At 34.4% G+C, this 72,089-nt stretch overlaps 3 protein-coding genes across 3 annotated transcripts in view; 2 read left to right on the plus strand and 1 right to left on the minus strand.

Annotated features, from left to right (window-relative positions):
- The first annotated feature begins 591 nt into the window (after positions 1-591).
- LOC120359862 (DNA-directed RNA polymerase I subunit RPA12-like) lies at positions 592-2,115 on the plus strand. The gene is made up of 3 exons (XM_039459272.1): positions 592-827; positions 1,344-1,569; positions 1,696-2,115. Exons 1-3 carry the CDS (start codon positions 695-697, stop codon positions 1,718-1,720), a joined length of 384 nt encoding a protein of 127 aa, XP_039315206.1. The 5' UTR covers positions 592-694; the 3' UTR covers positions 1,721-2,115.
- Positions 2,116-4,196: 2,081 nt separating this feature from the next.
- LOC105204588 (venom dipeptidyl peptidase 4) lies at positions 4,197-57,868 on the minus strand (the record flags this gene model as incomplete). The annotated part of the gene is made up of 9 exons (XM_039459271.1): positions 4,197-8,401; positions 8,489-8,700; positions 9,847-10,007; positions 18,070-18,264; positions 25,009-25,196; positions 33,821-34,046; positions 50,775-51,010; positions 52,511-52,750; positions 57,629-57,868. Coding segments are annotated over 9 exons (1,797 nt in total), but the record flags the coding sequence as incomplete, so codon positions are not given.
- A 13,197-nt stretch (positions 57,869-71,065) lies between these two features.
- LOC120359863 (transient receptor potential channel pyrexia-like) overlaps positions 71,066-72,089 on the plus strand; it is a 5,997-nt gene continuing 4,973 nt past the window's right edge. Inside the window, exons 1-2 of the mRNA XM_039459273.1 lie at positions 71,066-71,734; positions 71,825-72,077. Of these exons, the coding sequence (XP_039315207.1) occupies positions 71,273-71,734; positions 71,825-72,077 (715 nt within the window). The 5' untranslated portion in view covers positions 71,066-71,272. The remainder of the gene's footprint in view (positions 71,735-71,824; positions 72,078-72,089) is intronic.

Genomic DNA, 72,089 nt, shown 5'->3' on the forward strand with positions numbered 1-72,089 from the left:
AAACTTTTATGTGTATGTAATTAAAAATTAATTAAAAATTAATTTAAATATGTACTTAAAAACGCTCAAAATTATTTAGATTTGCCAAAAATTACATTGGATTATCCAAAATTTCATTTGAATTACTTATAGCCCTTACAAAAATTACCTCCGTGACTAACTCCTTGTCCCCTTCACCAACTCCAGTCACGGCAATTTAATCCCTTTGTTACCTAAACATTGTAAAATTCAAAATTGTTGCCTTAATTAGTTTTGATAGACGACACGTCACTCAAACCAAAACCATTGTAATGAATGTACATACAATTCATTTGAATAATACAATAATTACCTTTTCATTTGATATAAAATTTATTTTAGAATTAAAAAAAAATTAAATACAATAGTGCTTATAAAAGTTTTTCATATTAAACTACATAAATGTTAAGTATTTATTCAAATCGATGCTAAAATCATTTGGTGTAGATTAAAAAATTAGAATCCTTCACATGATTTTAGCATAGACTTGAACCATTTTATCGACAGTGTTGCAAAATAAATGTGCTATGTAGTGCCAATTTCGAAAAAGGATGTGCTGGCGGTAGTGTATGGGTTCGTTAGTGAAAATCAAGAAATTTTATAGGTTATGTTTTCAAGAGGAAGAAGGGCAAGTTATATACGATTCAATTGCATGCGTTTTAATGCATGTTAAACGATGGCAAGTGACAACAAGAGTTGTTTTACTACTGCGCCTGGCTTCTGTCCAGATTGTGGTTCAATTTTGCCGTTGCTAGGCGAACGGGGAGGAATTAAATGTTACACGTGCAAGAGAGAATGGAATTCCGAAGGTATTGTATCTTTTTCAATGAGAGAACGAAATTCTAAAAGTATAATTTAGTTGAGATTTTCGATATAAATTTTTATCGATCGTATACAGCATCTAATATTGTCGCGCTTTTATTACGACTATTTTACAGTATTAACATAATCGTAAGTGGTTATGTATTATATTAAGTACTGTTAGTCATTGTTACATGTCCATTTTTATCAAATTAATTTCAATTTTGGTTTTTCTTATTATAGAAAAAAACTAGATCTAGAAAAAAAAGTTAAAACGAGATTACTTACTATATATATAGTATCATAAACAGTCTTAAAAAATACGAATCTGATAACAATCAAAGTTTATATATATATATAAGAAAAAATATACTTTGTATGATAGTAATTTAACATATTATTGATATTTTAAGAAATATTTTTATGAAACATTTGTGAGATTGTGTTAGCATTCCTTTATGTGTGAATTCAAACAATAATTAAGAATTTACGTTAATATGGAGAATTTCTAACATTGTTTTTAGTTTTTGGTGACATGGGAATGACACATACAATCTTCTTTAACACCAAGCATACTTATGCCAGTAGTGTATCTGTCAAAGAAGGTGAAGATAGTGAGGATGATGCGGAAGGGCCAATAGTAGAGCGACAATGTCCTCAGTGTCAAAATGACAAAATGTCCTACGCAACGTTGCAACTGAGATCTGCTGATGAAGGACAAACTGTGTTTTACACATGTACCAAGTGCAAGTGCGTATCCACATGTAGCAATATTGTTAGCACAGCATTTATCTTGTATTGTCTCTATATTACATCCAATTTTTTTTATGTTGCTTATAGTATTTTGTTAATGAATAGAAATTATTTTATTTGCAGATTCAAGGAAACAGAGAATTCTTAATATACAATTTTGTATTGTACATTCTTATTTTATAAGAAATTTTTATATTGAGCAATGTGATTCTTCTATTTTTTAATAATTATTTAGAATAAGTACTTTAAATAAAAATAAAAATATACTCTTTTGATGCATTTTCACTCAAAATGAAAAAACTAAGAAAAACGTGGCGGTTTTTCCTGTGAAGTGAGTTATTAAGCGTTAAAATTTAGAAGTTTAGAAATTAAGATATCTGTTATATTGGTTAGTAGTAATTTTATTGTTTATTAGACATAAACAAGAATGGAATTAAAACCAATAGTGATTTGAGCACAAATTGGATCGCGGTCCAAATGTATCGATATGAATATGCTCTGTAATTTTATATCTTACAAACATAAATTCTGTTATAAAAATAATTTATTCTCTACTTTAAAACATAAATTATCTACTTTAAAGTACAAATTCTGTGCTTTACAAACAGAAATTCTCTACTTTAAAAACGATTATTTTCGTATAATTTTTGTGTTTTTAAAGCATAGAATTTGTATTTTAAAACAGAAAATTTGCATTTGTAAAGCAAAATTGTATTTTTATAACAGAAAACTTTTATTGTAAGAATTACAGCACATATTTATGTCGACATATTTGCTGTTTAATTGCAGATTCAAGGAAACATTTCTTAATGTAAAATTTTACATTATATATTGTATTTTATAAGAAATATTGTTACATAAAATAATATTTCTCTAATTCACTTTTTTTTTAATGGAAAATATACATTTTTTTTATCCTATACAAAACAACTAAAAAAATAAAAAAAATCCAATATTTTATATTTTGCATTCTATAGGTTTTTATTAGTATGTGCGATTTATTAATTTATTAATTTATTATTTATAGAATTTTTAATAAATAATCCATATTGGAACCCCATTCCACGATCGCTACTGATCGCAGTGATCGCCACCGATTAGGCGCGAACGGGAGCGACGCCAGGCGGAAGTTCGCGCGATTGCACCGACATCTCGAGACTTCGCTCGCAAGCTGAAGCGCGTCGAGCAAACCATATGGTAATTTATACAACATAAAAATCGACGGATAATGGAAAACAATATATTTTACCATCATACAAAAAAGCAAACTGCCACATATTTGTGCTGTAAATTTCAAGATGACGTCTACAAGGATTTTTTACCTATAACGTTATTCTTACATGAATGTTTACTTCAATCAGAGTAATATTTTTGATACTAATCACTGATTAATAATCAGATTAATTAATGACATCTGAAGATAGTACTTGAGACAATTAAATATAAGAATCGGCTATAAATACCGGCCTACGATGTCAATCTTAGATCTCGGAAAGCATGTCACACGGGACTGTGTTGGCGCACCTGACAAAGGGAGCGCCGAAAGAGCGTGTACACAAACTTCAAATTTTTCCTGTTCTAATAAAAGCTTTTGCGCGACTGACTGATTTGTCGCACTGTACCGATGATAATTCAAGCGGAACGCAATGAGAACAAAGCGCGAATACCGAATTGTAGGGACAAATAAATAGTAGTAAATACGAGTACAAATTGACTCACCGTTTGCCGCTGGTCCCTCCGTCCAGCTCCATTCGGCCACACCTCTCGAACATTCGAGATCCCATTAAGATTCTCTTCACGACGATTTTCCTTCTCTTTTACACTTGGCACAAACGCGCGATATTTCGCTTTCGACATTCCTAGTACTCATGCCCGTCAAAAACTCAAAATATAAAATACAAGGGAACGGAGAACGACGCGATTAAACGCGCGACGCGACATCCCAACCCGACTGTAGACCATTTATACAGTCTGGAAATCACAGAGGATCCAAAAGTCTCCTCACGATGATTCGTCTTGATTTACACTTGGCACAAACACGCAACCCTTCGTTTTCGGCACTTTTGGTACTCACGCGCGTCGGAAACTCAAAATACAATGGCAACGGAGAAGATACGAAACACGATTGAATTAACGTGATACAACTTCGCACCATACATCGTATCTGACACAACGGTTGTTGGCCAATGTTGGCACAAACGCCCGACGTTTCACGTTACTCTCGACACTCCACGACACTCTTGAAACACTCGTTCGCGTCAAAAACTCGTACGGACAACAACGAAGACGCGAGTTGAAACGCGCCACGACCTTCTGCCGTGCCCCCTAACCGACCGACTGCTGCTACTGCGTAGCGGCGGCGGTAGTGACGCAACGGCGCGCAGGCGCAGCCACGCGCCAGTCACGTGAATCACGCCACTACGCAGTGTCAGCAGTCGGTCGGTTAGGAACGTTAGGAAGCAAGGCGGAAAGTCGTGGCGTGTCGCGGTGCATTTCAACTCGCATCCTCGTCGTCTCGTACGAGGTTTTGTCATGAACGAAGAGTGCCGTGAAATGTCGAATGTGAAGTGTAAAAATATAAATACTCAAAATATAAATACGTTTCAAAATATAAATACTCTGCCTTAATAAAACATAGAGCTTTATTTTTATAATACACTCAACAAATAGTGGTGAAAGAGAGTACACTTGTCATAATTTCATAACTCTACTGGGTCACAATATCTTCTTTCTAACAATGCTCCGTTACCTTAATTAAGTGTAAGTAAGTAATTTTTGTATATACAATGCGCGTGTGTGTCGGGATAAAAGTTAACAATTATTTTTAATAAATTCACCTTGATCCACTCTCAAAATTGTTACAGTGGTCCTTGCATTAAAAAACTTTAATTGAGGGTTTTGTCGATAGTCCCTTGTACTTATCCTAGGTATGCATTTATACATTGGCACTAATACTTGCCCGTGGTCTAACAATAATAAGAAGTAGATATGCTATCTTACGTTAAGGAAAAAGTGTCTCCATAAACTAATTGTTAAATTTTATATGCCATTCATTACATAAACTATAGATATACAAATATGATATAAATTGATGTAATTGTACTTTCTTAACACTCTGGTATACCCACAGTATAAGCTAGAACAGAAAGACAAAATTTGTAATTATCGATACATGGAACGCATAAATTACTCTTTCTGACAATTAAAATGCACTGAATAGTTTTTTCCTAAAATCTATCTGTTCTTAAAGAAACTTTTGAATTGATTTTTCTTTAAATTTGGAAAATTTTATTATAAGTTTTTAGAAAATTAAAAATTTGAGAATTATATTATTAAAAAGTCGAGAATTATATTATAAAAAATTCTTGCAGTAAGATTCGTGAAAGTTTTTATTTTTGTATTTTAAAGTAAAGTTACTCGCGTGTAATTCTACGCATTTGCACTTAGATTACCTATCCATATAATCTAAGTAATATTATTTTTGTGTTATGGTGAAATCAATTTCAAAAGTTTCGGTTGATAGGATCTTATTATTAACGCACCTCTTTCGTTCGAAAGATTTTACATATTAAAATAATATTAGGATCAATATCTTTTTTAACAATGCAGTTATCAAACGCGATGCTTATACTCCCAAATATTATATTCCATAGCATAAAGTATATGTATGTTTTATACAAAACATATGTTTAACTTGTGCATATCTCATACGCTTTTATTATATATTCTTTTCATGGAAATGTCTTTGTACATATTATTTTCATAGTGAAATGCTTCTCTCTCGAAACGTGCAGCAGTTTGTAGCGATACAAAAAATAATGTATCACCTATCTACAGATCATTACAAAACATTGCTTTCACGTACAATACGTACATTATCATCGATTCTGAAAGTATAATTTAGTTACCATTTCCTACATAATTTCTTGTCAGTCATCATATGTCTTACATTGTCGCACTTCCATAAAAATTACGAACGTTACAACAGTTCATCAAAAAACAGTTGTGAAAATATGTTACGTTTCAAGAACATTCCTAAATATATCTCAAAAATTGATTGGCTTAATTTCACATTTTTCTGCCGCAAAATTTTGATTTTTATGTATTAAAATTGGTTACATCGTCCGCAAATATTGCAAAGTTATTGAGAAAACTGTGCTCGTATCCAATATTCTTATTTCAAGATTCGTTCAATTAACATAATGTATAATTACTAACAGTCATTAATATCCCATATCGGAGTAAACAACATATTAATTTGTTTCTTTTTACACATAAGAGTTTTATATTTTTATGGAGTATTCCAGAGCTTTAAGATAACATATATGAGTTCAGAAAATTCATTTTTGTATTAAAATCAAAATTATTTAGCACATTTTACATATTGAGTATAAATCCGTTATCGAGATTTTAAATGTTGTAATGTATTATTGACCAATAATTTCTTTAACTGCATATTAATTATAAGGAATAATAAAAGAACGAAATAATTATTACTATTATTAGTTTTCTGTTCTTAATAAAGATTTAAGTAACATAGTTATATGAAAATGTATATTGTATAAGTAAATCTTTATTTGAATATAATATAATTTGACTTAGAATTTAATTTTGAATATAATAATTTGTATTCTAGATTTTCTAAGTTATAACTCAAATACACTTAGTGGCAAGAATACTTAGTATATACTCTACAAAGCAAGATATATCAATAGAGATATGAATTACTTTATCGACCTATAACTGGATCTGAATCTTTGAATACTAAAAAAGCTGTTAGGTTTACTTATGTATGCTTTGGGAGACAATTTAATAATTTTGATGTTATTAAATATATCTCCATTAGACGAATGTACGAGGCATTAAATTTGATGAAGATTTGATGGTAATATCAATAATCGTACTGGAAATGCTAAACGTAGTTAAATAATTTTGCAGAATATAATTAAATCTGGATAGATAAAAGATAAGAATAAGATAGATAAGAATTGATAAAAAAAAATGGTGTCACATTACATATTTTACATTCTTGTGATTGATTACAACTGTAATTAATTTAAAATAATTAAAAAAAAACATATTCCCTCGCATTTGGTATTAAAATCACAATAAAATTACCATATTTTTTGTGATATTAATATTAATATAATAACATAAGTTTTGTTGAGAGAACATATACCATTAAAATATCTTTAAAAAAAATTTTGTGTGTAAAATTATTAAACATACAATCTATTATTTTACTTGAAGATATTTTCAAATACAAATTGTAAAAATATATTGAATAGACCATAATAATTGTTACCTTTCAGAATATCATCGATAATATTATTGTCAAAAAGTGCTTGCAGTACACAATAAACGGTGTACTTTCGCTTTTTAATTTTATCGTCGAAAGGTCGACACATATTTTATGTGATGAAAAACGTATTATTCGTGAATAAAAAATTAATTTATTATCAATATAAAATTTAAGAATTTCAAACATCCGTTTTATGTAGTAAGAAACTTTCATGTGTACTCTACATTTTAAATGTTGAAATGTTAAATATATTTTAAGAACTCCAATAACAATTTTATAGTATGGAATATATTTTTTTTACTTTCAAACTACATACAAAAATTATTAAGTCTTGAGCATGTTTCTTTTAATTTATTTTGAAAGTAGGTATATTTATATTTATGTTTTTACATGTGCGCGCGCGTGAATGCGACAGCGCAGATTTATATATATATATATTTTTTTAATGTTAAAATTCTCTTTTATCAAGATTTGATAACTGAACTCATATATGTGAACATTCTTGATACATCAACTTGATATTTTGTCAAAAAAGGTGCAATTACAGTAATCAAAAGATAATCTAACATATATTAAATAAAATATATAAATATATGGAATATCTTTTTCCAGATGGTCAAATTATTGATAGTATACATAATTTAATTTAATTCAGTGATAAGAATACGACTTACAATTAGTATGTATTCTACAAAGACAAAATCGTAATTTTTCTATTTCATAGAAATCCTAAGAAAAATTTCAACACGTATAGATTACTGAGGAATTTATATTAATTGAAGAATTTGCCGATTAATTATTGTTTAATTATTAATATCGATGATATATAGTAGAACTTTGGGATTAATATTTCGTCAAATAATATTGTGGACTTATTAAATAAAAATTGACATTAAATCGTAAAAAATTCCTCGTCCAATTCCATTTCCGCAATTCGAACTTGACGTTGATTGGTTCATTCGACCATCCGGGGAATAACGCTTTGCGTGCTAATATAACGTTAGAACAGTGCTTGTGCGCTGTAAGTACGACGTCTGCAACGATACGGAATACACACTAATGAGGTCTGAACGGCGAGGCAACTGGAGCTCGCGCCGTTATTAGGCCTTCGACACACCATTTGATCGGGTACTTTAAAAAACGTATCAAATATGTTTTTACAGACCTCTGCCCTGCATAGTTTTGTGACAACACTAGTGCCTAATTAATTACTTTATCTTCTTCCATTTTACGCTCACTCTCGCTCTCTCTCTCTCTCTTTCTCTCTATCTCTCCCATCCTTCCTGGGCAATCTCACACCGCTATGTACACTCTTTAAACCTTCATATTACATATCGTACATTAACTATGTACACGTGACAAAGTATTTACAAGTGTGAGGCAGGTGGTGTACAGCATCTAGATTGTCATCACTATCCCGTGCTCCGATCATGATGACGTCTCAAAGCATTCGTCCAGGAAGTTTTCTAACGAGTGGTACAGATGCGCCCGCGATTGGACAATACCGTGGTCCTCATCCGTGTACGTCTGCAGAAACAAAAAATTTGCAATTGTTGCAAATATTATTTTTAATTCTATCTTCTTTTCTCTCTCTCTCTCTATCGGAGAACGTACCTGTTGTCTGAAGAGAATGTCTTTCTGTTCCAACACCTTCGCGAGCATAAGCGACTGTTGATAGTGCACATTATCGTCCAGGGTACCGTGAATCAAATAGTACATCTTATTCTTGATGTTTTCCACCTTATTGAGCAACTGACCCTGCTCGTAGCCTTGCAGATTGTCGGTAATGGTCGGCAGACCCATGAACCGTTCGGTATAAATCGAATCTGCAATTAAGCAATTAACACGCATCTATTAATGATAATAATAAGAAGAATTGTTAGTGCGTGTATAAAAACAAAGACAAAAGGGGAAAAAGGTTTGCGTTGTCACGTGGCGCGTAATATCTTATGCAGAAATTGCACAAGTGTGACGCTGCATAAGTCTTTTTAACGTCATCCTGTAAATCACGTGTATTTTTCTCGCGTGCTCTAACAAAAGGAGGTAAATGCTGACACGAATTTAAAGCAGTTGAAAAAGTAATATTAAAGCTGCAGTGGCGCGTCTCTTCCATGGAACGCGCACTTTTCTTCATTAAAACGACGGTGCGTAAAAAATTCTTAGACGAATCCCGAGGGCAAATGAGCTTAACATAAGTCATTTAAAGTAAGCCGTATTCTCCGCGAGTAAACTCTCTTAACAACGTTCGTTTATAGCAAAGGATATCTAGGTGAAAAAATATTGCTTCGCGCGCACTAACGCATACTAACGATGTTACAGTAATATCGGAGAAGAAGAATAAAAATACTAATGTCGATTAATTACTTTTTCTATCTCCAATATATTTAAATTTTAGCTGTACAAATTTAGTAGATATTTTTTAAATATTTAAATTTTTAAATATGATTTGGATCGGGCGATAAAACAAATTGTTCAATCGAGATTAATTCAGTAAATAAAAGATTTCATTACACGTATTCTATTTTAATTTTTATTTATTGCAATTATTCATTATATTATATTATTTATTACGTCTTAATTATTATAGCTATGTCAGAAAACAAATTAAAGTTTTGACTGAAGATATAATTAAGCTTTTTCTTTCTAGCTTATTTCAAATTTTATAAAAACCTATCCTTATTAACAGAAGACACTTTCCGCTTTTTGTATTAATTATAACACACGGAGTATCTTCCGTTTTATTTTTAGGATCTTTTGTCCTTTCTTTTTACTTTTATTACCGCTAAAACGGAAATTGACTGTTACATTAACCCTGTGTAATTAAACAAATTACAAGGAATTGTTTGTCCTGTCACGAGATAATTCCGGTTTACGGTGCTAAATCATTTCCTTTCTGTTTGAAATAATTGTCAACTAAACACATTTGACGCGTTGCGCCATTAATTCGATTAATTAAGCTATTAATTACGTACCGTAAAGGGCCCAATCCGTAACCGGCGCGACAGACATGCCGCACTTAAAGACACCCTTTAAGTCCATAGCGAGCGTCATGCCGGTCGCGTATCCACCATAACTCCAACCCCATATCGCCGTTCTTGTACGGTCAATGAAGGGCAATTTGTCCTGCAGATGCCTGCAAGAAGCAGAGAAAAGTCTCGAATCAATATCACTGAAAATATCACGAAAATAAGAGACGTTGAAGCACATGTAGCTAAAATATATTATTCGCACAGTTACACGAAACTGATTAAACGTTTTAAAAATTTCATAAAGATATGTGTCCCAGATAAAACGCAAAATCATAATAAGATCAAGATGACATCAAGTGGAAGTTATTTTAAGAAAAATCTTAATGTCACTCAATACACACACACACACACTTTTAATTTTATAATACATTCTTGTTATGGCAATAATTTTAAAATGTAATTTTTTTTAATTTTGATTTTTATCGATTATCGATTTTTTTAAATATTACCCTGGTCGAGGTAATATTGTCCGCAATAATTTCTTTACAGTTTTTCGAGGTTAGAGGGGATAGTAGAGATGCATACAAACATTAAATAAATAAATAAATTGATTAGCAATTTAATTTTGTAATATTACATTCGAATTTTTCTTTAAAGCTATGTTTTAAGTCCGGCAAATATGCGGCGAATAGTTTAAAGGAATCTTGTAATGTTTATGAATTGACCCAGAAAAAATTATTGAACACTAAGAACTGCTTTCGATCGGTAATGCCGTCTTCATTATTTTAATTAATTTTTTTTTGTTAAAAATTATTTTAAAGTTTTTCTTCAACATCGTACAAAATCAAACAAAAAGATAATTTTCAATATGTTTTGTAAGTCTACTTTATCGATTGCAAAAGTTGTTTTATTAAAACATATTTCCATTTTAATATATCTTGCAAGAATTTTTATTATGTATCTTCTCGCTTTTCATATCACAATTTGAGATAGTAATGATGAGTAAACGGAAGTCTTAAAGTCATTGCCACAGCACTTATCATAAAATCATCGTCAAAAGTGAATTGAGCGAGATTATAATGATTTTTCCTTTAAAAGATGACTTTCTACTTGCTGTCATCTTGCTCTTGTTATGATTTCGTGTTTTATCTGAAATGGCGTAGAAGCATAAAGAGGAAAAAAAAGAAGGAAAAAAAGAGTAGAAAGTATATAAGAGAAAAGAATCTTCGAGGAAACGAGGATCTTCCTATTTATAAATTTCGAAACAATATCAAAAGAGATGCCTATGACAGATCCTTTTGTCTCCATTTAGATGGATTGTGCAGGAACGCCCTACGAGATTACCCTCTTTTGCCAGAGAATGCCGCGGCGCTCGTAAAAAGACAATCGCCCTTCTCTCGCTGAAGAGCGCGCTGATAGTCGACCGCTTTGCGATAAGAATCGATGAATACTTAGTAATTTCTGCTTCCCTCTCTCCCCTCGTATCTTCCATTATCTCGCGTGCACTCCGCGCGATTGTACGTGCTACCAATGTGCTTCGTATTAAAGAACATGTGGCACAAAATCACCTTCCATGAATCGTGTGTCACGCAATTGCAATTTTCTACAGTAATGCAGTTATAATTATCGAAACTTTTCAGAGAATCTGATTCTTCCACAGCCATAATAATTTTATTAAATTATTTTTGCACCGAGCTCTGTCAGGGAAAATCGTCGAATAATTAGTGCTCTCAGATTTAAAAATAAAACTTCTTCGAAACGTTCACAAATATAACAAGTTTCAAAAAAACAAATTGCGTGAAATTTCTTTGAAATTATTTTAATATAAATTATTCTGATTATTAAAATTATGAATCTTGATATATAAGAATATTTTAAAGGAAATCAAGTTTCACAGAAACAATGCTCTGTCATCTTTAATACTTTGTTATATACATTTTCAGGGGGAGTATTTTATCTCCTCTGACATTACACATTACAATTGAAGGATGCCACTTTGAATTTGGTAACCCGTTAGTGACTCAGTCGTTGTCAGACTGATGACAAATGATTGAGAATATGGGATTCTGTAATACGCGTACGCTGAAGATAACTTTAGAATTATCCTTGAAACTCGAAATGTTCGAAGTTACATACAATGAAGGATTTAAAGTTTGTACACTTTAATTTGCATAATTACAATCGTGCTGTTATCCTCCTTAATCTCTGATATTTATCTTAGTTTAAATTTCGAAAGTTCATGATTTTATTATAAATTTACAATTTCATTTCAAAACATACACTGATAAAAAAAAGTATTTGATTCAAATAAAAATTATTGGTTATTTATATAAACCAAATAAGTATTATTCGTTTATAGTAAACATTACTGTTTTGATATAAAATAATTATTTGAATAGCACTAATATTTATTTAAATCAAATAATTTTTTTCTCTCGGTACATAAACTGCGCTTTAATTACCTTTCCAATTACCAACAGATTTGATATTGCGAATTAAGGAGAGCTTGACAAAGTGATATTTCATCACGGTACCTTTAGAGAAAGATCAACTGCAATTTGGACGCGGTATACACGGGCAAAGAATGCGAATGTTACCTCTGGGACGACCCGTGTATCTCTCAGACGTCTCCCAGATTGAGCGCCGCGTCTCGCCTCATGATTTCCGGAAACCCGGAGTGGATTCCACGCGCGAGGCGCCGCGCGTTGCCTTCCCGCCGCCGAGTAAAAAAAAAGGGGGAGAATTCGTATTTCTTTCCTTCCAATCTTTTCGGGCTATTGTCTCTGGCATCTCTCGTGTGCTCGATAATAATGGCCCCGGCGGGATCAGCGCCCACGCCGGCCAACCGACCGTCCGACCGCCCGTAGAAATAGTAAACGGCTCCTCGTACGACGACGCGCGGCAGATTTCGTTTCCCCAGACTTCCTTCCCCCGTTCGTTCCCTCTCGGTGAAATTTATTTACCTCGTAAATCGACCGGTGGTACGTTGAATTCTATTTCTCCTCACGAGAAAAAAAAAAGAAACGGGAAAGAGAAAAAAAAACCTAGATGGAAAGGAAAGGGAGGGGGAGGGAAGAAACTCGGACCGAGACGCTTCTCTCTTTCGTTTTGCGGCTTGCCCGTTACGTATACTCTAGCGAATACGTATCGGTCCCACGAAATTCTGTCGGGTATTCGTGGCCCTTTGTCTCGTTGCCCTTGTTTGTTGTCTGATCGAGAACGCCACCGGTCCGATCCGCTGCACGAATTTCAAGAATTGCAGGATTTTCCTGGCGTTTTAATTACGATAGCATGTACGTCGGATTCTTAAATCATTTGGAAGATCTCGACGGGATTGAAAACAGGATCGCGATAACGAAGTCGGTGAAAATAAATGCTAAAGAGTACGACGGACCTTTAATGTTAATTAATTTATTATAGAGCGATGAAATAGCTTGAATTACGATCTGGAATATTTTTCCTTCTTTCAGTGTGCGGCACACACAACACAAAGAAAAGGATTTGTACAACTTTTGTGTCATGCATTTTACAGAAATATAATGCCTAGTTATTTCTGGCATAATGTAATATTAAATTTTTTCCCTTGCGAATATAGGAAAATGCAATAAATTCAAACTTCCAAGAGTATTTTCAGAAAATTTTTTCTTTTTTAAATTGAAACATTTAAACTGAGCCTATTTATAACAATACGAAAAAAAGGAGTTTACAAGTTTCATATCTCAAATTCAACTACTTTTTTATTTATACATTTAAAATGATTTTTAAAAAATCTTTAAATATTCATAAACAAAATTAAGAACAGACCCATATTCAAAAGAGAACGCTCTGCAAAGGAAATAATGCGTTCTTTTCGCGAGCAATCGCGAGATTAATTTTATAGCTTGCTGGCAACGGAAACTGACGGCGAGGAAGTCGAAATTGAGCATAATGCATCGCATTTGTAATAACGTGTTATAAATTAATTTTTTAATGTGGTATATGTTTTTTTAAATATATCTCTTTCTTTAAACTCTTCATATGTAATTACTTTTTAAAAATAAAATACTGATTTTTTGAAAATAATTTTTTCCTTTTCTATTTAAATCTTATCCTTTTTTTAATTCAATAATATTTTTTTCTATTTCTTTCTTATTTTCTATAAATCATAATTATTGATTTTTAAATTACTAAATATTTATACCTTTTTTTATTTTTTCTCGTAAGTACTAACCCTATTTGTAACTAAAAGGATTTTTTGAAATATATACGTATAAAAAAGTTATAAATTTTTTATCTTAACAAAGCATTTTATTGATTTTGCTTCAAATTCAAACGTGTACAAAAAAAAAGTAAAATATGCCTTGGATATAATAAAATTGTAAAAATCGCATTTTTAAACGTTGAAAGAATATACCAGAATTTTTTCAGATTTTTTAGAGTTTAAAAATCCTTGGAAAAACACAAACGTTCACCAGTGACACAGATAGTCTGACTAAGCAGTGAAAAATGAGATCTGCGGAAAATTAATATCGTGTGTAATTCTGCTCAAGAGTAATTACTTTAAAAAAAAAATTTTGCATCTCTCTTGTCTACATTCGCACGATATTTACGTACTATTTACACGGATTTAATTACTTAATCCTGTCACATTCAATTTTCAAATCGACCGCGGATGCCTGCACGGATCTACGATTTTCCCCCTTTAGGACAAACGATTATTAGTCGCTCTTCCCCATTTAAAGGATCATTACGCTTATGAGGGGTGCGTCCCCAAGATTTCCGGATTTCAACGCCGCTTACGTCACTCGTTATTCACCAATTAAGCGGTCGCGGAACCAGCGAGTGGAGCAACTAGCGACGAACTGGTTAATCGGTCCGGTTAGTCGGTTCGATGACGGAACAAAGGCCAGCAAAAAGGAGACAAAACGCGCGGGGGGTTGCGCGAAGGGTTGACGCACAGAGGGTCGACCAGAAAGAAAGACCACGCGCTTCCGCCGCGGGTTGAAGAGAGTCGGACGAGTCCGCAATCGTTTGGCCCGTTCCCAACTCCGCGACTCACTTTTTACCCGTATGTCGGACGATGCGGTGGCAAAACTCCGCGGCGTAAAATATCGAGGAAACGTGCAGATAGAACACGTTCGCGTCTTCGCGAATACCATTCGACATTGACGATCAAACGCTGAAAAAAAATGTAACAATAATCAAGCGTAGATAATAGTTAAATATACCAAATTTACTGCGATAAAATAATTTCAATAAAATGTTTGATTAATCTAACTAAAACTGGTAAATGTTATCAAATTATTATTTGATAATTATTAGCAAATAATAATAATTTTTTTAAAAACTGGTATTATTGAATCATAATTAACATAAAATATCTCGAGGCTCGCGTTAAGATTCTATTACTCTTATATTATTCACTAAATTTCCACAACGTTTGAAAAAAAAAGTATCAAGAAAAAAAAGTTAAAATATTATATTATAAAATTAGAAGAAAAAAGATAAAAGAAACAATTTTGTCAGAAAGAGAGAGAACTTGTATTTAAAAATAAAATTCTAAAAATTTCCCAGAGTTCCAATAATATTTTATAAAAATCCATGATTTTCAATCCCTCAAAAATTTCCAGTTTTTTCTGGTAGTAAACATCCTGCAGCTTTTATCAAGCTTTGTTTCAATATACCTGTAGCGCAAGATTATTCCTTTTTGATAAAGATAATAGTGCAAATATCGACAGCTATGGTATCTGGTGAATTTTCCCTTCATTTATGAGGCAATATTCTTCAAATAAACGTTTATCACAACGAAGGTATTGTAAAGACTACGTCGGTGACGCCATTTGGTCTATTCAATATTTAGGTACCGGACTTAAAATACACGAAGTGTCCCCAGGTGCTCTTTCTTCTATCTACGTTATATACTTCGCGCTGGACCGACATTCTGAAAAGCAAAGTTTCACGATTCTTTCTACAAAGAAAAGAAATCACTAATTATTTATAACAAATTACATGAGCAACTCAATTTTCTTTTCCTATTTGTACTGTAATTTGTATTTTAATACAAGCAAATGTGAACTCTTTGTCTTCCTTCAAGAAACGCCAGGGCAACGATAAAAAAAAAAAGGAGAAGGTTCGTCGAGCAAAAAAATAATGAAGTTATTAAAACGTTTAGAACCGCACAATGAGAAAGCAATTTCGTAGCAATATTTCTAACGTTGTTCCAGCATTATTATTCGAAGAGAAGTCCAGTCGTCAAAGGGAGAAAAAAAAACCGAGAGCAGGGCTCTGGAAACGACGGAGATAAAATCTTCGCGAAGCGAGGAGAAAATCGCTGCGCTAAGCTCATCGCGTTTCGCGTCCGCGACGGTATCCACTCCGGTTCAACATTTATTTTACACGCCGTCGTGCGCTAATTTCTTGTTGCTATTTACTAAATTCCATCCGGAGATTCCGCGCGGAGATTGCGGAACCGCCGCCGCGCCGCGGCGGTCTACGCGCGACGTCGAGCTTGCGGGTTCGCGGTTGCGCGGCGCGTTGTCGTTTAAACGGTAAAATATGACCTCGCCTCTAGCGGCGACGCGGGGCGGAATGGGCATTATTCATCACGACCGGAAGTTTGATGTTTCGGTTTAAAGATGGACGGTCGTATAAGTGGCGAACTCTCTCGCTACCGGTCTCGCTCGCCCTCTTTCTCTCACCCTTTTCCCACTATCGAGATAAATTACTCGTGGCAGCTAAGTGGAAATACGAGAGGAGAGCCCGGCTCTTCCTCGTGGTACCCGCCACTCGACGCCGCGCCGCGCGCTTTGGAGAGGGTCAGCCGATAAATTCAGATAAAAGTACGAGCAATTTTCTTCTTGTTAACGCGCGGCGGTGGTGAGCTCTTTCTTTCTCTCTCTCTCTCTCTCTCTCTCTCTCTCTCTCTCTCTCTCACGGTGCCTGTTCCGTGAAAAGAACTTTGTTAAACGCGGTCCTCGAACGCGCCGGGGGAAAACCCGGAGTTAGATTAGTTAACTTGTGGGTTAGCGAATTACTCCGATCGCGCGGTGATAAGTCACTTTGAGGCCTCGCCTATAATTAGGTTTGTCCTAAAGCAAAACTTTGTTCGCCGCGCTTTCAGAGGACGAGCTCGTTCGGCCCCTCAGATTCCGCTAGGCGATGGCCTGTGTTCGTTCGTTAACATCACCGTCGAGAGCTATCCCGCCGGCTGCCGTCGGAGGCAATCTCGGGTTAACGATATAATGCGTCTTCTACGTGTAAACGTGGCGTAAACGCCGTAAACGTAATATGCGCCTCGCTCTAACGTCGGGGAATATGACGGCGCTCCCTATAAATTAGATTCTTCTTCGGGGGAAAAATGGACGGGGATGCGCATTAAGACAGGTTTAGTGGAGAATTGGTAGCGCTGAAAGAAGCCCAATGAAGTAAACTTAGTTTTATAAGTTTTGAGATTTTACATGTTAGAAGTAAATTCTGCTTTGGGAAACTTCCGATAGAGAATTAAGAAGTTTTACTGTTTACCGACTCGGTAGCGAGTTTTATTAATTCAACCTCTATAGAACTTTCGTAGACATTTCACGCAATTTTTGTGCGGTTAATGGGCAGACTCGTATTAATTTCTCTCTAGTAACTGATAGACTACTTGGGATTCCAATCGAGCTCTGCTGTTACTGTGCACAACGGATGCGCAAAATCTGAATCCATTTATCGTACAAAAACAGGACAATGGACTACATATGTATTTTAACCAACAATAATCTATTAATACTAAATAAACAATACTAGGCAAGTATCTATGCAAATTACACATAATTTTATTACCGGAAAACTGCTTCAACCCCATTGAAATTTAAGTTCTTGTCTATTTCTTACGCAGTATTCTTGCACGTAATGAAAATACTAGACAGTAGATGGGTGTCTAAGAAAACTGCACACACAGAAAACAAGCATCAAATCAACAATTCATTATTTTATAAACGAGCAAGAATATATTTTTTTCTTGGAAGAATTTATAATCTTAAACAGACGTAATTTGCTTATATAAAGAGAAAAATTTTTTTCATGTAAGCAAATTATGTTTATTTAGAATTATAAGTTCTTTCAAGAAGATTTTATATTCTTGCTTATATATAAAACAAATTGTTGATTTGATACTAATTTTTTTGTGTACATTTCTACTAAAAAATTTGTTTGGAATAATTTTTTAGAAATCGAAATGTAGTGAAATGTAATGAATTGTAGGTTTACCTGGTAACGTTGATCTGATCGACAATTTCGACGGTGCCGAGGCGTCGGTATCCAGCGAACAGCATATTGTTACCCATTAATCCGGAACCGCGACCGTCAATGGCGGCATATATGATACTTTTGTTTGTTACAAGATACGTGCCCCAATCGATTTTAAATTTCTCCGTCACCTGATACGAATCCGGGCCACCGTACCTGAAAGGCAGAGAGATTGCGTGACATAGGTCGTCAGAATGCTGTACTATCGGTATCTTTTATCGCACACGCCTATTCACGATTTCACGTGTACACGTATCTGTTCATTTTACATGCTGCAATCTTGATTCTTTTACAATTGCTTGGAATAGAAAATATTTCTCGATTCTTGTTATTTGAGCTTTATATTGGTATCCAATTTTTTGAAAATTGTGTAATAAAAGAAAAAGTAATTAATTACCTTATTTATTAGTTACTTTATAAATGAAGAGCATAAATAATATATTAGATTCGAAAGTTATCTTCTGTTTGATCCAACGCCGTTATTTTTGTAAGTTATTGAGTGTATATTACACATTAGCTATTATAAACATAAAAAAAAATTTTTTTTCAAAGAAATATTTTTTAAACATTATTTCTCCTAAATTAAAAAATATATTCTAACAATAAGTGTAAAAATAAATTATTTTATATTAACTAATATTTATTTTAATCAAGAAAATAATTTTATTACAAAATTTTTTTTTTAGTGTATATACATATAAATAGAATGCGCATATATAGGTTTCAACCCTAATTTGTGTTCTCCTCACAGCATATTTTGATAAAGATCTTTATAGCGTCAGAAAACGCGCGCGGGCACATTTCGTTTTTACAAATTATCAATATAAAGTTATATTATATTAATATATATTTATATTAAAATAATTATATTAATATAATTAATACATTAGATCCATGACATGTTAATGTTTTTTTCTTTTCATGTATTCATCTTTTCTATAAATTCTAACAACGCAATATGATAACATTTAATAATTAATAACATACGATTAACGAGAATGAACGGAAAATATAAAGATTTTTTTTTACCAAAATATTCATTGAGGAGGATCCGAATTAAGTTTGAATTGCGCATTCAATTTATGTGCAGAGCAATTAGTGTAATATGCATTCAATAATTAACGCAAAAATAACAATGTTGGCTGAAATGAATAATGTTCAAATTTAATTATTATTCTTAGAAACTTAATTTATATTTTATTTATAAATAGTATATATAATACGTACAATTATAAAATTATTAATATAATGTAATACAACAAAAAGTAAGATACGGTATAACGCGATGATTTCAATAATTAAATCTAACTAGACATCTGCAATACACTTGGCGAAAATGGCCTTTTCCCCCTCGTAAAAAAATCCTAATCTCATCATTAGATTTAGCAGATGTAGTTGGCCACTATCCTGATTGTTTAGCGAGCAATTTTCTCAGCTTCCACACTCATTACCGTTCTCAACGGTCGTTTGCGGAAAGTCTTGGTGCCACTTCTGCGGAAGAGGCTCAAAAACGTGGGAACACACGGAAGAAAAGAGCCAAACGGCGACGAGAATTAGGAAATGGAAGTTCGAGAACGAAGATGGCTTTTCTGATACGGCATTTTCAAGATGGGGCCGCCGACACTGACGCGGAAATAGAGACGGATAGTAACGATCCCGAGGATGGCGTGATATAAACGCGAATGTTCTCGGGAATGACGGCGATACGACACCAGGCAGTGTCGTGAAACACGCATAGTGCGATCGAAGCGAAATAGACCGTAATGATAACCGATGATCTGTTCTATCGAACATTGGCTCGTATAAGAAACCTATAAATATAAGAAAAGACGAAAAGCCAGAGAGAGAGAGAGAGAGAGAGAGAGAGAGAGGAGAGGGAGAGAGAGAGAGAGAGAGAGAGAGAGAGAGAGAGAAAGAGTGAAGAATACTGAAGGGAGAAAAAATATCTTGTATTAAATATTTTTTTGTTCATTAAAACACCTGTGTGTTTATTTGTCAAGTTAGTTTTTGTGACATGTCGTTTTCTCCCTTTATATATGAATTTGTTTCTGTCATGATAACTGAGTTGAAAGTTTTACGATATTTGTAAAGAATCATTACAATGTTACAGATATTGATTGATATATGATTAATGCTAAATTGATATTAAGCTATATTTCTTATTTGATTAATTCTCCAACTAGATTCGAGAGATTAGAAAATAGTTTTGAAATTATGTAAAAAGAGAAAAATAACAATATCTTTGTTTTTAAAAGCTACGTATTCATTCAATTATATATTATTATTTTACCTTTAATCTACATGAGGTTTGAAAATAAAGTGAATTTTATCTGAAAAGTTATTAACTCAAATATAGTTTAGGAATTAGTCACTGTTTCTACCACACTTCAAATTCATAGTATAGTTGACATTATGCTGATCTGCAGTAATCTCATGTAATGCGCATGTAAATGGTGCTACGTGTAATCTCGTGCTATTTCCAACGCAGAGAGCGACGTAATCGCGTGGGAGTACATCACGTCTTTATAATAAAGCGAATTGGATAAAGAGTTAGATTTACGAGTTGCAATTGCGTTACAGCAGCCAGAAACGCGATGTATAGAGCGGTGTTCTTCATCGTGCCGATGTTATTGTATTGCAACGGAGACCGATATCGCGTGCTTATCGAGCGAGGAGCCTCGTTAACTGCATAAGCGCATGAAAAAGAGTACTAATGTCGTTAAGTTGAGTATTAAAGCCTTAATAACGTTTGCTGTTTTTTGTACCTGAGAAAAAAAGAAGAAAAAAAAACAAAAAAAGGAAAAAGCCTTTTTTCTCTTCGCAATTTACTATTATAGGGATAAGAATTTTTGAAATTGATAGTGAAAGAAGGTTTATTCCAGCTTTTTTCTGAAAGCGTGAGAGAGCCAATTTTTCTCATTATAATTTTACACTGAAGATGCTTCAAAGTAGAACCAAACCATTCCTTCGTTACCACACTAATGTACTTTTGCAAGTTTTTGAATTAAAGACAATTTTATATAGAAAAATTCGTTCATCACGTATTAGACTCTCATAAACCCTTCTACATTACTGCTTAAAATTTTTATTTTATGTGTCTATGATAGTATGCGAACAATTAAAAATTTATCTTTGTTATAAGAATATTATACCTCCATACATGGAAAAATATTATTTCAATGTTAAGAAAAATAATTCAATTTATTTATATATACACACACACATGCGCACACGATACCAAGTAAATACTACTCATTATAAATATTTCATAAGTTTCTATATCCGTAAATTTATGTAAGTTCAACATCAAATTCATTCAAAATATGTTCTATATTCTAGTAATTTAATAATTCGTTTAAGAACATTAAGTTAAAATAAAAATTTAATTTGCTTAAAATTTTAACTTTTCTCTAGTAAAATTTTATAATATTCTTTGAAAGAGTATGTTGATAATGATTTTTTTTTTTTTTGATAAGTACATTTTAAGATTATTATAAAGAAAATATTATTTGTAAAGATAACCTTAAGAAAAAAAATAAATTGTATAAACTCATTTCTTAGCAATGAAATTAATATTTTTCTTTAGTGTCTATTAGACACTACTAAAATAGTACAATAGAGATTTCACGATGTGTCGTAGCAAAAAATTTAACGTTATTATTATTTCACTTCCATGTACTTAGTGCACTCGTTTGTTTCTTCGTTAATTCTTTTGGCTTTATATCGAGATGTTTTTGAATATGACTTGAGGATCGCGTACTCACACAGGGATATTCATTGATCACAAGAAATACGGGAAAGAACAGGTACTCATTTAACAACATGGAAAGCACCGATTTTACAGAGAGGTCAATGGCCCAATCGGTTCCCACGGTCTCGTATCGCGGACACTCAGCGTTGCGATCGATGATCTAGACTGAACGTATAGGAAATTTCATTGAAAACCAGAGAGGACAAGCGATCGCCCGGATGTCTGTGATATGTGAAAACTCGGCGCGCGATCCAATATACCTACCGTTTCAAACACGAGGACAGTACAATTACTCCACTATAAAGCGAACGGCGGAAACTCAAACTTCTCTTTACTCGCCATCGCCGGGCGAACAAAACGCGTCCGTCGTTGCAATTGCAATAGTTCTTCTATGAGTTTAACTTTGCGTCTACTCGTCGACATTCTGCATCTTAAAAGTCTACATCTAATGCAAATAAATGAGGCATTTAAATCGATGTGAAAGATATTAATTTATATGGTTTACTATAGACATCAATGTTTTCTTATCTATTTTCTTTCACGCAAAGAAAGCAAATGATTACTTTCTAACAGAGAATAATATGTTAAAAAAATAAAAGCTAAAAAAACCTTATATCAAAATATAAAAATTTAAGAATAATTATAAATCGAGCTATAGGATTCTAAAGTTTTTATTTTTTTATATATAGGTGATAATTAATATAAAAAAATATTAGATAAATCAATTTTAATAAATAATAAGTATACATTAATAATTAATTAATAAATGTAATGATCTTAATAAAAAAAAAAATTATAATTTTTATAAATCTGAATAAGTTTTACCAAACCAAGTTATTCAATTACGCTCCGCCTAGCATCGCGTCGCAATGATTCTTTCGTATTGTTTCGATGCTGAATATAGTTTTTACGGAACGCCTATCAAATTGAAATTTGATTATTCTAAGGAGAGAGTAAACGAAGAGTTCCTAATGCTCGCGTTACTGTCTTCCTTCTGACCGTTAATGCGCAACGTGAAGTTGCACTTTCGGAACAGACATCGCGGCAACTTCCATCGTAAGCTCTTTGTACTTTCAAAAGTTCGAGCTTGGTCAGGACCGCCTACAAATTAGGTGTTATTAGGATTTACGCCGGAAAGTTATATCGGCCTCAAGCACCATGCTCGCCAGCGACGTCATTGTCGCGTACACGTGCACCTTCCAAATGCGGAAAACATGAAAAGCTCATCCCGCTGACCATCACGACAGCGACTAACGACTTGGAAGAAGAATTATCCTTTTGCAACAAGGTCGCCATCGATTCTCATAAACTTAATTGACACAAACGAATGATTTTATAAAAACTGCATTTTAAATTGAAGGATTTTCTACCAAAAAAGTTGATTTTTTTCAAAATCTGGATTTTAAAGCCAAATTAGTCTCGATCAGTAGCGTTATATTGTGAACAATTTCGTTTCGATAAGAATCAAACAGAAAGCAGGAAATATTACTACCTATTTAAATATAAATAGGTAGTAAATACAAAATTTTTAACAAAGAATAAAACAAATCCACAGATTTTTTTACTTTTCTTTAATAGATTCCTCAAAATATTAATCCTAAAGCCTAAATCTTTGTTTATGTTTATTTATCATTATACGTTAAAAAAAATTTAAATTATTATTTATACAAAGAGATAGAAAATGTTCGTGTTAAAAGTAAACAACTTGTAAAATTTTGTAAACAAAAAGTGAAAAAATTATTGCTTTATATTTAAAATAATATTTCCTTCTTCACCTTTCATCATTATTCATATTATTAAAAAAAGTAAGTAAAAAGTTAAAGGTAATTGTAAAACATTATGAGATAAATAGAATAATAAATGTAAAATTCCCGTAAAAATCAAATAAAGTGCAGATATTTTTTTTATTGTGATTTTTAAATAGGGCTTTAAAATTTTAATTAAAGCTTGCAGCTTCTTTCTTAAACTTATTACATGTGTCTAAAAAAAATTTTTTGCAATAAACGGTTTGAAGATGAAAGGTTTCCTGAAAATTAGACTCTTTGAAGTTGTTTGGTTTTTGTAGGAAACTATTCATGTGTATTTAAAGCATAGACATTTATATATTTAAATGTCTATGATTTAAAGGTATACCGTATTTTAAAATAAAAAGACTCAATTAAGAAGGTTAAGAAGAAAAAGTGGAGAGGAATGGCGAAGTGGAACGTCATACGTTTGGTTTCCGAGCCCTCTTTTAACGATCATGTTATTTCGACTATTTTTTTTCGTCATTAGAAGAAATACGATCGTGAGTCGATCGATAACGCTCCGCTTTTATCGGGGAAGCTGCTGAAGTTTTCGTTCGTGAAACTGAATACGGAATGACTCATCGCTTCGGCGTGGTTTTACATCTCGCCCTAATTCAGGCCACGTAAAGGAGAGCTTCGTTTTCACGTCACGGTGCACGGACTACGCTCCGCTGCCGCACGTTCGTCACCGCTCCTCCATTACGCTTATCTCGCGAGTGCATTATGACGGAACCGATTGATGACGCCCGCGGAGTGCGTTGTCACATTTCTTGTCGCGCCGCGGAAAATATGGATGCTTTTAAGTGAACGCCGAGATATACGCGACGCCGAAAAACGACGCAATTTAAGAACTTGGATGATAGCTGGAAAGTACTCTTGATAGCTGAGCACGATCAATCGCCAGGGCTCACGCGTGTTCGGTGTAATTTTTTTAGCGTTCGCGAAATCAAACGTGTACCTCGAACATACGTCTCCCTCGCGCGTAGTCTTAACAAGTCTTATTTTAATTTACGTTTACCATGTTAGTGAGTGCCAGAGATTAAAATGGATTAAACGAAAAGTATAAAAAATTAAATATAAAATCACATAAAACAGCAATCGAGTAATAATTAAAATTCACATAAATAAACTTGAGCGTCGTTAAAAAATATTCTTCGTGTAAAACATTTCGCATAACCCTGCTACTGCACAGAGAAATTTTAATTCATAGAAAATATAAATTGTATTATATACTTCTTTATACGTTCGAACGTGATCGAACAAAAGAAGCACACGATTTCAAATTATTCGATGAGAGGTAAACAATAGCGGCAGTCGCGTTACCTTTATCCAAGAGAGAGATTTTGTCGGAAAAGAACTTACACGTAAACCAGCATAGGATACTTGGTGGCACCGGTCAGGTCAGCGCCGGGTGGTATCAGAAGTCTCACTTGGGCGTTAAAGCCACCAGGAACTGGGATTTTGTACCTTTGGACGATTGGCTGCGATTTTTCCACTATTATATCAGTTACTACGTTGTTGTCCTCCCACACAGAGAGCAATGTGGAATTCTGAAAGCAGAAAAGAAAGAAGAAATTAACAAAGTTAATATTACTTTTCGCAACAAATTTTTTAGTTTTCGGGATAACGACGGATCGCAGAGATGTTTGTTGACATTAAAATTATTACACTGATTAACAATTTCATTTCGTGATATTACATTTCTGGTTCTACTCAATAGTTGCGTTTTAAAGTCCGGCAAACATGCGGCGCGCAGAATTTGGGGGAATTTGTAAATACATACAATCATTTATCAATCATTCATTCTACTAAAATAATTTTTAAACAACAATATAAAATTTATTTCTGTAGGTACCTTCTAACGTGGAATATCAATTAGTTAACAAATTCCTCTATTTAAAATATCGTCAAATTATTTAAATTTCCAATAATACTATTCTTCATCTCTAATTTACTTTATTTTAATTAATATAATAGGGTATCTAATCTTAATTTACTACTATCTTAATTTCCCAAATTTTATTCAAATTTTAAATAATATAATTATATTATTAATTTTAATATTTCACTATAAAAAACAAAATTACATTACATTAATTAAAAGATTAAGAATTTATCTAGAAAATTATTAATGAGCACTGAGATTTGGTTTCGACCGGTATAGCCATTTTCTTAATTTAAATTTATTAGTATTATTTTAATAATATCTTTTTACTCAATTGTTCTACTTAACATTGAAATTTTCACGACAAAATTTAAAATCGCGAAAACTAAGGAGATATTAACCGTGGCGCTGGATATAAATTTTAATACGTAGCGAATTAAATAAATGTTAATCTTGTGCATTTCACGTGTAGATAGAATGACTATGAGTTCTATTCGTCATTTATATTCATTCGGTATCGTGCAATAGCAACACTATATATCATTTCCTTCATCTTCATTCTCTGACCGCTTTAGACCGACAATCGCTGGTCATCTCCTGATTCCGACATCGTCATAATAGCGGTAGATTACATAGCTAGGGCGGTGAATAACATCGTCAACACACTCGGAGACACTCCTGCAAACTTGCGGGGAAGTCGTAAGACCAGAAGAACGTTTAGCGGTTTGCCTTCCCCAAAGTAGTTCGGAACTTCAATCGCACCCTCCGCTCGCGGTTTGCCGGTCGGAATCGATTCGGTTCAAAGGGCAGCCACTTTCGCGGGTAGTTGTCCGGGAGTAGGTTTTTCTCTCTTCCGACGTGACAGGCGGGGGGATGGGAAGAGGATTCGCGGTATATCACGCAACAAAAAATTGCATTAGAAAAGTCGAACGGGCCAATGCCCGCGAAAGGGGCGCCGCCGCGATCTGCCCGTCGCAGTTTCCGATTCCGCGTTTTTGCGACCGAGTTTACCCGCGAACTCCTCTTAGGAGGAGCAGAGAGGGGGGTGAGGGGGTAAATGTAACGCGCAATCTGCGCGCTTTTGTGCGTCGAGCACTCAACGAGTTCGCCGACGACTACCCGACCGACGGGCGAATCTCGATTTTGCATCGCCGCGAACTTTTTCTCGGATCCGCGCACCCGCGCTCTCGGATCCGCGTTACCGAAGTTTCCTCGTAGAATGACGGGCGATCCGGCGAGAGGTTTCCAGCTTTTGTGAGAATCTCGTGCCGATCGCGATATGACGTGGCGATATCGATTTTCGATCGAGATATGTATTTTTTTCCCCTCTCCCTCAATTCGCAGAACATATATAGAACGGCCGCAAAGTTCGCGCCATCGCATGCACGTGTGCGCCATGCGGTATAAGTTGATAAAGTTTTAAAAAAAAACCAAGAAGCGACGAAGCACTTCTTATCCCACAATGTTAATTTCTCAATATATATTTTAACTTCTTCCAAGACAGAAAAACAAGGATTAAATAGATTGCAGAAAAATGTATATAGATTTTTGCAGTCACTTGAAAAAGTTACTCTCAAATTAGAGAATTAACTTTTAATTGAAATTTCATTTTAACTTCTAGCTCTTAAATTTTCCCTATCAAGTTTAATAAGTACAAATAACTTGTGAGGAAAATGGAATTCGATATTCTCCATGTAAATATACAGCGCCGATTGGGTGTACTGTGGAAAGCTTTCAAGAAGGTTTCAACCTTTCACACTTCTGAAAGGATTTTGCAAAATGTTATATAAAATTTTGCAACAGAAATATTTGCAAGATCTATTAAATGCAGTAAATTTTCAAATTTGAGCAAATTTTTTTCATATTACATATGAGCAGAACACTTGCTTTCGATTGAACAAGTAAAAATGTTTTAAGTTCGCTCGAGGGGTCTGTTGAGTTTAAATGTGAAGGAAAAGTCTTGTGATTTCCCTCTATTTTTTTTAAATCTGAGGAACTTCCTCACAAAATCGCTTTCAAAATTAATTCTTAATTAATTAAAATTTTATTTTAACTCCTAACATAAATTCTATCAAGTTTAATAAAAAATACTATAAATAACTTGCAAAGAAGAATGGAATTTGATATTCTCGTTAAATTTTTCATGTACCTCTGAAAGCGTTCAATATTTTTTCCGACACACAGAGAACAAGAGAAAAGTTCAAACAATGGTATGTAACTTATTTGAACTTTATCGTCACGGAAACTCAGCTGCGAGTTAGAATCACAGTATAACTGTATTTGCATACCGCAAATGACCGCGAGTTGGAGCCATTGTTAATGGTTTGCATAAAAAAAAGAAAGAAGAAAAAAAAAGAATCGACTCCAAATTGGTGGAAAATCTCGCTGCGTAATTTATATACGCAAATTTTCCCAGGGATGAAAAGGTTTCTTCGACGCGCAGCGGAGGGCAATAATGGTATATCGGAAAGTCAAGCGCGATCAATTGGCATCACTTTGAGCCTTTTGTAAATTTCGATAATAGGTCCGTATCATAATATCGACGTAATTGGATCGGCATGCAGGAGTGCCTCATAAATCTCGTCAAAGTGCACTAAAGATCGACAAAGGGATTCCAGAGGGGATTTTGTACGTGCCTGTTTGCGACTTTGCTGACGCACGTGTAATATTCGCACATAACAAATCGCTCTATTAATCCCGAAAAAAATTGATATTAAAAACGTGCAGTGACATATATTATAATATCGCAGCACTCTTTTATGAAAAATTTTCCGCAAAAAATATCTCTATGATTTGATAAACGTTTAGGATCATTTCAATTTGGAAAGACCAAGAAAGTAAATGTAGATCGTAAAATATTTTGCAACTTGTTACGATATGATCAAAGTAAAGAAAATCTTCTAAACGCGTTTATACGGATCATCTGTAACTCGGCGTAGATGTTGCGAAACAAAAGGAAAACGTTCGCGTTAATTAAAACGACCGAAGTCGAAGACAGGCTGACCGATTCGCGCGGTCTGAAAGTGCAAATTTCATCGACAAGATCGCTCTTTAACGTAATTGGATTAACGTTCATTGTCGACGGCTTCCCGGGCGAGAAGACCAATTATCAGCATTAAGCAGCTGCGCGAAAATAAGTGATAAAGGCTAGATAGATAGTCAGATTTTCGCTCCGTTAATCGCGATAAAGCACGTGGATTCGTTCTCGACATTTTGCGTTAGACGCCCTTGAAGTTCAATGAATTCTTCACTTCTTCTCTTTCTCCTCTTGTCCCGTCTCTCGTCGCGATAATCGGATTATGTACAACGGAAATAGACCAATGTCGATCAGGCCTATCTTGCATTTGTGTTATAGTGAACCGAGACATATCAAAATGCAACATAATTTAAGGGTCCTATTATATAATTTATATTTTATAATATTATTACATATTGAACGTGACAGAAAATTATAACAAATTTTTTATTTCTAATTTAAGTTCAAGTTCTTGCTTTTCGTTTATATAATATGATGAAACGTAATAAAATTATTATATAATTTATATTTATATCAACGAAACAAGAACTCTTGAGCTTAAATTGCACACAGAATAGAAAACACGATACATTTTTACTTCGATCATGTTTAACTGTTATTAATATTAATTCGTAGATTTAGATCTCTCTCGTATACGTGAATAAATCCGTCTCGTTTATCTCGAATAATCGTTCTTGTCCAAGTGCATTCCTCCTTTTCTCGCCCCGGTAATTTGCGACGTCCCGGCCAGTCTGTCACCACGGAAAGTCGACGGAGGAATTTGATTATCGAAAGTAATGAAACTTTCATCCGACCGCAAACTTTTTCTTCGAAGACGGTGGGCGCGCAGGTAGATTGGCGAATAAGCAAATGGACGGATAGATTATAGATAGACTGGAAAGAGAGAAGAGAAGAAAACCGGTCTGAGGAGGAGTTTCTCCTTGACTGGTAATACCCAGACCCTTGCGCTAAGTCATTCTCGATCAAAGTTTCAAGATGAAGATAGAACAATGAAGAGAGTTGAGGCTATTTCTTCTCGAGAGATGTGTATTCATAATTTCTTTTACAATTTTATTTTAATCGATCGATTTAAATTTTGTGTGATTTTTTTATTTATTGCGCTTTTTCATAAAAAGACTTTCAATAAGCTTGTACTTCCTATTGATTTTCTTTTAATTAATAATTGCATAGATAGAACATTTATGTGCTTAATAAACTTTCACTATTATTAATTATTAACCATCATTATTAATCAACATTATTATTAATCATTTAAAATATATAAGTTTAAAAGTATTTTTTTTAAATAAATAAAGACATTTAATACTTTTAAAAAGCAGAAACACGTAAGTACTTCGTGGGAAAGAATTGCAAATGAGAAGAAAATATGCATAAAATTTTATAAATTTGTATACAAAACGCCGTGTAAGTGCGTATATACATAAAACATGCGCGCTTACATGCTATGGCCTTTGTCAGAGTTCGTATTCAAAATGTAGTAATTAGAAGCCATAATGTCGGAATGAGGAATGAACACGTGTCTGTGTTAATGCGAGTTAATCAAATTTTATATTAATAAATAATATAACCGCTTTCACAGTTTCACCAGAATTGGTTATCGTTAATTGATGAATTAAACCTGCTAATCATAATTAATTAAATGTGCTGTATTTGTCGATAATACGGCGAGTGTTATAATTCGAAAGAGACAATTGATTGAATTGCGATTAAAATTACATGCGTATGAAATTATTGAAATTCCGAACGAAAAGCTAGATTTTCTAATTGAGGTCCTTTAATGTTAAAAAATAGACTTTATTAATATTGTATATCAGAAGAAACAAATAAAAGAAATAAAGTAAAATTTATTCGTATCTATGATTATAATCATAATTTTTTTACATTATCTCTTTTTGTCAAGAGACATTCATTAATATTTTTCTTCATCGAAATATTCTTTATCCTATAAACATTGTATTGTTGCGATGTAAAGATGTTAAAATATCTCAATATATATAAATTTAAATTTATTAAATAGCAGTATTGACACAAACATGCGTAATTATAAATTACGCATGCATATTATACTTTGCATGACGTGATTACCATGATGTTTGCGATGCAGATGTTATCAAATATAATGCTATAATATCACTTGGATTGCATACTAAATTATCATAAACAATGCTTTTTAAATAATTACACCTGAATTATATTTTTATACTTAATTCTCAATAGTTATCTTTCCTAATTTTAACCTTGAAATAGTGTTCTGAATAAATTTTCATTCAAGTGATATAATTCCATTAGTACAGTTTTTATTAATAAAATTTTGATAACTTAAAATAACATTTATTAATATTTTGTTTGCGTAAAAGTAGTGTTAGTTCAGTTATCCTAACACCTTGTTCTAACCTAACAAATAGAATAAAAGTATAAAATTTAATTGTGACTAAATTTTCATCCAAATAATTAACTCTTTTAAGTCTAATGATATATAGATATACCTGTGTCTTTAAAAAACATATTTTTGATCAATATTAAGCTATTTAGTTCAATCAGGATTTGAAGGAAATTGTTTAAATTAACTCTAATAAAAAAATATTGCAATATAAATACAATTATAAAATAAAAAAAATTAAAATAATAAATACAGCATTATCGGTCGAAAGCAGTTCTCAATGCTCATTAATTTTTTTTAGGTAAATTTATAAACATTTACAAGATTCCCCTAAACTGCGCGTTGCAATTCGCCGGATTTTAAATATAGCCATGAAGTCGGAATAGCAATATTAATGTTATAAGAAGAACATACCAAGTTCTCCCTCCCCTGGAAAAACTGTAAATTATTTTATTGAGAAAAAATAACACTATAAACTAATACTTTTATTATTCTTGTAAACACACATTTTACAAAAAAAAATGACTCCTCAAATCATAACGATTATTTTGTATAGAAATTGTTAATAACAAAATCAAGTATAATTTTATATGAACTTGATCTGTAATTGGATTAATCCGAGGCAATAAATAAATAATGTTATTATTTAATAAAACGTTAGTACCAATATTAATCGATATTAACCGGTATTCAAACCAATATACATCCATATTGGTATCGTGCTTTATCAGTCTTCTCTTTTTGGTTTGCCATACCGGTATGAAAAAAATCGATATTATTTCGGTATTGCATTATCAGTATAGGCCTCCTTTTGTAATAAAAAAAACCTGACTCTTTGTTCCATTTCTCAAAAAAATTCGAACTCGAAAGAGTTAATGTAAAAAAAATTGCACAACATTCCAGGTTTGATATTGTTCGAGCAGTGTAAAATGTATTTTTCCAATCATTTAAATGTAATAGATTCAATAGGTAATTCTTTTAGGTTTAAAGATTTAAAGACGAAGGTTTGTTATTCAATAAACTCAAAAGTGACGCTGAACCTTTTTTTAACGAGTGTTGCACCAAAGACTACGCGCGACAAATTTAATTCTGCAACATTGTTCACACTATAAGTTATTAAATTTATACGCGACGCTTCTGAATCGTCGATTCTAGCCAGCGGCCGTTGTTGATTGCGCCATTTCTCTGAACGTGTTTTATTTACGTAGCGAAATTGGAAATTGATACAAAACGTGACCGGGTCGAAAACGGTTGCAGGCACGCAACGCGATCAAATAGCGAGAGCCGAGGCAAAATTTGGATAGTTTTGCAATACCATCACTTTAAAATGTGACAGAAGCTCATTTTTTTTACTTTCAACAATTTAATCGTAATAAAAATCCACCTTTTTGCCATTTTTGCATTTAATTACTATAAAACTTCTAGCTACACCCTGCCGAATACGCATAACACAATCGCACTTGCGCGTCGAGATAAACGACTCTCTAGTTCGCAAGCTTAATTATTCTCCTTTTATACGGCTTATTCAAAAACAATACGAGAATACACACACACACACACACACACACACACACACACACACTGAAAACACTCGCGGCTTGATGCATCGCCGGTGCTATCGCGCCGCCTCGTCGTGTACGATGGTTTTTACGAGGTCGCCAACAATGTCGCGATAATCTGTCTCGGTGTGATTTCGATCTGATTAGGCCAAGCGAACGGTATCGCGGGCGCAATGTGTTTTGCGTTCCCGCGCGGGATTTTGGGCGAGAGCTTTGTTATGCCGTTGCCGACCCGGTACCAGAGCACGGTGGGTGCACCAGGCCGGCGGCGGCCGCTCGTATATTACTCGCAGCGCGGCGTGCCGGGACTAAACCGCGTATGGCGCATAGTACCTACTACAAGCGTATCCCGTATTGCTGTAACGAAATTTATTCGATTCGGTTGTCTGATAGCGGCCCACCGCGGTTCGTGTAACGCTCACTAGCAGAATTACGCGGCCTGTCATCCATACGTCTATATCGCATGCAAATGCGTGCGCGCGTGCGATACGAAAGATCATTGTTCGCGGTCCGGATATAATATTGCGATTCGTAATGCAACGCGCGCAGCAAAAGGAATTTCACAGGATATACATGCACGACCTCGCTCTTTCGCTCTCTCTCTCTCTCTCTCTCTCTCTCTCTCGCATCTCTCTCGCGCCCTAGCTCCATTCGGAAGGGATGAAATTTGTAGAAATCCGGACTGCATACAACGTAATGATTGATGAAACCTATCAAACGCGTTGCGCAGCAATAACATTGCACTCAAAGCTGAAACTAGTACGGGAGAAGGCGGGAATATACGAGATACCTGTTACGTTCCTGAGATGAAATTACAGGTCCAATCTGATGGATTACGATCATTATTTTGAATTTCGAATATTAATTACTTCAAAGGCCCAGAATTATGCGCACCTACGCTAAATTTAATAATGCAATAGTTATATTTTATGCCATTACGTTTTAAAATTGTTACACAAACCCTTCGCGTTTATTTTCGCATTTGAATAATTGTACACTGCTTTAAGATTTGCATCATTGAACATTATTCTGAAATCTTTAAAATCTATCAAAATTTATATCTTTTTTATTAAAAACCTGTTGCGCCTGTTTTTGAAATAGTTTTATTAACGTACTGTTGTTGGCTGAGTAACTGATAATGTAAAAATCTTATTTTTACGTTTTAGCTGAATCTTATTTTTACGTCTTTCCTTTTAAAATTTTTTAAATTGTGTAAGTTAAATAGGAAATTGTTTTATAAAGGATACAACAGTGTACGGGTTTACGGGTAGAAAGGGCTACGAGAAATAGGGAAGCGTCAGATGGATACGTACCTTATTGTAGATAGCGATGTCGGGTACTCCAGGCCCGGCACAAGTGAGCACGTAATGCGAATTGTCAGTGGAGAATTTAGCACTGTTGTACAAACAGCGGCTGCCGTCCTTCTCTCTGACAACGTTACAAGTCAAACACGCCGCCGACTTGTGTCCCGAATCCAGCAGCGACACTCTGTACAAATGCTGAACCGCCGTATCGGATTCCGAAGTGGCCAAGTAATATCTGTAACAAAAACAAATATCTTTCGTCGATAGACGTGCTACATTCAGTTGTCTTCATAAATCTACAACCTGTCATTCGCGCAATATTGATTGATCTGTTCTACTAACTTAGCATTTTTGAAATTTGCTTTTTTTTTTGGAACCTCGTGCGTGATCGATCATGTATGTAGAAGAAGGTTGTCGACATATTTGTTGGTTTTTTTTAATATTTCTTAAATAAAAACTAAAAATAAAATTTTGGAAACATAAATACAAACTAGAACTAGTGTTTTCTATCGGACAGCATTTTTTATAATATCATTTCGAATTTTGCAATAATTAAGTTTTTCGTAATAGATAAGCAAAAATGAGCAAATCTAACAAAGCGAGCCCTAAAACCGACATAGCTGTATTTTCTTTTCCTTTCATATTTTTTTCTGTACAAAATACTTACAAGTTGAAGTATATAAAGATTAATAGAAATCTTTTATTTTAATATAAAATGTTTTTGTCGATTTATACCGACAATGATTAATTATAATCATTGAATAATTAATAGATTTTACAGATCCTTTTTTAGGTTTTTCGCACAATATAATAAACTGGTGATGAAATCGTTCATATAAAGCTATGCCTTTCATTCTACATGATTTTTATTATCTTATATGTTTTATCGATATATGCGTCGATTTATGCTGCACTCCAATTTTTATGTTCAGAACTGCATTATGAGAAAACTAAAATTAAAAAAATGAAAATTTAAATAAAACAATTTTAAAACGCTACAAACATGTGAAATGGTCAAAAATATTTTCAATAATATATTCACTACCGTTCAATTTCAAACTATGTAATTTTGCAAAGAAAAATCGTACAAATTTTATTCTAGCTTTTAAAAAATTTGTTTTTATCGAGTTTTAGTACAGAAAAATATCCATCAAAATATATGAATTATAAATTTTAGTTTCTTCAATTACCTAAGCAGGTCATATTTTTATTAGTATTGGAGTTCACTTTCAGTGAGAAATAACGTGTCATTTTAAAAGGCCTATGTCAGTTTTGGCAACTTTCTTCTAATTTTAAGATTTTACTTTCGCACGATGTAATAAACTGGCAATGAGACTGTCGCTCGCTACACGCAGAAGCGCGGCGGGGAAATCGTCACTCGCGTCGGCCAAGTGTCGCGCCGACACATTACCGCTAAGAAATTAGTTCTTCGGTATCTGCATTACCGAAGACATGGAGAACACCTGTTGCGGCCCTAAGATACGCGATAAGGGACCGCCAAAGACGAATTGTCCACTAGCCCGATGCTACTTCACCGGGACGTGTCCCGGCGAGATATATTTCGCTAATTATTATCTCGTGTCTTGCTAATTCCCCTCTTCACTCCGTCAGATGTTCTTCAGACAGCCAGGGGGGGGGGTGTGTTCTACATCAGTGCAGATACAAACGGAGCACCGCCCGCTAAACAGAAGTGCGCAATTTCCATATGGACCGCGCTGTCACCGGAGGAGGAAACCTCCGGTGCCCGATTTATTGAGAGTCGCTCCCGTTCTGGGTTATCAAGCGGCTACGTCAGCAGAATCCTGCCCATTAGATACAATCAGAAAGCTGATGGTGTAAATTGCGGCCATTGACTGTCCGCCGCTTGCCCGTACCTGTATGCCGCTGATACCATCATGTATTAATCAGATCTATTGTTCTCTGTCTGTTCCCAAGTGCTTCCACGGTACGAGGGATGCATTACGTAGATGTAAAGCATCTATCTTTTTCTTTTAAAATCCGAGAGACTTTACACAATCGTGTCCACCTAGGATGGATAAGAAGAGGAGGTCACACAAACGGATGTTCGAAGATGATTTTCTGGCAAGTTACTTCATAATTACAATTTTTGTCACAAAATTTACAATTTATTTATAGGTAATAAAATTGTATTGTATGTTAATGTTTTTATGCAAAAAAATGAAACAATAACAAGTATTTCTTATGTACCTACATCTATCCAAAGAATTTTCTAAAATATTTTAAATCGTATTTTCTGTATACGATCTGTATTTTTTTAATATGTATATATTTTTGCGAATAAACCATAAGATGAACCATTATGAAAAAACACTATTTTTTGTTATTTTCTATGATCACTAATTCCATTTCAGTACCTTAGAATTAGAATAAGGTAGCAATAAAACATTTTCCATTTATGCAATGATATTAATTTTTCATTAAGCAAATAAAAAAAATGTTTAATAAAATATAGATATACTATATTTATAATCTCAAGAAAAAGCATACATATTTTAATAATTCAATTGTCGTTCATAAAGTTAAAGACTTTTAAATTAGTTTTCAGTTCGAATATTAGTGCAATATTAGCATAAACTAGTGATCTGATGCAATGGAACTTATGCTGTTTGTTGAAGATTTCCTGAGTTTTATCTATGCGTATGCAAATTGCAGCGCTCAGTGATGCAGCATTACGAATGGAATTGCTAGACGTGGTCTGAAAACTTGGAGAATCAGTGGGTGAGTAACGCTCATGCTAGAGATCAATAGTAGCGTGATTTCTAAATTTTTGAAATAATCTTTGAAATTAATTCGAAATCGATATTTTCTTAAAAACTTGTTACCAGAAACTTCAAAAAACTGTTGCTTGACGTAATTCCACATTCTCAAATATCTGCAATTACAGGGTTGCCACAGAAAATACATTTTAAAATTCATTGATTTCTCCATGGTTTGCAATAAAGAAATACTGAAAATTTTTCATGATCGATATATAATCTTAAGAATGCATGTATACCTAGACGAATCAAAATAAAACTTAACTACAAATTTTTTATGAAAAAGCAGAAAGAAATAGAGAAATCGTATTTATTGTAAATATTTTTCTTTATTTGAATTTTACTTAAATTTTATTTAAAAAATAAAATTTAAAATGGGATCGCTCTTCAGCTTTTCCTAAATCATGTTTTAAAAAACGGCGTTTACAGTGACCACTGCTACTTTCAAAGGACTCATTAAAAAATAAAATGATACAAACTGTATAAAATTGAAATGGATCTGCTTGACGCAGCCGTTTTTAAAAAATCATGTTGAAACAAAATCAGCACAGCAATTTTTCGTTAAAAATCTTACGTCAAATATTAGTTTTTAATCTTTCTAAAAAAAAGTGTGTAAAACTACAAGTCAATCGATTGAACTCTTCAAGATATATTAGTCACACGTTGTGAAAACATGATTAAATAGCGACGCTAGTATATATAATTTTTAAATAAAATTTAAATGACAAGTAGAGAAAAGTATGTTCTTTACAGTGGATAAATATATTTTTTCTATCTTCTTACGAGAGAGGAGTAATTGTGGACTGTGATTGTTTGATTGGTTATTTTTCCTATTGCTTACTTAAGTTTATCGATATGCTACAGCTCTAACACTTCAGAAATGATTTGTAAAGTGCATAAGGTTTGAATGTATTTGATGAAATTAGATGTAACATTAAAACAAAAATGTAGTTACTCTTTAGAATAAGAAACTGGAGAAACTTTAAGGAAATTGTGAGCAAAGTTCAAATTTCAGACATTTTTAATATCCTTCTCTGCTTTCTCCTTCAGATTTTCCCTGGACACCGATTTAAGTTTCCATGACTTATCTCGGTTTTTCAAGTCCATAGCAGTCCATCCTGAATAATTATAATCAGTGTCCTACAGTCAAAAGAATAATCACAATCACAGCTGATAAAGACTCGGGTAAAGTTGAAACTTGTTTCGTTATATATTTGTTAATTTGATATTGATAAAAAAAATACTTGTATTATGATTAATTGAGCATCCTTGATTTTGTTCGTCTTCGGTCCTTTCTAATATATTATATCACTTTAGTTTTATTTTCTTTTTTAAAGTAACGAACGGGATGTTATTGAAGTTTGTTAAAAAGGATAACTAGAAAAAAGTCCTCCACATCTCTTTTCTTCTTCCTCTCTTCTTATTTCGTATGAATGTATTCAGTGTACACGATTATTAAATATTTGTCGAGATGAGATCTCGAAGATTCGAAAATGGACCGAGGGGAAGTGTTCGTGAATTCTCTATCGTTCGCGTAAACCGAGGGGAATCCAGCGAACACGGTAAGTCGCCGGCAGTTCCGCCGGGCTGGTAAGATAGATGACTCGGGGTTATTTAGAATGGATTAATTCGAGCATCCTGTTAATTTAGCCTATCGCATCAATCTTGAACGACCTCGGGGCCTCGCCGCGCCGCCGCCGTCATTCTCTCGCACCGTATTCGAGAATTTCAACTTTTGGTGGCTCTAACACCACGCGCCTTTCTTCGAAAATGAAGATCGATCGATATCAAGCAAGTCGACGGAGAGTTCCGTGGGGGTTTGGGACCCTCGGGACCCTCCGCCTGGCAGCTGATACCTCATTGTCATAATCGAGGATGATGGCGTGTTACGTTGGGGTTAAATTCCAGCAGCTACACAATACTTGAAGATGTGTTGCCCATTTATGGCGATTATTTCCTATTCAGGAGAATCCAGGAAGCAATCTGCGAAGGGCGAGGATCACTGAATTTTGCACAAGCTTCACGCGTGAAAGTAGAGGCCCTTGAATCGATCAATATCTTCAATCTGGAATTGCTAATCAATAAACTCGTGATAAGTATCTTCTGTAATTTCTTCCGGTGCGATAAATAAGTGCTATTGTTGCACCACTCGCGCGAATTAAACCAAAATAAATTAACTTTGTAAACTTTAAATTAGCAAAGCGAGGCAACATATCTCATGCTTACGATTAATCAGTTGCGCAATACATCAGATCTTTTTTTCATAAAGAAAGCTGTACGGGGTAAAAAAAAATTCTGATGATTTAATTGAACGAAATTGGCTCGTCCCGCCTGGTCGGGTCGGATAACCGATAGAGCAATTTTTCTTTTCAGCCTCCTCATCCCTGGTGCATTACTAGAATTGATCCCGGTACATTAGTTATTGGGAGTGATATATATCCACTGCTGTGCCATTTAATTACAGGACTTGCACAGCTCGGAGCGCTGGAATAGCACTCGGCCTTTTGAGCGCGGTAAGTGTTCCGTAAGGAAATTAATCAGCGAATCCAACGTGCCCTGGGGGAACTGATAAATACAAACTCGAGTGCGTGCCAGTTTTTGTTTTGCGACGCTCGCGGAGTATCCCAGCTCCCGTTCAGCGCGCGCACGACTTTGCAGCTGCCGACTCGCGAAGTTTCGAAGTTGCAAAGTTACCTTTTACAGTTGCCACGAAAGCGTATTAAAAGCATGTATATGTATATGATATACGTATACTCGAAAGCTTCAATGGTCTCGGAAATCCGGGGTTAAACCGGAATAACGTTGCATTATACCTACTCGAAACCTTCCCGGAGCGATATCGTAATATCGGCAGATTAAATGCATTTGTTATACAACTTTTATGATATCCACGTAATGCATTGCAGTTGGTAGTGACTTGCCGATAAGCTTTCCCGGTTCGGCCGGATACGTCGAATCGAAATAATGCCAAAATGGTTTGGCGATTATTGGCTTTCTTCGTGTTTCGATCTCAAAGCGTCAAAGACGCGAACATATCCGCTTTCCCAGAAATCTTTATCAAAATGCGTACATCTCGTTTCATTTTTCGCGATGATTAATTTACAATATTTGCGGTGTACACATGATGATTGATCATCGCCTCGCTTTTATCACGTTTATATTTTTCCCAGCACTGCAGCCACGTTAATACTACATCTTCGAGCATTAATGTCCTGGTAATCCAACGCGCAACAATAAAATTGAGACTGTTGAATAAAATGATCTAATTATGTAATTAACTAAAATATGAGAATCGTTATTATTAACATACAAAAATACAAAGATTTTCAAATTATTTTAAAAATAATAAAAACTTGTACAGCATCTGAATAAACTAATAAACGGAACTAAAACGCTTGTTTTTAATGTCCTAAATACTAGTTCTTAATGTATTGTTTATGTAATAAAAAATATTATTTCGACAAATATACAATTCTTAAAAATAATTCAAGACCATTATTAAGATATAAACTTTAATCTAATTGAGTAACAAATTCATTTTTTAACGTTAATTTTTATATTTAAAATGAAGTATCTACTTTATAAATATTTTCAAGTATTTGAAGTTTACATTTAATTTTCAACATTAAAAAAAAACGTTTAAGATTAATAATAATAAATTTCCGTGTAAGTTCCTGCAGATACTAAAACATTTATTTCGTTCTGCAAAAATTTTACATTAAACATCGATATTCATTTTATTTTTTGTTTGCGCAATTTTAACTTACAGATAATTTCGCGACGAACATCCATCTATATCGGAGATGCAATAAACATCGAACCCGCTTCATTGATAATCGATTCATTGCTTTATCAGCAGACGATTCTCCAAGCGCAACGTTATATATTATAACGATACCTATGCGCGTACCGTACAGCAATTCAAGTACAGCTTATAATTTTGCCGAAACTTCTTTGCATAAAGCGGATGTGAACGCGCGGGCCGCACCATTTTACGTGGCAATTTTCGCGGAGTACGCGTGCACGAATTCTCTCGCTGGTTAAAGCACCGCTCTAAGTTATCTATCTTGCGAAATGCGATGAAAGTTTCAACGGCGCAATTTAAAGTTGGCCTATCGCGACAAGCTGTGCCCTTCGCGTCACGAGGAATCCCTTATATCCCGGCAAACACGAAGTGTATCTATTTCAAGCTGTTTATCCATTCAATGCTAACTTCTTCAGCACGTTGTTACTGCTAACGTTACACACATTAGCACGTTATTACACACGCCATTAATCATTTGCATATTGTTAAATTCGTAAATTTCGAATTGTACTCAATTTAAAATCGCTTTTTAATCATTTGTATGTCACCACTGTACTTATTGAATACTGCTAACTTAAATAAAATAATAAAGTTAAACAATTTAATACAAGAAATATATTGAATTTAGTTTATTATTTAGGGAAGAATTGCTGAATGTATACCAATCTCCTGAATCGTGCCTCTTCAATATTTTATATTTTTGCTTAATATTTTTAAACAACGTTTAGTAATAAAAATATGAAGTAAATAAAAAATGAGCAACATAGATAACAATTCATTAAGTTACATTTAATGTATTTTATGTATGCTAACATTAAAAAAAAAAAATGAAAAACAACTAATGTTAATTTTTAATCAATTTGTGCAGCTGATAATAATGTAAGTATGCAATCTCAGAGTTAATTTCTATATTTTTGTTAAAAAAAAATTATTGTAGAATATTTTAAATTTACTGCATATACAGTAATTATTAGAAACGTCAAATATTTTTACAAACTTTATCAAGGTTCCTAAACCGTACCATTGCAAATTTATTACAATGAATGGTATTAACAAAAGATTGATAATAGTAAAACTAACAATTGATATAAAGAAAAATGTCACTTGGCAAAAATAAATTTAAGTCAGTTTTATTTTCACATTCTTAATTTTCCATTCATTCAATAAATTATTAACAAAATAAATATTACTTAATAATTCGCTATATTTTTAATTATTTTAGTTCATAAGTTCGATACTTTTAATTTAGTTCATAAGGCGGTACGATTTATACGATTAATTGCCTATAAATTGTATCTTTCGAAGCATATTGCAAAAAGATTCATAAATTAATATATTACGATTGAAAAGTTAAACAGATAGTTGAAACGCCAAGCTACAATTTCCATTCTTTATTTGCGTCAATATCACCAAGTGAATATTGAGATACAATAAAAAAGTAAGTAGTACGCATTCGATAACTCTCTCCTATGAGGTACATACGTTAATAAACGCTATTTACTTTGAAACAAAATTCAATCACAGAAATAAGTTGGTTAGATGTAGATTTTTCGACCACATTTTAGGTTAAATAAAGAATTTCATAATTTTTAAATGGAAGCTTAAAATAACAAAATCTTATTTAAGTCAAATAACTATTTTCAATTTAATCTTGTAATATATTTGACAGTGTACGCGCAAGAAACTCCCATATTTTTCGTACAACAAAAAAAAATTGCAAATGCAATATCTTTCTCATTAAAATTTTTATTTTAAATGTGCATCGTCCATCATAACATTGAAAAAAAAAAAGCTTAAAGTTACGGCCTTAATTACGCGGAAGGTAAATGTAGCGTAAAGGATACAAATAACGGACGTAAAACCTATTTAAAACGATGTAAAACGACGTGACGATGCGCGTCTTTTTTTTTTTCACGTCCTGCAGCGAGGTATCGTATGAAAAGCTTCAACTTTCCTCCGCCGTCCTGTGCCAGCTGTCATTACAACGTTACAGCCCCGTAACCGCACCTTTAATGCCTCGATCTCGAGTTTCATTATATAGTTTAATTATGTATGAACGACACAGTCTCGAGCGCCAATAAAAAGCGCCTAGCGTACGAGATTACGGACCCGGTCGGAGAATGAAGACTATGAAAATTTAGCATAAGCGCTCGCACGAGAGCAGTTTCAACGCGCTCGGACAGCTAGGAATGCGCTGCCGAATGAAATCTAAGATTCACGAAAGATTGGATAACCCGGCGACTTTAATAACCCAATTAATTAAGTCCTCTAATCGACTGTTTACGCAGAGATTTAATTGCGAAATTCTCGTGGTACAAAAATATCAAAAATAATTTTCACTCTCATGCAAAATGCGCGACAGTTCGAATATAAAAATATAAGAATACAGTATACAGTGAATCCACATGCCAGAATAGAACAAAAAATAAAATAAAATTTTTTATTACAAAGTTTTCTAATATCGTACGTCTTAACACGTCTTAATCACAAAAAAAATTACATGAAATTGAATACTTTTTGTTATAAATGGGTTTATTAAGTTAAGTTAAAAGTTTCTTGTGACGTATGCACGCAGAAAATTTCGCGGAAGTCTCCCCTGGGAGTCACTATTCTAATTCTACTTCTAATTTAAAAACCGCGGCAACTTTAACGTTGAATATTTCAAGATATCGCGGCTTTCGGAGAAGGGCGGCACACCTCGCGGCCCAAAGGCCTAAAGTAATTATCATATTACCGCGAGCGGTGATCGATGGGATCCATTTTCCCAGTTTTCCCGCACTTCTATACGCCACGCGTTTACTTTAAATTATATCCTCCCCATTAATTTCTAAAATTGAACCTCCGCGGCCGCGGTCGCACGCGCCTTTTCCCAGGACTTCGCAACCGCTACCGCGGTATTGTCAGAACAATCTACGTTATAGACGGATATCAGAAATTCTTTCGATGAAGTACCGAGTATCGTTATTGCTTCGGATGGTATTGGAGATCGCGGGGAGCTCAGAGTTATTCCCTCCACCTCTCTCTCCCTCTCTCTCTCTCTTTCTGTCTCACCATCCCACTGCTCCACCGTGTTTCTGATGGACGTTTCGCGGATTCTTTTCATGAAACCATTACACTCGCCGGGTGGGCCCCACGTGTACACGTAACGATCGCTCGTTCACGTTATATACAGCCGCAATTGCACCTAGCGCGCCCCGGAAACGCTCGTCGCGAAATAAGTTGTGGGGGTGGGGTGGTTTTCCTAGAGAGTCCCGATAATATTTGTCCATTCGACAGCCCTGTCTCGGCGAAATACCGGGATTCCGCGTCGCCTTTTGTGCTCTGTGTCGCGTTTGCGATTTGTTGCCGCCCGTTTGGGCCGATGTCCCTCGTCGATAACAGTTTGAATTGATTGAAAAACGTTTTGATCGAACATCACGTCGCGTGTGTAAACGCTGGACGATCGCGTTTTATCGCAAGTTACGTCAAGCGGAAACGCACACATTACGCTGATTCATTACGCGACCATTACGTCTTATTCAGTGTCACTGGTGACACGCTGCTTTTTTTTTTAATCTTTCTTCCCATCTACGTGACGTTAAACGTCTTGATCGTTAAGCCTACATTTCGTTGAAATAAAACTCCCTTGGGTAATTATGCATTATAAGGGATGCCACGCCGATGACCTTGATCTTGACATATGTTATAGAGGCAAGAGTACTGATTAACTTTTCCTTATAAATTAATCGGCGCTCTCGTATAGTTTTCGAGATATACTTACATGAAACTCATTTTCAAAATTTCATCATTTTTATTATATGACACCTTAATTGTATATGATAGATAGGTCTATAACTGATTTTCACAAATGCAAAATAGCATATAAAATAACTTTTCTATTATTCATTTAAATAAGAATGAAACTAAAAAAATGTCAATATGATACAATAATTAATATAAATATTTGAAACAATTTTTATTAAAAAAAACATTAAAAAAATATTGTCTGTTCATTGAAGTGCAGACCAAGGTTTTTTCAACCATAAATTTATTTCATTTATCGATAACATTTTATGTATCGCAACAGTACTGTGTTCAAGAAAGAAATCTTGGACTTTAAAATAAAAAAAGCGCAAGCATAAGCTTCTAATAGTTAATATATGCTGTTCAGAAACATAAGCATTTATAACTAAACGGAATAATCCAGCAGATGAAAAAATCGATTTTGCAAACTTAATGTGTCTATTTCTATGTCAACAAAATTTCAACATAGATTATAAAAAATAAAAATTAATTAATATTTACTCGCGTGAATTCTATATTGCTATTTTTATCTACTTTTAATTTAATCAATAACTCTACGTGGATTATATAGGATAAAAGTCAATGTAAATTTATTCCCATAAAATCCACATTGCTATCTCCTATTTTAATCTCCTCAAATTTCATCAGTAATTCCACGTGGATCAAATGTATTAAAACTCTACATGGAAGTGTCCACGTAGAATTCATGTGGATATCATGTCGATAAAGTCCTATCTACGTATTCTACATAAAACATGTAGATAGAACGTGGAATCTATGTACTTGTTCTCATCGAGCACGCAACAGATCCTTCACGTGAATCTTTACGATAAAATATACATTTACATTGGCAACTATTTTTGTTAATAATTTTTTTAACAAAGGGCCAGCGCCGGTTCAAATGTTTAGAAGGTTGCTCAAAGTGATGACCTTGACATGTGTCAAGGTTATTGGAGCGACATCCCCTATAATGCATACTTACCCTCCCTCGAAATTAAACTAAGAGTAAAGTTGTGTTATCTTTTTGCCCTGGAGTAAGTAAAGTGAGAAGACGAGAATTTCGGAACTCTTGGCGTCATTTTTGTCGAGAAAAAAAATTTTCTTCCGTACTTGGCGGGGCCAAAATATTACGCAAGACATAATTTTCTCTCCCGACGAAAAAGGAAATTAATCCACGATTCAAGATTTAAAAAAAAGGGAGATACAGTAAGTCTCTCTCGGGTTATTGATTTCGTCTTCCCCGCCATTTCCTCGAAAATTATTGTTACTTTTATTATCAGTTACGTGCCTACTTAAGCGTGGAATAGATCCCGTTTTGGAGAAGATTAATTTACCCTCGATAAATTAAAAAGTTTATCGTATTATATCGGTTTTCGTTGTACTTAAGTTCGGGAGATGAATTTAAGACGTGACAGCTGCGTGATATAATTCCTTTCGAACAACGGCAAAAACTTCTACCAGAGAGAAAGGGAAAAGCTCAAACGCGGTGGTTAGCGTTCGGGGATTAAATGCCGAAATATCCTGCTGCGCGTAGCGGAATCTCGTCGTGGCTGGTGAGAAGGCGTCCGATCCGCCGACGAGGGAGGAGGCAATCCCTCGAACTTTCAAGCGGTTTAGTCTAAATCTTAAACAGCACAGGCCGCCTTTGCAACAGCCAGCGCGAGGGTGTAAGAGCTTTATAAAAGTTGAAATTGAAACGGCGACAGTGGAAGCCTCTTCCCCCTTCGGCCCGGTAACACGGAACGCCGCGTACGAGCCACCCTTTCCGCTCAGCGTTATCCCATTGCGATTCTAGCTGCGGTGGAATAAATTGGATATACCGACGAGTGCGAGAGCATTGCGGCGCGCGGTGCTTGTTTCCTCTCCCCGAGCACGCTCCCGTCGATGTATCCGAATAATCCGCGCGTTAAGCATCGTGACCCTTGCATAAACGGCGTACAATGAAATTAAAGCGATATGCAACTACAGGGAATTAAAAGAAAAACACTATAGATAAGTTAACTCCGTTGCAGAAATCAGAAAAAATTATAGAAGGATTGAGGATAATTTACATCCTTACAAAAATATTTCAACATTTTTATGTCTTATATCGATCATTTTTGGCGCAATAATTTTCTATCATTTTTATACCCGTTTCTGACACTCTTAAGTACGCGCAATCGATTGTCAAGATACGCGACGAGTATACGCGAGTGTACATACAAATATTTTTTAGTAGATTGCCTGCATTTTCAATACCCGTTTCTCTGCTGATAAGTGACAAAACGTTAATACGTTTCTTTTTTATTCACAAAAAGGGGATCAGTTAAGATACTCCCTTAACTTTAAATATGTAAAGTACTTATTCTCCAATAGTTTATGAGTAATTGGCACAACACAATATTCAAGACAGTTACAGTAAAAGAATTCAAGCGCAATCTAATCTTTCTGATGCATTTGTATTTTAATTATTCTTTAATGAATGTGAGTGCTTGTGAGTACTAAACAAATATTTTGTATTCGTAGCTAAATATACGATTTTCCATTTTACATTTACACAGCACGTACGTACATCACAAAACAACTCATAAATATATGTTATTATTACTACGCAAAAAGTAGTAAGCTATACTACGCTTTATATATTTCTTGTACATTTTATCAATTAATATGACCCGGACATGCGAAGCTCTTTTAGCTTCGCGCTTCACTCAGATTGCATTGGTCATTTTAGTTACTTTAAGTTTTACAAAACGTAAAGTTATTTAGAAAGACAATAGAATTCAATTTTTGTTGCATACACTTTTTGATATGGTTTTCTACGGTTTGCAGTTTGTTGCGGTTGCATTCGATGGCGCAGATAACTGCAACAGCAACCACGTAACCACTTAACGCAACCACAGCAAACCGCAACCGCAGCAAACCGCAACCGCAGCAAACCGCAACCGCAGTAAACCGCAACCGCAGCTAACTGCAACCTCAGCTAACCGCAACCGCAAAAACCTCAATTGCAGTAAACCATAACCGCGCGCAGTAAACTACGTGCGCGGTTGCGATACATCGCAATGGGGCACGAATTAATACTATTCGATTAATGTGAAACTTAATATAAATCGTTTCTTCGTGCAATGGAAGAGAATTGGAGAAGTCCTAATATTTATATTAAAAAAAAAATTCTTGTATAAATAAAGTATATCCTAAAGTAGAAGTTTAAAATTGAAGTTGAAAATTGAAAAAGGGCAACTCGCGACGGTAGATGGCGAGGAGCAGAGACGTATTCTGCGAGATACATCGCCGGGGTTCAGGGTTAACGAGTGCACGACGCGACGACTAGAATAATAAGAGCGTTTAATAGAACGGGCGTAGCCGCCCCCGGTGTTTATCTCCGGGGTGCAGTGACGTTTCCATTTCGCTTCGCCGCCACCCGACCGATGGCGGCGGCGGAGTTTTCGGAGGCAGCTCACGAACGTTTCCCAGCCTTGCGGTTGCGAGACCTGTCCACGCGAACTGTTCGCAGCGCGCGGCATAGACGCCGCGTCGCGCCGCCCGGGGAACTAATTCGGGTGCAACCCTCGTTCGGGGATGCGGCGGACGCGCGACGGCGATCCCCCGGCGCGTTTAACGCGCTTAATATCTCACGATTTCAACCTCGCCGGCATCTCCGGCGATTAACGCATGTTCCTGCAATTACTTAGCCGGTAACGAACCGCAGAGCACTCTCTCTCCTTCCTTCCCCCCGCGGGCATGCCGCGGACGCAGCGCGGTTCGGTCGATCAAGAGTAGTTATGCGATACAGAAACTAACTGCGGAAACAAGGTTTTTGGTAACTGAAACCGAATTAGCTGCAGTTTGCGTCTAGTTAACAAAAATTTGCATTTGGTCGACGTACAGCTCCGGCAGCAAATTTGGCTACATCTCCCATCTTCTTGGATGCCAAAACCGCGGAAACGCGGTCGAAAATTCCATTTCCATCGTACTCTCGGTGTACCTTTTAATTGACTCGAATGTCTGTCCGCGAGGCTCATCGTTCGCTCGAGATACTAATCAGGCTGACACGCTGCCATGTTATATACAATGCAATATATACATATATCGATACATTCTGGCACAGTGCGATCGTATTGCGGATTCCGCGCATTGATTACGCCGTTATGTCGTCCCGCAGGCCGCAAACGCCACGCCACTGAATAACTCCCGCGAACGCCGCGCCGTTCTCTGTTTACACCGTCCTAATGATTAATTCATGCGCGTTACCCCGGATGCAGACCGCGTTCGTTGAGGGCCCCGACTTCTTGCATGTGCGAGTATGGACGATGTGCAGCGGAATGACTTCGCTAAATTCATTGAGCGTGTGGGCGCTTAATGGCGGAAACTGGAAGCGAGCGCATCTCTTATCATTTAATCGAGGCCGTTCTGCGTTGGATGTTTCAGCGTTTCAACAAAATTTCGGGAATTTTGGGCGTCGAAGAAATTTCCGGAACGCCATCGAGAGATTTGTATCTTCGTACTAACTGTTGCGACTTTTTTAATATAATTAGCTTCAACTTTTCTAATTATTAGAAAAATAATATTACCTAATTTTTATTTATAAAATATAATTTAATTATTTCATTATATGAAATTGAAGCATTTCCTACAGAAACCATACAAGTTCAAAGGTGTTTTTTATTTTTTTCCTTTTAAATGGAATTTCCTACTATTGATCAAAGTCTATAACTCTCGTATTTATTATATGAAAAGAGGAAAGTTACCACATTTATACAATAAACGACTCAAAGAAATTTAGGAAATATTTCATTTCCTAAAAATTCAACTTTTTGGATTGCGAGAATTTCTATATCTATTACAAAGAACACTGCGCTATAAATCAGATTTATTTAAAAAATGGACACTTGTTTGGTTTTTTTAAGAAACCCTTCAATTATAATTTGAATATCAAATATAATATCAATATAATGCTTATAATTTAAATAATCGTTCATAACAAGAAGCATAAATAAAGAGAAAGTTTAAACTACTTGAGAAACATCAAATTAAAGATTTTCGCATTATTTATAGCAACTGGAACTCGTTTACATCAATCGCTGTCCCCTTCAATCGCAAATTGCTACGAATTTTATTCCTTGGCGCAACGAAACTCTAGACGACGTCGTTAACGCCCGACCGAAGCAATTTTTCCGCGAGATGAAAAGTGGATGGTCTTCCGATGGTCTTTCCGGGGAGGTGTCGTCCAACGCAACGGTAACGTTCTCGAACTTCTGAACGCGAACGGTAGCTCGACTCCCCTCGGCTACTTTCATCGGGCGTTAATCGACCGGCGCGGATTTCGAGATGTGGAAAAAGCGAATTCGCGCGACGGCAACGTGGGTCGGTTCGATCCCTCGACGGAGACCTCGTTTAATTTATGAACGCGCAATTAAGTCAGTCGCTTCTTGCGCGAGGCGAGGTCAACCGTCGAGAGAGGACTTGCCCTATCTTCTCACTCTCTATCCCTGAGTGCCCTTCCCGTCTTTCTCTCTTATTCCAAAGCCGATGACGACATCACGCAACTTCCCAGAGCTGTCGCGGAACTCTGCTTTCACTTCGCAAATTACTTCCGAGCCATTTCGCACGCTCGCTATCTTTCTGAACGTCGGCCCGGGATGAGAGCGAGTATCTCGCATTTGAGAATTCGTGCCACGAACAGAGTGCATATGCGCATACGCGACGACGGTTCTCTTTGTTCGAGAAGTAGAGACGTAGAAAATCGAAAACTCACCTCTTTTTAGAGAGCAAAAGTCTCTGGAATTATGAATGAAAAAGAAATTGAACTATAAATCCATTTTACAGAGACTGCATGTAAAATAATGCAGATGGAAATAACATGGATAACAGCCAGGATAAAATACGTAGTCTTTCACACGTAATTCTTGAATTTGTAACAGTCATCTGTGAGTATCAATGTAGTGTGTTTTTTAATCATAAATCTATAATTTTTTCTAATTCTAATTATTTTTTATTGGCTAAACTGTTGTCGATAATTATTATAGTGCAATTTACTTTTTAAATTTAATTTAATTTTAAGAAAAAAAATTATACAATTGTTTTCGTTTCATTAGAAGAAATTATGCGTCGGCAGCAAATTGATTGAATTTTCACGATCCTCATTCGGAAAAAGAGCTGCGATCGCAAGAAAGTTTACCAAGAAGTGCAAATGTAATCTATTTTCTCCAATCGCTAATAGTAGATTATCGACATAGAAGTTTTAAGTAATTGGGCTGATCTGACTTCCGGAAAGAACTTTCCTGTCGAATAATTGTGTCGCTTATTCAGATATCCATTTCGTTAATAACGATCTAGAATGCTCGCGCGTCTTTATCCAATCCAAGATTCTTGTTTTCTGCAAAGTTCCCTCGCACCCAAAGCAGCACATTTTATTTCTAATCTCGGCCAACAATTTATATTTGCGATTATATCACCAAATAGACAGTAGTAAAATTTAAATCGACATGAATTTGCTAGAGCACGACAGTCTGCGAAATAGCGAGCCATTCAACTGTCGCGAAAATCAGGTCTCCAAAAATATCGAGAAATTCAGGTACATTGCTTAATTTGCGGTGTAGATTGCGTTCATACTCACAGATACGAGTCCTCCCGATCCCAGGATACTATCTCCGTCACAACGAAATAGCCGGAGGTGAGGGCGGTGGTGGTCGGTCTGCCGCTAGTTGCATTCGTAACCAGCACAACGTGTCGCCAATCGCTGCCGTTCTTCTGTTTCTGCGGTAATATTAGAAGGAACGACGTACCGTCCTCGCTGAATATAGGCGCTTCGAACTGCTCTACCCAGCCGTTTTCCTCGCCATACGAGAGTGCCTAGGAAAAATCAAATGTTCCCCGGTCAGCGAATTACGTTGTGTCAATTTAATTAAGTCGTTTCGACGTTCGTAAAGAAAAGGTTCCCTACTAACAATAAAATCTTGCCATCGCGTCGATGAGAAATGTTAAGATATCTAAACCGAATGAGGTCCACACAATTTTCTTAATTTTTTTAAATTTTATTTGGTGATATTGAAATAAACTAAGTGAGAATAAAAACTTTACTTCAATTCAAATCACAGAAATAAAATATATTGTATACATGGAAAAGCAAACAAAAAAAATTTTTAACTTTCAGACATTGGGTCTTATTATTATATATTTATGAAGGCCCAAATCAAAAGTAAATTAAAAATAACAAAGAAACTAAACTTATCTTTTAAATCAATTTTAAAATAATTATTAAACACAAAAACAAAATCCTTTAGAATTTAGACTTTAGTTTCGTTTTAACTAATGTTTTAATTTATGGATTTTTAGCCATTTGAGTTCAATTTTAACTTCTCAAAGTTAGCATTGAAAACCATTATCCTCTAGTGTAAGTCTAACAAACAAGTAACAAGGGTCATACTAAAAAAATATACTTATTCCAAAAAAATCTACATGTGTATTTGTTAATTTCTATAGTTAAGAAATTGAATAACATTTTATTATAATAAACCGTAAAATAATGCATACTCAATAAACTTTACAGCAAATTTTTAGAAAAACGGTTTGTATAAGTTTTTCTTACACTAGGCGTTGCTGTCGGTTCTAATTCCTCAGCCCCTCTTTACATACTTTTTACTGATATCTTTTAGCATATTCTAGATGTAAAGTGCGTTTTAATTTAAACGCGGGCGTTTAACTAACCGTCTTCCCTATTCTTAAAACATTAAATCGATAAGTGTACTCTTCACGAGAAAATCTACAGTCAAAGTTTAACAAGTACATTAATAAAGTGATTCAGTAAAAACTCGTTTGCTCTTCCTCTTTAAAAACGTAAAAAAAATACACGAATAGTTGAACATCGTAATTACAGTTTCTTAGAGTTGCTTCTTTTTTCCTCTGTACACATTTTAATTCGCATGTTTGACGTGAGGAAAAAAAAATTGCTTCACAAGAGAAGTATCTCTCGCGTTGCCAAGTTAATTTCATGCTTGTAACGCTAGATTAAATTTATCGTAGAATTTTGTAACGCGAAATCTTTACCGATACTTGAAATTTGTAACGTCGAAGTTCCCAGAGGGAACAGTCGCGAAAGACTCGTGCGAAACTGCGAATTAGCTGAGCCGCGGGCGAGCGAGCACTAATTAAAATACTATTGCCCAACTAAAGGAAGCCCTCTCTCGCCTAAATTAAGATTCACGAAAGCTCGGAGAAAGAGAACGAGGTAGAGAAAGAGAGAACGGAATTTCCATAAAGAGTACTATCAAACGAGTCTCTCGCTCGGACGCTCTGTGCCATATCTAGGAACGTAAAATTGTCTCTCGCGCGCGAAAATGAAGAAATACTTACTGTCGTGCAATTTGGCAGCAGACTGCCGACGTCGCAAAGCTGGAAATACGCCCTGTTCTGCACCCGGTTCATCCAAGTCGCGTACACGAGACTGTCCGTGGGGAAGTCCACCGCCGACAGGATCCTTTCGGAGGTAGACAGCTCCAGCGGATGTTCGATCTCCACCAAAGTCACGTTACCCAACACCACCATGTCGAGATCAACGCAAAATAGTTTGACTGTTGGATTCGTCGTGCCGCTCTAGAACGAGAAGACGGATTTCCCCGTGAAGATGGATCGACATTGAATATAACAAATGGAAAAGTTGCGGGATAATGGACGAAGAAAAGCGCGCGTACCAGTATAGGAAAGTATACGGTTCAATAGATCCGATAAGCGGGATAGATTCATCGCGCAGAAATATTATTTATATATAAAACATTTCCTTTTTTTTATTTGGTATAATAAAAGATTTAACAAGGCAATCTTGCAAAATGTCAAACACTGATTTCAGTGAAACTTTATGTACACATAGGTTGCGTAAACAGAGATGGATTTACAAAATATCAATTGAGGTAGGAAAAGTTTTAAGATGAAATCAAAGATAGAGCATTTCTTAGTTATATCTCAAAAACTATTCGAGATATCAAAGATGTTTTATACAAAATTTTTTATTAAAATTACCTCTACTTATCCATGCCAATAATACTTTTAAAAAATAATTTTCAAATCTTTTTTTTGAAACTTTTTAAAGTTTTTAAAGTAATAACTTTTTAAAAATACAATTTTTACAATTTTAACTTATATTATCACATTGACTTATGCTTCGGTGGAATAAGGAACGTGAATCACAGTCTAAAATGAAATGTCATATAATGCTGGGGATTTTTCTGGCTCTTCGTTTACATATTATTGCGATGAAGATGATTCAAAGCGTGAGCCGAAACATACGTAATTTTATAATTCATAAAAATATATAATATATGTAACAATTTATAAATATATTTACGCAGTCGTTATCCGCGCTTGGCTTTTGTTTGCCGTGATTTTTGCAGCAAAATATAGTAATTTTTACTACAAAAGCTATTATAAATCAAATTTTTCATTGTTTTCTTCTTTTCTGCTAGTTTCAGGGCCAAAATTGAAGCATCCACGACCAAATTTTTTTTTTTAATAATTAGGAAAAAGAAAAGAAGAAACTTAAAGAAGGCTTCAGTCTTGTAAATTTCGATAACTTTTAGCTCGTATTATACAGCCGAAACATCCTTAAGTAACGTATGTGTATACAAGAGTTCACTAAAAGCAGAATTTGATACTTGAAGTTCCCTTGTTAAATCAATTTAGAGTGAAAGTTAAGATTTTTTGGCTGTAAGATGAGCTTCTATGACGATTTGACTTCGGATCATCGAGTAAACAGTTTTGCAAAAAACGTAAAGATTATCAGATATATATTTACAAGGAATATAATTCCCCTGTAAAATGCAGAGTTCTTGTTTGCAAGACTGTTTGCACGAGAGCGTTTTAATGAAATTGGAAACATAAATCTTCGATTCTCTGTGTCCACCATGGCTGTTCCTTCACTGATTACTTTAAGTGCATCTGAAAATCCTGTCGTCTTAATACCGAAAGTTTTAATGACAATCTTATTTAATCCCGAGATACGAAGCGCCGTAATTGCTGTTCGCAGTGTGTATGCGTTTGTTCGACTTCGCGATATTCTACTAATATTAATTTGCTGACGTACATAGAGTCGGTTCTCTCTTGCCTCATCAAAAAGTAACGCAGTGCCGCTCGAGTCGAGCTTCAGCTGTTTGCTCGCAGCTTAAGGATGACTCTTGATTACGTTTTAGTAAATTCTAGAAATTTCTCGTTTTCCGCGAGGACCTAACTTCCTGCGAGACAGTAGCAAGTGACGTTAATGACACGAAAGACGTGAAAACTTCATTATTTGATAAGCGTTCCTTGGTAACGAGGCGAACTTAATATAATTATTAATTTCCGGAATAAAGTTTCGTAAAAATTTTAATTGAGTTATTTTACGTTACAAAAATTATGTCAAGTTGCATCAGCATTCTGGTTTGTACCTGTAACGCTGATTGAATAATTTTGCTAGTTAAACTCGAAATATCTGCATTATTCGTTGATAGGTCATTTTTGTAAACTATGTATACATATAGTATATATGCATATATAACTCTGTATACTAATTGAATTCACAATTTTATTCTCTATTATTTGAGCAATTAAAAAGAATTTTATAACGTCATTTCGATAAAATGCTGGATTTTTGAAATGGATGCAAATTTCGCATATTCCTCGCTTTTAATTCCTTTGTCGATAATAACGGTACTTTCTGGCACAAACGACGAATTTATGTCACGAGCTATTTCGACTCAACTCATATAATAACCCATTTTCAAATCATGAAATAAAATTATTCGATTCGCTCGGTCATATTTGCATTTTATTATAATTTCGAGAAAATTTGAAATTTCGCGCAAATGTAAATATTTATAAAATAGACTCGTCTTTTTCACGATATATTTCCTCTTTAGCGTAAATAGATATTAACGACAATTCCATTTACTGCGGCCATCGCGCGAATAAAGCAAAATTGACAGAACTTAGGTAAATAAAATTTACCGCATTTCTGTTAAAATGTCGCTTAAAGCGCAAGCTTTGAAGCACAATGCAGTCGCGAAAGAAATCCAGATAAATGTACTCGGGGAAAATGACAGAATGGCAGTTTGCGTATCAAGTAGAATGAATCACTCGGCTGACGAGACCGTGACTTTAATCCAAGTTTATGTACTTATGGAATCGCATCTTTAAAAGGTGACGGCGCGGCGGCACTCGAAGTAAAACTGCACGTCAAACTTTGAATTCAATCGCGCTCGCCGAGAGGGAAATCGATTTGCCGTGAACTTTATTCCAGCGTACGCGAATCGGCAAAAAATCCACGGGGGCGCATTTGTCATAACCGGTATGGTCTCCATTTCGCCGATTGTGCGCTCGGTGTATCGGAAAAATAATATGATTACCGTTGCAATCGCCTTTGGGAGATAACGCGATTCTCGTTATTTAATTTTTTCATCGTCGTGAAATTGTCATGAAAGTTTTCCATCATGAAAGCTTCTATCAATTTTACAATCTTGAAAAGTTTTAAATTTTTTAAAAATATATAGAGGAAGGTCGCCAATAATCGACGTACAACTTTGTTTTTAAATTGTAATTCTTAAACAAAAACTAAAAATAAAAAACTTTGAAAACATAAGTACAAACTAGGTGTCTTCTGTTAAATGATGATGATAGCAGTTTTTATGTAACATTGTTCTTTTCTTTTGCAATAATTAAAATATTCACAAAAAATGTTACTTGAAGTGTTTTCTTTAATTTATTTATTAGTTATAAAAAAATTGACAAATGTGACAAAATATACCTACATTCTGTAAAATATATGTCATTTTTTATTAGTTGGTATAGAAATAATATTTTTAGAAATAAAATTTTATTTCGTCGAATTTAAATAAAGATTTATTTCAGTGAAATAAACTTAATATTCTACAAGTAAAGTTTTAAGTATCTTTTTTTCGGTGTAGCTTTGCTGTATGTAGCAACCAATCTATTTTTTTCTGTTTTTTTTTATAAGTATGAGATATATGAATTAAATAACGTATTAACTAATCTTTTATACATTTGTTGCTGTACGAAAAAAGTATTCAAACTCTGATAAAATGAGCTTGAAAACTGAGGCAGTAATAAAAGTAGAATTCTATTTAAAACAATAATGAATTTAATTATAAACTGTTCAACATATTTTAAAATTATTGAAATTTCATTATACGGTTTAGTAAAAATATAATTAAACGTATTCGTTTTGTATTTTACTCTGTTTAAATTTTTTGAAAATTCTTTGAAATACAATGTCCTATAACTGCCATGATTTTCAGGGTAAATCTGTTGAAAAATTTTATAAGAAATTCTCTCCATGTACAGTTTTCTTTTCTTTTCTTTTCCTGTAATAAAGTTAGCGTATTTAATTTTCTTTTCGTATTATAATTTCTAGTAGTTTTTGATGACAGGAAACATTAATTGTAAAAAAAATACATAGCTCTGTTAATAAGAATTGAAAGTATTTAAATAAATGGAAATCTCAATACTCCGATTGAAGATCATTCCTGAGACTTATTTATCTTCTCCTTCCTGTACGTACCCGAGCGACTTTCCATCTTATGGATTGTCATACGAAGACAAAGATGTCATTCACAGGTTATACTAACGTCGGATATTTTTCCACACCGCGACTTTTTGTGACAGCGTCAATCGTGAGTCATAAAAAGACATTGAAAAATGCAAAGGTGCCACGCTCATGCTCCTCTCACCTTTTCAGGATGTAAACTTCGGTTAGATGGCTTTTCATATCTCGGACGACGTAGCGCGGCGGCGCGGCGCGACACGAAGGTTCGCGAGGAGACAAAGTGAGAGAGACGTTTCTGAGAGACGCTCGGAATCGCTGCCCTTTAAAGTGACATTATGTTTTCCCCACGAAAAATTTCATTTTTCTCATATGCGCAAACGCCTTTTCATACAGGGAGACAATTAATTAAAAAACGACGGATATTAAAAATGTGAAATGTATCAGATAGCAGAAGTGTTATACATAAAACTTCCGCATTCAGGAAATATTACACGTAAAAACTATTTTACAATTTATTCGCTCAAATTCGTAGCAAAACAAAAAATTACGTTGAGATTTTCAATTATACTAAAAATCGAAACTAAATTTTTGAGCTACTATTATTTTTTTAATTTTACAATAAATTTTTCGATTAAAAATTTCACATAGAACTAACAAAATGCATAAAATCTATTTTACAATTTATTTGTGCATATAGCAAAATAAAAAATGCATAGATCTATATTTACATATTCGAATATATTTGAAAACTAAATTGAATCCTCTAGTAATAGTTATTTTTTTAAATTTTGGCGCAAAATTTTTCAATAAAAATAATAATGTTAATAAAGATAAATTAAAAGTCGATGAATTAAAAATATGGCAACGTGCAAGAGAAAATATTTCTTTATCGTACGTAATGAAAACAATGGAGCAGTGGGATAAAGCTCATATGTACTTACTTTCGGATAGTGGATCGGTATCGCTGACGTGTATTGGAAAGTTAAGCTTCCGGGATATCCGTAAAATGGTATAGTCATTATAGGAGTGCTCGAATCATCGAAGTAGCCGAAGACCAATTTAGTACCGCTCGGAGAAAACCAGAGCGCCTTGTTTGAGCTGAATACCTCCTCTGTAACATAACAGATGTATAAAAGATTAGTTAACACATTATTTAATTCATAATTCTCGTATTTATAAAAAAAAACGTAGAGAAAAATAGATTAGTTTGATTAGTAGACACAGCAAGGATATAATGAGAAAAAAATACTTAATAATTTACTCGTAGGATATAATGTTTATTTCATGAAATAAATTTTCACTTAAATCCGGTGAAATAAAATTTTATTCCTAGCAAATAAACCATCTAATAAGAAAAATAAAATATACTTCACAGAAATGTATATTCGGCCATGGCAGTCAAATTTTTTTATAACTAATAAATACCAAAGAAAATATTACAAGTAACATTTGCTTGCTAACACTTTGACTTTTTTTCTTAGTACACATAGAGAAAAAGATACTTAAAGGTTTATTTCGCAGAAATGAATATTTAAATACGGCGAAATAAAACTTTATTCCTGGGAAATAAACCATCTAATAAGAAAAAGGAGATATATTTTACAGAAATGTATATTCCGTCATTACAATCAAATTTTTTTATAACTAATAAATATCGAAGAAAACGTCTCAAGTAACATTTGCTTGATAATATTTTTTTTATTAGTATACATAGAAAAAAAGATACTTAAAAATTTATTTGTTATGTTTATTTTTTTGAAACAAAGCTTATTTAAAACTAGCAAAATAAAATCTTATTCCTAGAAAATAAACCTAGGTAATAAAAAAATAAGATATGTCCCATAAATATATACATGTATTCTATCATAATCAAATTTTTTTTATAACTAATAAAAGTAAAAAAAAATGTTACAAGTAACATTTACTTCTGAATTTTTCGATTTTTTTCTCAGCTTGCTACGCAAAATTAAAAGTAGATTTGATGATATAACAAAAGAATTATGTGTTCGAAAGCAATTGCTACTTAAAAATAATTGTAATTTTTTTGTTAATCAATAAAATCTGATTACATTGGTTATAAATGTTAAACATGATTTAATGGTATAGCAAAATAATTATAATTGCTTTCAGACACAATTTCTTTGCAACTATCAAATCTGCTTAGTTATAAATGTTAAAACTTATGTAAGTTATAACTTTGCTGCTTTTTTCGTAAATATTTAGTGTAAAATATATGCAATTTAATTCTACAACTTTTTTCATAAATTTGAGGCAGTAAACGTTATTGCAAATATATGAGCATATAACTTGTAATAAGTTTAATATCATTATTAGACGAAATGCGAATTTATGGGAGAAGGGGTGCGCTTTTCATTTCATCGTAAACCCATACTCACCAAGTGCATTCTCGATGCACTAGCGTGCACTAAATAAAGTGCAGAGAGACTCAAGTGATCCTCTGCTTTCTTCGTTCTTCGTCTTTTGTACTTTAACGCAAATGAAACCCATGAAAACTTGACAGAGAAAATGATTGTGGATGTTACGCGTGTATCTTGTCGGCTTTACGGTACCGTCGTATTTTTCTACAAGAGCTGCCGTTGGACCTCGCGACGTTTCGGCGCGGCGTCCCATGCGCTAATGACGAAGCGAGAAATTGCGACAATCATTTCGTTCTCATAAAGCTCAGGAACAAAGTTCATCGCGGGGCATTCCACTTGGTATAATTATAGAGCTCACCCCGCGTTCTCGCGTCCTTTTTTGTATTTTGCTAAATAAAGCGTGAACGAGAGAAGAAGATACTTCTGATATTGGCAGTTTCACCTCATTTTTCTGCTTCGTCGTGTAATAACCATCCCATCAAACTTGCACATACGTTAACTTTAGGGCTGAAATACGTAGAGCGCACAAATTTTAATGTGATGTGAAACTACGTAAGAACTAATAAAAAAATAAAAAAGGGCTTTAATTGTTTCCGCGTATTATCTATGTACAATTATAATTACCCAGAAAAAAAATTAATGTCAAATTAACAATTCATTGTTTCATATAAGCAAGAATATAAAATCTGGGAAGAATTTATAATCTTAAACAGACGTAATTTGCTTACATGAAGAAAATTTTTCTTTTCATGTAAGCAAATCATGTCAGTTTAAAATTATAAATTTTTCCAAGAAGATTTTATATTCTTGCTTATACATATATGAAACAATGAATTGTTGATTTAATACTAAAATTTTTTTCTGTATATAATCTTTAGTATCTTGTCTAATCTACAGAATTCCACCATTATTAAAAAAATAACCGAAAAATTATTATAATAAGCCTTGTTATACTTTGGTATGTATCTTTGTTTACATTATAATACAAGATTTTTCTTTCATCGAGCTCTCTGCCAGCTAGGTTCGTTGAAAGTACGGTTGCTCCTATATTAATTTTGCGATAAGCACTCGATTAAAGAGCTCGCCGCGCGTCAAAGCACAATTTCTCGCAATGAGGGAAAGCGAGAAGTAATCAAGATTCTCTCTTTGTAAACTTCACAAGAAAAGAAAGTTCAGTCCGAGACTATCCGGCGCATTGCATAATTATGAAGCTCGACCAGAGGCAAGCGGATGTACTTCCGCTTCCCCTTTCCCGTTATTGTGGGATAAATAAAGCGTTATCTGAATAATAGACTCGACTGAATAGTAGACTAAATTCCTGCATTTCAATACGCGTTTACCTCTCGCAAATTATGTTTTTAAAATGAAAGAAGTTCTTGATATGTACAAGTAGAAGGATTGTAAACCGAACTCGAAATCTTTGCCATTTTCATTAACAAAGCGCCATTGGGAGATCCGCATTACTTCTTCAATTCGTGAGTTTAATTTATTTCACCAATCTGGTTTCTGTCTCTCCTTTGTATGCAGACAATCAAACAAGTTCAACTCGGCGCACAACACTATCTTAAAAAAATGGAATTTACTTAATCTGAATTTGCGTTAAAAAATGTCGGTGCAATTCATCTTAAAGAATGAGAAAAGTATGAGAAATTATCACAATTCTTTTAACAATTATCTTTTACAATACAAAAAGGGTATCTTATTGGCCCTATCATGGATATCTCACTTCCGATCATTTTTTCATCTGTTTAAAATAATTTAAAAAATCTCTAAAAAATTATGAACTGTTAAGTTTCTAGAGTAAATGTCTGTATAACTGGTTGGAAAAAATAAAATGTAACATAATTTAATTGCCTTCAAAATTTGGAAGGTACCTAGCTTCTATAGATAAAAATCGATCACGAAATATTCACGATTGGGCCTTAAAGATTAACAAAAAAAAATTATTTCATTTGTATTTGTTTGCAATTTTATTTCGCGATAAAGACAAGGACAACGAAACAATTGACATCGATTCCGACTCAATGAATGCTGAAGGTGCATCTATATGTAAATTTCCCTTTGTTCATCGAACTCCCGTCTCAATAAACAAAGTGCAAACGCATGGAAAGGATCTCCTAGTTAGCGCCGATACCGTCTTTTTTCCGCATGTTGCAAATAAGGATCCCCGACAAAGGGAGACCCGCACTGTCGACGGTTCGAGGGAAAATCGCTGATGTAATAAGCGTCGAGTTCATAGAGCGTGCAGGAACGTCGGAAAGGAGCCGGACGAGCTGCGAAGGAACCGAGCGGAAACTCTTTATTTCGTTTCCTTTCGAAAGAGGGAAGAGAAGCCTTTCGGCTCACGGACGCAGTAGGACGTAAATATCCAGTATTCAAGCTGCGAGGAGCGCAACGTTATCACGTGAGTGAGAGAGAACGAACAGGCGCAAGGGGAAGAAGACGGAATTAAACCCAAATTATAACCCCACGGTGCATGTACTCGAAATGAAGGTTTGTAAAAGGTAAAAGAAATTATCGCAATATATATATATATATATATATATATATATATATATTCTTAATTCAAATATATTGCACAAAGTTCGGAACATTCAGGAGACTAAGACAAAATTTCATTAAAAGCATAGAGAGAATCGCGAAGAGAAGAGAGCAGTTATTTCAAAATCGGAGAAAGACCCTCATTCTCTTCTATACATTTCAAGATTAACCCTAGGGATATACTCAGATATACCTAATGAAATTTCAAAACTTTATTATTGATAGAATTAATAAATAGGGTTATGACTTTTACAAAAAAAGTTAGAAGTCTTTTCGATACCTCGCAGCAGCAGGAACAATCAATTGTCGCTACGCTGTGTGACAATGTGTCTGCGAAATTAATCAGAGGTTTCTCAGACTTCAGTGAATTATACGTAAAACTATTTGTGCAAGTAAGTAAATCTTCTTATTCATTTTCTTTCGAGTTGATAATGTGAATTCATACTTAAAATAACCTCAATTATATTTTTATTATTTTTTATTAAATATGTTGCTCGTAAAATAGTAGTAAATAGTATCAAAATAAAGAAATCTTTTTTATAGTGTTATCTATTATTGAATTTAATAGATTTAAGCTGGAGACCATAGTGAAACATACAGTATACCAATAATTCATATTTGTTTATTATTTATTGCAGATACATAATGTAAACTTTTAACTGTAAAAAGTCAAAGAAAAAATTGTTTGCGGATTTTATCCATATGAAAATGAAAAGAAAACTCTGTTTATTTGCAATGTAAAATTCCTTTTAAGTTTTACTGAGCATTATTGTGTAAGAAATATACAGAAAAATTATGTAAGAAAAATGTACGTAAACAAATTTGTTTTTTTTGTATTTTATATTAATTATATTTCTTTTTGGATAAATGTGTATTACAAGACATTGAGTTCTATAGTGCAAATCTTAATTTTTGTATCAATTTGTCAAATTGCCGAAACAGAAATTTGAAAATTTGTTATTTTTTAAGACTTGCAGTTTTGTTGATAATCAAAATTTGAAATGTTTTTGCTAAAATAAATTTTAATTTGGCTTTTAAAATAAAAAAAATATATGTTTATCTTTATTACCGAAAAATTATGAATTTTTTAAATAGCTACAGTAAAATTATGTTTTTCTTACAACTAGATCAATAACTAATTGATATTTTTTACGGGAAGTTTATCGGTACTTATTATAATTCTAGATTACTTCTGAGTAAGTAGACGTATTTTCTAATTCATTTACGATAGCAAAAATTAATCATAATACGGTAATGGTTTTAAGAAATTATGAAAAAACTGGCGGGGGTTCTTCAAACCCTAGCTTAATAACTGTAAACACGAAAAATAAGTGTGTGTACCCAGGATAAAAACTAATTTCTTAATGAACATTATAAATTAAAAAAATCAAATATATGAATAATAAAAAATTAAAATTTTAATTCTTTTATCATATTCTCGGTAAAACAATTAAAAACATGGTTCAATGTTATAAACAATTTTTGTTATTCTGCAAAGTTGCCAGTTAACGCCTCACGTATAAATCCTTCTAAGAAATCAAGTCAGAAAAATGAGAGAAGATAGCATATTTTGAGGACGTCGTCGAGACCTTTGAGACACTCCCGCTGGATCCAGCTCGCGATGTTGCAAGACGGAAACGAGACGTGAGAGAGAGCAAAAAAAGCTCTGTCGCTGGCAAACCCGAAGGAGCAGAAAGCAACAAAGAGACGAGCCGAGAAGAGAAGAGAATGGGAAAACAGATCGCGCGGGGCGGTGCGCGAGGCGAGGAAGCGGAGGAAGAAAACGCCGCGGCGAGGAAGGAAAACTGCACAAAGACGCGACGCTGCGTTGCGCAGCTCGCTGGACGTGACGAGGGAGAAAAATATCCCGAGGGTGAAATTCCAGATGGACGGGTGTGTACGTACGTGCGCGTATATGTGTGTGCGTGTACGTGCATGTATCGAAGCTGCAACGACGGACGGGATAAGGAAGCAAGCCGGATCTGAATGGCACGCGAAGAAAAACGACGTTGCACACACCAACACACCAAACACACACTCACACACGCGCGCGCGCGCGCGCGCACACACACACACACACACACACACACACATATATACACACACACACACATACACCGACGAAGGGAGTTTCGTCGAGCGACCGATAGATCCGGTTTGGCCGGTCGGCCAATTACTTACGTCCGGCAGTGTCTATTCGGTGAATAAACTTTTTACGATCCCTCTCGCGCGCGATTTTATTGAGCCGCGCGACGTACGTAAGCTCGAATAATTCTTTTGGCGGGCGATTTTCACCGTTTTATTTTTATGAGGGTGAGATCGTGAAGGGTAAAGTCACGAATGGGAAGCGAATTAAATGAAAATGCGTTCGGCCGCACTTGGATTCTTCAATCTCGCCACCTGATCGCTCGGTTTTTCTTTTAAAGAGTGATAACGCGACAGGGAAACGAACGTTTGTGCGAAAACGTGACGTAGGTCATGCCACCTCTCAAATATTTATTTAATGGAAGGTGGGGAAGCAGAGCAGGATAATTTATCTCTTTCTAAATATTTGGAGAGATACGTGCGTACAAACACATAGCGAAATAAATACGCGATGTAAAGTTTACGGACTTAAAAATTATTAAATAGACTAGCGAGGACTAGTGGCGCAGCTAGCAAATATCCAACGCGAAATATTTAGAAAGCAACGTGATAAACACGCAAACAAATATTATAAAGCGTATTGCTTTTGGTTGCTGCTTCATCATCGAAAAATATTTTTTTTTTTTTTTTTTTTTTTACGCGATACGTGAACAGCATTCGGTGCACCGACGCAGGTTAAACAAATTCTTTGATAAACGGCGAGACCGATCCAAATCTTTCTCCGAGAGATATTCCCGTGGAGATTGTCAAACACGTCTCGCAGAGGGGCGAGATAGCGCGCCTCAGGAAACCAACGTGGCACGACGGAGTGAGAACGTAAAAATCACTTCTTGCACTCTGCCGTCGTGTTTACGGTTTTGCACAACAGAAACGCATATTCCGCGCATAGAATATAAATCCACGGCGCGTACAGCGACGTTTTCCATCGAGAAGCCGCATCCAAGCGCGGCATCCCGTAGGCGATTGCCGGGGTGGGTCGAGAAAACATTTCAGAATCTCGATCAGAAATCGGAATCCCGTGAAGGGACGGTGCCATTAGCCAGCCGGGATTTAGAGAAAAGGATTTTCTCTAAATCCCCGCCGCTCTATTAATGTCACATCCGCCATTGTTGAAAGAAGTAGAGAGAGAGCGCGGATTTCCATTTTACACAGGGTGTATCAGCGTCAGGTCGATCGCCCGCTCGCTTCGACTCCAAATGATGATTCTGCAGATACCTGATAACCGCGTTGGTTTACTCATTCACTTCGCCAATTGTAGATCACGTCAACGTTAATCCGCGGAATAAAGCTAAAGAAACGAGGAAATTACAGATACAAGAGCATATTTTTGTTTAATAAAATATCGTGATACTGCATGGTTGTTAACAAAACAGAAAAAAAACTATTTCCTGGTTTCACTGGTCATTTTTTGGAAAAGTTTCCTTATTAAAGTCAAAAATAGCACTTAATAAAAACAAAGAAAAAATATTAAAAATTTTTTATTAATTACAAACAAGAAGTTTTAAAATACGTGGAAAATAATGTAAAATAAAATTTTAATTATATTTTACGCGTTTTAAAAAACTAACATTTGTGTATTATAATAATAACAGAGAAAATAGAGGTCATAAGATACCAGGGAGATATCAGGATAATTATAATTCGCGTTAAATTCTAAGAACCGTTAAAATTATTTTGTTATAGACTATTCACGTATTGTAGGATAATTAATGATTAGTGTTCACTTCCTTTTTGTAAAAGATCTATTTCAGTTTGCAGGTAACAGCGATTTTTTTCACAAGTATTTCTACGTGATTTTGAGAAGTATTTTAGATATTAATTTTTTCTTACTTTAGTCTAACTTGAAGAGGATTTGAATGTAGTTTTGAAATAATGTAACTGAATTTAATATATGTGTGCCGTAACGTCAGTGTACGAAATTATATCATATAATGAGAGGGATCGTGAGATATTTGTGAGTCATTTGCATTACAAACATAAGACCACTTTTGTAACTTTACAATCTCATAGTGAACGTTTGTTTACTACCAGCAAAGAAATTAATTTAAAAAGTTATTTTTTATGCCAAAGAAATTATTTTTAAAAATTATTTTTTTCAAATAAAATATGTTTTATAAAATATTCACAAAATCTTGTTTTGTGGCACTTATTTTATATAAGATTTACGAAAGATTATTGATATTTTTATAATTAAAGTATCTTATTAATTGTTACTATTCTACAACTTTCTGCTATTTCATAAACGCTTTTTTCTCATTTTTAGTAAATTATAAACTACATTCATTTTATATATCTGATAAACTACTTAGAGGCTAATTGGTAGAACTTTATGACTAATGAACTGGTGTTAATAAGAATTGTGTCGCGTTAATATTTACTGAAGTATTAAAAAAAAAACCAAAATAATATTCCACACCATTCTCTTCCTTTTACAAATATTATTTTAATAACATACTAATTATTCTTTTTAATATCAACCTTATTATTGCGATATATTTGAAACACGTTGCAATGAAGTTACTCGGAGAATTACGCTAATTAATTGTTTTTACAATGTAATAACTCGACGGAAGACGAGCGTTGTGATTGATCGAATGTAACGCGGCGGTGAAGGTAGACTGGATCGTTGCGCCGCAGCAAAACGCCTTTAATAATTAATCCGGCACGGAATGCACTTGACACATGGTCTACCTTCCACAAATTTCCCGTATAGTATCCGGGTTTTACTCGTTTGCCGCGTAATTTACTGTGGTATCACCATAACCGTAAGATACGACGTCTTCATCAGTACCTGCCGCGTAGCATGAATAACTTGTTCCGCGCGATATGTTACGTCAATGTGTACTTTATCACATTTACGTTAGGTGGAATTTCCGCGCGCAGTGAAACATTATTAAATAACATTTATCTAATATTCATCTGTAGCATTAGATTAATGCAATATTAGTACAACGCGATACATATAATATTAATATAATAGTTAATATTTAACTGTTACTCTATTATGCGTGATGCATTTCAAAATAAATGTAAAATTTTATTACTAATACGGAAGAGATAAATTCTCTCGTGCTCCAATTAAAAAATAAATTTTATATGATCATATAATTAGTATTATCATTAAAAAATCACGTTGCATTAATGGAAGAGTTTTCATTGTTCTCTTTGATAGCGCGTATCACATCGTTTTCGAGAATGAAACAGCCTTAATTTTTCATGACGTCAAGCTCGTGATAAATTTTTTCGTCCGATTGTCCAAGTGAAAATCTTCAACGCGCGTAAGTCAGTCTGTGTACCGTAGTACAAGCTAAGAAAATCCCGAAGAGCTACGGCAGGAGCTGGATATACGTATGTCATCAGCGAAACTCAAGGCTGACGGGAACAAAATACAGGTTGTTGAGAAGTTCTTGGCGCGCCTCGAGCGACGGTTTGACACTTTATCGACGACTCTTTCGCGGCTGTTCGACTGTGTAAAATCGTGAACGACGGCGCGCACGCCATGCACAAGATGAAACGATTTCGCATCGCCTGCGGTTATTGCGAAATCGATTTCTCACCGGCGTAATAACCGCAAATCTTCCCGATGCGCCATTATACTTTCATTGCGACGTTATTAAAAAAAAATACCGTGATACAATTAATTTTTTAAATAATCACATCAAGATCCCTCGTATTTTTTCGGCCCTCGGTCGAATTCATTGATTCATGTGTAAAATAATTATTCAATCTGTAGAAAATATTTCGTGAAAACACTTTGTTCTCTCCTCTCGTTCGAGAAACTCCGTTTCCATAACGCGCCCTTTAATATACGCCACATGTGAACGAGTCGCTAATTAATCGTCATCCTCGTATTAATTAATCATCACCATTCGTAATGGATTTAGCGCGCAATAACGTAGTCGGCAGTTTGTCACTAGCTCGCGCTACGAACACGCACGGTGCATTCGAACGCATTCACAAACATGGACGTGCGATAGCATTTCCAGGACATTACGACGTCCACAAATACTCGGAGATATCGGCGAAATATTTAAACAGCGGCGTACACGCCAGCGACACCCGCGAATTAGTCATATTAAACACGATTATGCATGGGTAAAGAATGGTATCGCCGTCTTTTGTTAGACGCGGAAAATTTATCATGAGAAATGTGCCTTCAATATTTCTTTGAAAATGTATCTTTTTGAAAGTATACTATAATGTAAAATCTAGCAATTAAGAATGAAATAAGAACGGCTCCAAGAATAAATCAAAAATTGGATAAATGCCAATATGAGCGTAACGCTGTTATTTGAGCGATTGACATTTAAAGAGAGAGATAATAATAATTTAACTCATTATCAATATCCATATAACTAAAAAGATGGTAGGTTAAAAATATTAGAATATTTTTCGTACTATATTCCAAACGTTTCGATTCGTGAGGCGGATACTCTTCAGTGAGGCTTCCGCAGATAAAATTAAAATTTGGACAATTTATCATTATCGCACTACGACAGGAAAAGAAAGTAAGATAGACAGAGTGCCTTTATCTTACTTTCTTTTCCTGTTGTAGTCCAATAATGATAAATTGATCCAAATTTTAATTTTACCTGCGAAAGCCTCACTGAAGAGTATCCATCACGGATCAAAACGTTTTGAATAGTAAGATAGGCAGAATGCCTATACTACTTTCTTTTCCTGTCGTAGTCCAACAATGATAAATTGTCCAATTTTTTTTTCTTAGGTCAAGGATTAAAATTGCTTATAAAATTAAAAAAAAATAAAGAAATTAAAAATAGTTAAATAAATAATAAATTAATGCAACGTTAGAACTAAGCATCAAATACTATACATTCTTTTTAAATTAAGAAATAAATAAAAATAAAATAAATAATTAAAGACATAACTTACAGTGACAAGTAGTAAGGTCGATCAACTGTACAGTAAAATTTAATCTAGGATAAAATAATTTGATATATAGAAATTATGCATTAAATGTAGAAATACTAAGTTCAATGTACTTGTAATAGCGTCGTTATAATGTCATAATGACATTCACAACATATTATAATATTGAAGCAGTATTACCTTACATAAATCCGAGTGTGCTTCACGAAAAATGCGAACGAATAGAACAGAGTTGGCGAGAAAGATAAAAAATATCCGTCAAAACTTTACGAAGAGATATAAATATCAAAAGCTTCATAAAATTGGAAGCTACACGTTCTACGGTTTTTGCTTTATAAAATAAAAAATATTTAAAAAAAGAAAATAGAAAATTTGGGCATCAGCCAACCGTTGGTTGCGCTTTTTTCACGGCATGGTGAACGACGAGCTGTGCAGCGTTGCTCGTGAACAGCGAAATTTTCAAGTCGAGGTTTTAGCCGCTGCAATTCGGATATTCCTTTGTGAATGCGCAAGTCTGATGCTGTTAGGCTAAGCCTAACATAAGCTTTACTTGAGAAAGAAAACGTTATGCGCGGCAATAAGTAAATTTCCAACCGTTCGCGTAATTGTAAGAGAGATTAAACGGACTAACAATTTTAAATATAAATTTTTATCTTCTTAAATACGATCATTCTCTCTTCCTTTCCTTTTCAAAAGGACTTTGAGAATATGTAAATTAACAAGAATGGATTTTAAAAATCAATAGATTTAATAATTATTAAATTTATTGGTCTAGCAATTGATTAAATCTGAGTTAATAATTATTAATTCAAATTTAAGCAATCGCTAAGTATTTCTTATTTGATATCAAGAGACACGGTAAGTAGTGTCTCGCAAATAAACGCGTAAAAGAATCCACATCTCTTTATACCGACACAGAGCACCAGAGATTATCGGATTTCAGTAACGGCTGAATCAATCAAGCTCTAAGTAGTTTCAATCGATACATCTAATAAAAAAAACAATGAAAAGATTAAGTTTCTTTGGTATTTAAGTAACACTGTAAGCCATTACAATTTCTTTTTTATTGCTATAACTATTGTATTTTACAACCTTATTATATTTAGACGCTTAGAAGAGCCAAATTTCTGTACACAAAAAATTTATTTCAATAAAATTTTCTCCCTTTACTGTTTTCTCTGTAATTTTGGAGATTAAATGTTATATTCCATTAAAACCTTTTTAAATTATATGCATCCATTTAGGTTAAAATAGAATTTTTTAATAAAAATTAAAGATTTTTTTAAATGGAAATACAAAGATAGTACCAGTTGGGTTTTGTTTAAAAAAAATTCAAGATACCACCAATTGAAATAAGAAGACATTAAATGAAAATACAAAGATACCACCACTTTGTTTTCTTTTTTCAACAAGAGGAAAATGTCCCGGAACGGTGCGGGACTCAAGAAGAAGCCAGACCAAAGACATATAAGATAAACCCAGCATTCACCCATTCCGATACGTCTAAAGATGAGGTTGATAGAACAGAGTGAGAAGCAAAATGTGGGAAATGCTGTCCTTTTCTGTTAATGATGTGTGCGCATCATTGACAGAAATTCTTAGAAATAAAAGACAACTAACAAGAGCATCAGACAAAGAAAGACTTCTCTGCATTTTGACTCTCGCTTCGTTTTGTCAACTTCACATGTATATAGCTGGATCTATTTTATATGTCTATGAGCCAGACCCTGCCAAACCTAAACTAATCTGGCCCAAGGAAGAAATCGGCCATAACTCACTGCCCGTTGAAAACCACCTCGGAAGACCCTGAGACCTATAGTGGGGGCTACCCTGGAAGCATTACGTCGGGATGAAAGACACCACCACTCGGATTTTATTTATTAAAAATAATACATTAATTATTTCAAAGAGTAATATATTATCCTTATAATTGGTACAATTTAAATATTTTATACATTTTTTTGGAAAAATACATAGATTGAATATTAGATAACGCAATTCTAAGACATCATTATTTTTTTTAAGTATTACCATTTGGGTTAAAATTCGAATAAGACATTTCAATAACAATACAAAGATAGTACCGCATAGATTTTGTAGAAAAAATAAAGATTTAAAGCACGCGCGCACACGAACGCCTATTTTTAGCTTTGTTTTTTTTTTTAAATAATTATGTAATAAAATACAGAGAGATTTTCTATCCGGTAATAGCAGCTATATGAGTGTAAAATGTTAAAAACACGGATGTATTTAATTATACATCAATTAATTATTTACAAGCAATAGAATTTTTTTAATATCATGTTAATTTACGTCGATAACTTTGGTCATTCAGATGGACAAAGCGTGTGATATAAATCAACGTGATGGTAAAATCTGATAATCTCGTATGCATGGAAATTGATGACTTGTGTAAAAGAAGTTCATTGTGAGTCTCTCTTCGCTTTCGCTACGCGTTCAATTAACGCGACCGTGCCTCTCGATAAAATCATATCAAAATAAATCAATATAAAAAATATTATCTTATCCTTCGCGTGACACATACGGCTGATAATGTTTAGATGGTCTCGTTAATCATGCTCAAAGTGTGTCAGTTTCTCTCTCATAAGAGATCCGTAGACAAATCAATTTATGTCGTTGATGTACAAAAACGAAAAAAACGCAATGCAAGAATGCGATCCAAATCATACTGCGCTCATATTAGCAATCGAAAAGGGAAAATTCGACAACGCAAGTGAAATTTTGAAGTGCGATGACGAAAATAAATACGTAGGTCCATTAGGTGTCCTTCAAATAACAGCCCTGCAGATGGCTGCGTGGCAAGGAAACATAAATCTGTTGAATCAACTCTTGAAGAAAGGTGCCAATATAAATAGCAAAGATAAAATTGGTAGGTGCGCACTTTATTACGCGGCGTACAGAGGTAAGGCCGATGTGACAAAGTGGCTTCTTGAACATGGAGCACATATCGACATCAAAATATGTTCATCAACCGAGGATATTGGGTCTGATGAATATATCAAGATCCAGAGCGGATATGACCCGTTAAATTATCGTGTCCGGTTAACACGATCCTGTCCCGTAGGAACCCACGTTCGTATCTCGAAAATAACGCCTGAATTTTTACTAAACCTGAGTAAAAGAAATAGAAATTACGCTCTTTTTCTAAATGCTTTGTTATAGTTGCCAATACCGTACTTCAGGGGAAGAACACCCTTGCATTATGCGGTGGAAATGAATCACGCAGACGTTGTGGACGTTTTAGTGGAAAGCGGAGCGTATGTGAATGTTGAAGACGAAAACGATATTACCCCATTGCTCTTAGCAGGACATTTGGTGAATTGTGACAATCTCAATAAGATGACTAAGTTCGTCAAAATCGTTGACATTCTAGTTAAGAAGGGGGCGTTCGTTGACGCTGTTCATCCGGATACGGGTATTAGTCAAT

Source organism: Solenopsis invicta, unplaced genomic scaffold, assembly GCF_016802725.1.
Source record: "Solenopsis invicta isolate M01_SB unplaced genomic scaffold, UNIL_Sinv_3.0 scaffold_1533, whole genome shotgun sequence".
Classification (NCBI taxonomy): domain Eukaryota; kingdom Metazoa; phylum Arthropoda; class Insecta; order Hymenoptera; family Formicidae; genus Solenopsis; species Solenopsis invicta.

Excerpts from the sequence above, each read along its gene's own strand:
- LOC120359862 (XM_039459272.1), top strand. The coding sequence starts at position 695 with ATGGCAAGTGACAACAAGAGTTGTTTTACTACTGCGCCTGGCTTCTGT. Across the intron at positions 828-1,343 it reads GAGAGAATGGAATTCCGAAG|TTTTTGGTGACATGGGAATG; the intron begins GTATTGTATCTT and ends CATTGTTTTTAG. Across the intron at positions 1,570-1,695 it reads TACACATGTACCAAGTGCAA|ATTCAAGGAAACAGAGAATT; the intron begins GTGCGTATCCAC and ends TTTTATTTGCAG.